General features: G+C 38.7%; 1 protein-coding gene across 5 annotated transcripts; it reads right to left on the reverse strand.

The window, feature by feature from the left end:
- Positions 1 to 13741: 13741 nt before the first annotated feature.
- Positions 13742 to 42060, reverse strand: lyplal1 (lysophospholipase like 1). Of its 5 annotated transcripts, XR_015510443.2 has the most exons (9): positions 41969 to 42060; positions 39400 to 39499; positions 38743 to 38912; positions 32429 to 32544; positions 19612 to 19769; positions 15742 to 16148; positions 14288 to 14308; positions 14028 to 14200; positions 13742 to 13918 (listed from the first exon to the last, which is right to left on the reverse strand). XR_015510443.2 is itself a non-coding variant. In NM_001013329.2 (5 exon segments), coding segments are annotated over 5 exon segments (687 nt in total). In that variant the 5' UTR covers positions 42051 to 42060; the 3' UTR covers positions 29534 to 30506.
- Positions 42061 to 72089: the final 30029 nt, after the last annotated feature.

The raw sequence follows: 72089 nt of genomic DNA on the forward strand, positions 1-72089 counted from the left end.
CACTGGGCACCGTGTCGCCCTATCGGAAAAAAAAGGGGGGGGGGGATAACTAGAGTGAAAAACTCTGGTTATTTATAATGCTTCCGTAATCATCTATTAGGGCAGATAACGGAGCTAATGAGGAGCCAGCCGTGTTGATCATAAGCAGGTGATCCTCTCGAAATTAGTTTACGAGTAAACCACACTTATCAATTGGTCAGAATTAACGTGCGGAAAATGTCAATGGAACCAAACAATGGAAGTAAACAAACCGGCAGACAGAAATAGTTGCTTTTGACTATGGAGCAATGACTGCGCTGGCTGATTGTATCCCTGCTCATCGTATACTATATTGTTTATATACATCGCTTTAGACAAACTCTACATTTCGAGAATGAACTGTGGCTGCGCCTGGAAAACAATGTTTTAATGCATCGCAAACGGCGAATCGCAAGTCACTTCAGGAGGAGGCGTGAATTAATTTAGTTAAACTGCGACATGGTCATCTTCCGGAAACATTACCAACGATCCATCAGGTAATGTTTTCCCCTCTCTCTCTCTCTCTGTTAGTAAAGCACCCACAACAAATATTTTTCCTCCACATTCCATAATGCACAGCGCATTGTGCTACGGCAGCCGGATTAGTCCAAAAAGGTGCAGTTATTTTTGACGTTGGGTCTGTTTTATTTTCCCGTTTCCACTGAGTGGTATGGTTTGGTTCGGTTCGCTTATGGCTATCACTGTCAAAAGGTACCTAAAAGCGAACCGTACTGTACCATTTTTTTTGGGTACACTTTGCAAAGTGTACCCAGCACAGCAAAAGGGTACCAAAAGGCGGAGCTGAACGCACAACTTCACTTTCTCCAGAGAGCTCGCGTGCGCGTTTACATTTGAAATAACAAACTTCTTGAGCTGATGAGCTTGAGCGGGGTTATTGAAGTGCTTCTGAAATCTGAACCTTTCACACAGGGACAAACGTGAGAGTGAAGCGCGAAAAAACAAAGGAGAAGCCTGAAAAAACGGAGCAACTTAAAACATGAACAAACTGCCATGTTTAACTATTATCGATAATATTTATATATAATAAATATAATAATATAATATATTAACTATTATATATTATTACATGTGCTGCTGAAGATTACAGACACAGATGAGAGGTTTGCTCTGACTATATGTTGTGTTGTTTTTGAAGCCAAATAAGGACTAGATGTCTGCTGTGTGTAGTTTTTCTGTAATTGGTAACCTATCGGAGATTTTAAGGGTCTGTATGTGTTCATATATGATAATTTATTTATTTATTTCATATAATTGCAGATGTTACAGCAGGCTATTTCTTTACTGATATATCATTGATCTGCAGTTATCATCAAGTCATGTTCATAGTAAGATTAGTAAATAACTTTTTTAGACAACCCAGGTAGCAAAAAATTCTGGCCCAGATTTGGCATAAAGCTGGCACAGCAGGCATTCATCCGGCAGTGGCATGCCGCATGTGGGCCAAACATGGCCCAGGTTTGGCTGAGGTGGCACCGTCTTACAGGCGGCACTCAAGACTTGGACCAGATATTAAATGTAGTATCTGGCCCAGATGTTAAAAATGTATATGTGGGCCACGTAAGTTTGATCTATCTTGACCCACTTTTAAAATACATTAAAATTATTTTTGAGTAAAGAAAAAAACGATCAATTAGGTCACTTAAAAAAAATCACAGCCATAAAGCGAACTGCTACATGGTTTATAAAAACATTGCAGTCGTGACAGTTCAGGCCCAGTTATGGGTTATTAACTTGGCTGAGACTTGGCCCAGATATGGTCCACACTTGTCTTTTGTATGGAAGTCAGACTTGGTCCAGTCATGTACTGTAATTCACTGCGGCATGTGGGCCAGATCTGGGCCAGGGAAGTGTTGATCTGTATAAAGCATCTGTGTTGTGAGAAGTGCTTCTCTTATGATATGTGAACGACCCGTACAGCTTTACAATGACATTTCATCGAGTGAGAATGACGTCTACTGAAACTATCGTACACCACGCCCACCAAAAGACTACCATTGGTATCCTTTAACTAGTGGTGGGCAAAGCGAGGCTTCGTGAAACACTGAAACTATCGAAGCAAATGTGTTGAAGCTTCGAAACTTTCGAAACACCACTCTACGGTGACACCTAGTGGTCATTTCACTAAAACAGCTTCAACAAAGAACAGTTGAGCAAATTGAGGTATCAAACCCCACTTTGTAGTCTTGAATCATCAAATGATTTAGTCGAGCGGTTAGAGTTTGTGACTACCATGCAGGAATAATGAGTTCGAATCCAGACTGACACAATTGTTTTGAAATGCTTTAATAGCAGTTGGTAATGCTTTGTTATTGTATCGTTTTGTTTCAACATTGCTCTGACATACGAATAAACACCTTGTAAATAAATTTGTATTGTTTTGTTCAGAAAACAGGGTTGTTACTAGATCAGATACAGTTGTGGCCAGAAGTTAACAACAATTATTTATATTATTAATAAAATTTTCTATTGTATTTTATTAACTTCTATCCAAAACCTAAACCCATCACAGTACTGTGAAAATATGAATTATTGTTTTACAGTGTTACAAAAATGATGGTAAATTGATGGCATATCCGCAGCTGTATCCTATCTAGGCTACACCATAAAACAGTAACATGATTAAAATACATAAAATCATGATTTTGGAGTATTTGTACTAGTCGAGATTCGAACCCAAAATAAATTTGAAATACAGTACCATAGTGCACACGCACGGTCCACTAGGCCATACTAGACAGAGTTATAAAGAAGATCATGCCAGTCAAATGCAGATTCTCTGGGTTTTGAAACGCCTCTGAAATGATCGATGCTTTGAATCGCTTTTGTCACATGACCAGGTGTTTCGAAACACTTTAGTCACGTGACCTGGGTGTTTCGGATCATGCTTCGGTGCAGTGTTTCGAAACACTTGCGCTTCGGGATCTCGACACTGTGTCGAAACGTTAGTTTCACGTCAGCCATCCCTACCTTTAACGCAAGCCTGATAAAGGTGACCTGTACAGTACTGTACCAGTCAGTGGAAACGAAGGTCTCGGTGTGCTTTTTTGACCTGCTTTTGATGCGCACTCGAGTAAGATTGCTGCATTCACACCTGCCCAGACGAACCGCACCAAGAGGGAAAGCTAACTCTAGTGCGATTCAACCAAATTAAACAAGGCAGGTGTGAAAGCACCCTAAAACATCGTGTGGGAAATATTTGAAAAAATTCCCAAGAAGCCAAATAACTCTGACTTCGACTGTATATATATCACGCAGGGAGAGTCGAGGCAGAATTACAGGGTGCATTCTCATTGTGTACATTCAGGGCTATAAAAAAAAAGCTGCCCGCATGACTTCACCTTACTTTGGCAGCGAGATCAGAAGAATATTTGTGTGGAGGTGCAAAGGGGTGTGATCTTACCCCGCTGTATGTTTGGGTTAGAAATGCACGATGGAAAGGGAAAACAGAGCATGCGAGCTACAGATAAACAAAAAAGGGGTGTAAAAGAAAACAAGGCGAGAGTTAAACGGATGGCTGTTTAGCTAGACGTGTGCGCCACATCAAAGCTGCACTGACTTTGGTCCGCTTTGTACAGAAAACCACAGACCTTAAATGGGGAGGACCATCGACAGCATCTCTGAACACAGAGCAGGCACTGTCTCCTGATAGCACAGACTGCAGAATAATATGTGTTTTGGAGGAATGCCCATGCTGAAAAACCTCCTCCAGGCACTCATGTAAACGTTTGGGGACTTCTACCATCCTATTGTGTCTGAAAAAGAGATCACCTTGCATGCATTTGAGAAGTAAAGGGGCTATCCTGAGGCCAGCGGTGTGTATTTCAGCTGTAGATGTTGTGTAGAGCAAAGGATGCTACGACAGAGTGGTGACTTGGCAAGTAGGGGTGTAACAGATCCCGGTTGATTCGTACGGATCACAACACATGGTTCGGAACACACATGGCCTGCAAATTAATATATTTTTTACTTGTCAATTAATCCTAAATTTGTAACGACTGCAGAGAGATCTCCTCTCGCATAATTAAAATCACGTGTATGAAAGCATTTAGGCTTTACTGTAAAATATAATGATGACGGAAGAAGTCGTGGTGGATAATTCGGGATGTGGTGGGTTTCTTAGGTTATTAAAGGCGGTTTCTATCACTTGTTTAGCCTGCACTAATGCATACAAGTTGCACGATTAATCATTAAAAGATCAGGATCTCAACACCCACGCAACATAAATTATTAGCGATTGTGATTTGCATATGTTGATTAATCCTAAGAGATTCAGTCTTTAATCTTTTGAGTCAGTTATGAAGTTAAAACAGTCAAATAACACAGCAGTACTGGGGGAACAGTGTATAGTTTAGATTAAATCGTCATATGCATTTAACTTGACGCTCAAAAATAAAGGTTGTAGGCTGCAATCACATTATTTATTACATTAGGAAAGCTGATATTGCTAAATGTAGAAATCTGACATTATCATTTGTACAACCCATATTTATTTTAGTCTCATTTTCAATAAATGATTCAGCTATTCTCTCATAAACCTTCATCTTTCATTGCTAGATGATCATTGTTGAAGAATTATTCAGTAGCACATTATTAATGGCTGGTTGTCGCCACCTATGGGTTAAATAATGTAATTGCTGCCTACTTTTATTTTTGAGCATCAAGTTTAATGCATATGATGGTGATTTTAACCTTTACCATAAACATCGGTGGTTTTATCTAAATTATTAAGTGTTATCCCAGTACTGCTGTGTTATTTGACTGTTTGTAACTTCATAACTAACCCAAAAAACTAAAATCTAATGTTCGACTAAATGCTTTCACACATGCGATTTAAATGATTCAGCAACAGTACTATGAGAGGTGATCATCTCTCTGCGATCATTACAAATTTAGGATTAATCTACTACAAAAAACTGGGTTGTCATCCGTATGAATCAAAGATCAACCATGATTCATTACACCCCTGATATTTATTTTATATTTATGTTTTCCCGTTAAACATTACATCGGAAATATTTGAAAAAAGATTTTATATATATATATATATATATATATATATATATATATATATATATATATATATGTGTATGTGTGTTTGTGTGTGTGTATATATATATGTGTGTGCTATGTGAGAACTTCTTCCTTTAAGTCTGTCTGATGTCTGACGCAGCTGAGGGAGGAGATTAACCGTACGTTCACACCGAAAGCGGCGAGAGCGTCAAAGTAGCCGGAAGTCATTCATTTTCAATGAGAGCCGGCGGCGATAGGCGACGATAAGCGGCGAGGAGCAGAGCGACGCGTCTTCGCCGGCGTGAGCGTCAAGGAGAGTTGAAATGAAGTCAACTTTATGGTAATGAGCTATGACGCGGTTCGGCGGCAAGCAATCAGAATGAAGACGTCCACCGCTTGATAGCAGTTCAGGGAACACAGACCTGTGAACTTTGGTTCCGACCACAGTTGTTCCCAAGGGTTTGATTATTGCGGTCGCCGGATTTCCAATTTCCAATGTTTTCTTACAGGAACATACATTAAATAAGTTACTGGCGAGTTACTGATGTTCATTAATGTTATATAAATTTATCTTTAAAAAGTGGGAATCTCACGCGATGTGACAGTACAAAACAGTACTGCTGCTTCAGGATATTTCAGACATATGGACACATATTGGATAAATAGAGCAAAGCCACACCACACGCAACTTGATCTTCCATTGTTATATGAATTTGATAAAAAGTGTGCAACATTTTCACGCTAAAAACATGCCTTATGCAGGAATGTAACTGATATGCTGCAACGGCTCCTTTAAGTACGAGATCAATGTAGCGAGTTTTGATGCTCTCGCCGCCGGAGCTGAAGGCGGACAGCGTTGTCGCCAGGGCGGCCAGAGCGACCTTGGACGCTCTCGCCGCTTTCAGTGTGAACGTACGGTAAAGCACGCGAGAAGGCATGTAGAAACAGTAGGCGGGAAGACTCGTCTTAAAGGCGCAGTACGACAAAACCACCCCCTGGTGGAAATCAGTATAAAACAGCATCTTGTAAAAGGTATAATGAAAAATCTGATGGGTGTTTTGAGCTGAAACTTAATATACACATTCTGGAGATGCAATAGACTAATATTGAATCTGAAAAATGGGGTAACCTTATTATTATTATTATTATTTTTTAAATTTATGAAATTTTTACATTCAGACATGACAGAACGTTTACAAAATGTATTTTACACACTAATTGATGTCATATTTAATATAATTATATTTTGATCATCATCAACACAGCCAAATCTCTCGCTGTCTCCCTCCCGCCTGAAGCTGTGGGCACAGCATTAACAGTAATGCGTTCAAGCCATTTGCTCGTGCTTTGAAATGGTAATAGTGTGAAATGTGAATGCGATCCCTCTTTTAAAATAAGCAGCGGCGGGCAGCATGTATTGTGCTTGGAGAGACGAGTGTTTGCTCTTGTGCTCTGCAGCGAGAGCTGTTCTCTGGCAGCGATGGCCCCACGCAGCCCAAATAAAGCGTGGATGAACAAAAAAAAATGTGAGTTTCTGTCACCCTGCCTGGCCCCCAAACACCCAATGAAAACATGAGCGCCCTCATGGGACTCTGAGTCAATACTGCCTCTTACGTTTACAGCTGCTTTTGTAATCACAGGAAAACCAATCAGCAGAGCTGCACACTGTAGAAAGCGATTAGTTTGCTTTGCTTTTAAAGGCGATTAGTTGACTGTATTTAAAGAAAGTGTAAACCTAGTGACCTTATTCTTTATGTATGAGTGGGACACAGCCATTGCAATCTTTTTTGTAATTGACTTCCATTTATATTTAGATGTTAAAAACAGCTCGCTCTGCTGCTTAATGTTGCAAGCTGATATGTTCTTATTGTGTTACTCTCATTTTATCCATGGTTGTGAACACTCTTGTTTGTAGAGCAAGCCATATTCTGCCACTCATTATTTCTAGTCATTTCTCCTATATGAAAGTGAATCGTAAGTTATAGTAGCCAGTCTTAGGCCCCGTTTACACTAGTGCGTTTTAGTTTTAAAACGGCGTTTTAGAATGAAAACGATCCGCGTCCACACTCGCGTTTTACCCAGCGTTTCTGAACTGCTCTCCGTCCACACTAAAACGCTGAAAACGCACATCACGTGACTACACACACACTCTCGGGCAAGCGCTCCAGCATTTCTACCCAGATGAGAGCTCTGCTTGTCGGACTGCTCATCACGCATCTCCCGCTGGATCTAATCTCACTATATTTGCTAAACGTGATATTTCATTCATGTTGTTGTCTTTATCTAACGACATAGGCCAATTCCCTGACTTTGGTCATTGGAATCTATCACTTGTTCACGGGTAACATGTTTTGGTTAAGCGCAAAGAGAAGTTAATGATTAATCCATGTACATTGACTGATCGCTTGCCTTTATTTCCTACAATGTATAAACTTATTGTATGTTATACTTTTATAATTGTCGATTATTAAAACTGATATTCAGCAAAAGAGAGGGTGTGTTTCGTATTTTCACTGAAATTGAAAGGAGGCAGTTGTTATCGGCTCCGTTTTGTTATAAATATCCACACAGTGAAGATGACGCTCATATATGCAGCACGACGCCTCAACATTTCTGCTGTCTGTTAAGTTGCTAATATTAAAATGAAAATAGGCAGTTCCTTAAATCATGTTTACATTTTATTGTTGAGAAAGTGAAACAACGTAGCCAGGGTGATGTGAATGAAGTTATAAAATACACTGTTCCCTTTGAAGATTTACCCGTGTCCTCGGTATGTTTTCCATATCAAACTGAGAAGGGGGAGACTGCAGCCTTGATCAAACTTGCGAAGTCTGAACTTACAAGAAGAGGATGCGAGACTGAACTGTGTGTGGGCTACTTAATATTGAGGAAAAGCCCCAATCAGATAGGCAAACGTTTGCAGCCCCGCCTCCGTTTTCAGATGTCTCCGTCTTTCCCCATCCACACTGAGACGGAGCTGCACCGTTTTAGAATGAAAACGGCCTCTCCAGCGTTTTCAAAAAGCTCCGTTTTCGGCGCTCGAGAACTCCGGCGTAGTGTGGACGGATGGCGTAACCGTAGCAAAACTTATGCGTTTTTAAACTAAAACGCATTAGTGTAAACGGGGCCTTAAAGGGCCATGAAACCCCCCTTGTCTCAGCAGGTCTTCTTCTTCCATTCACCTCACTCTTCCCTCTGTCCGCCTTGTCACCATGGGGAGCAGATCCTTCAGCCACTCTGCTCCTCAGCTTTGGAATTCACTCCCTCCTGATCTCCGCAATTTAGACACTCTTTCACAATTTAAGTCCAGACTCGAAACACATCTGTTTAGAACAGCCTATTCTCTTTGACCCGATTGCATTTTTAAAGCTTGTATTGTATTCTATTGTTTATTGTGTTTTTATTTTAATTGATTGTTTTAGCTGTCCTGTACGGTGACCTTGAGTGTCATGAAAGGCGCCTTTAAATAAAATGCATTATTATTATTCTCTAATTTGAAAAAAGTCAGGAAAGTAGGTGTGTCCAGCTCTGTTTGGGTGGGAGTGTCGGGGGAGGGAAAGAGGGAAGGATTTGCATAAAAATGGGAGTTTCAGTTTGGAAACGCGCTGATTTTCATAGAGGCAAAACAAACACACAGACACAGAGGAGAAAGACTGACTGTGTTTACAAGGACATCAGTAATCAAATTATTAGCCAAATTATTAATTTCTGGACTTTGCTAAATTTCTGCAGTTTGGCACTTTCATTCAGGAACATTTCCTTTTTCAGCTGTTGGCAGTTTGCCCAGTAGCTCGCCACGTACAGTGTGTCAGTGGACCTGAGACGCAGAGAGGAGTTACCCACAATGACAGGGTTTGAGTCTGACAAAGGACGGGTCCAGAAAGCAGGTAAAACAAAAGGCAAAAAAATAAAATAAACAAGTAAATAACAGGGTGAGAATGTGGTAAGATCTAAAAACATGGTAAAAATCAGGCAAGGGCTTTTCTTTTTCTGGATTGCTTATGAAAACACTGTTGGTTGGGTTTAGGGAAGGCGGTGGCCGGGTCAATCGGTGCTTTGAAAAAATATCGGTTATGTTTAGGGAAGTGGGTAGGCGGGGAAGTCGGTCAGTCAATTGACAGCGACCTCTAGTGGATTTCACGATAACAGCAGGTGTTAATGGCACTCGCGAGAGAAATTTGAGATCTGAAAAAGAATACACAGCAGCCTCTGGTGGATTCGCGAAAACAAAAACTGCAAAAATGTAGTTCCTTTGATGTACTTCTCGCTGTCCAGAAATATATACAGGGGTACATATCAATAAAGAGGCTGGGTTGTATTTACTCACTATTTAAAGTAAAGTCAGCTTGTTGCTTTTAGGGAAATGGGTTTACTCACCTTATTAAGCGCGTATAACAGCGTAGGTGAACCAACAGCAAACTCAACACACTGTTATTATCTCTATTAGAGAGTGACTAACTACAGGTCGAGACGCTATTAACTGAATCACGTTTCAGCTTTTGTCTAAAAGTAACAATTTTTTTTCCAAGTGAGCCATAATCAAACATTGAGGCAATAATCAAACACACTTCAGTCAACGTCTAGACTGTGTCTGTCTCTAATAGTGCTGGGAAGTCTGATTCACTTTTAGTAAGTTGATTTGTTTGAATGGTACGCTTTAAAAAGAGTACTAGTAAAAAAGAGGCAATTCATTCGAATCTTCAGCCCTTGGAAATTGTTGTGCTGCGTTTATGTCTGGAAAATATTTGGTTTCGGGTTCATTTTGAAACAGTTTTTTGAAATAACGAATGTCAACTAAAGGCCCTTTCAGACTGAATGATAGTGCTTAGGGCTTCCCACAGGTTTGAAATATACTCGCAGTGGTAGCCGGATTGAAACACACATTTTACCCACAGCACATGCCTAACTACGACTGTTGAAATAAAAAAAAAAAGAAATCCACTATTATTTGTTTTACTTTTATTCTACTCAGAAGCACCCAGGTAAAATTTGCTGCTGACATTTTGTACAGTATTGCCAAAGCATGTGAAACATGTATAAAATATGTAATATATCAACATCATCAAATAAAAAATATATACAGCAAATGGGAAATAAAATCAAACAATATCTCTAAAGTACAATAATTACAAGAATAAAAAGATTTAAGTGAGGCAAATAAGTTAATTAAACATTTCTAAAGATGTACTAGTATTTTGCAAACTTTTTTGTGATTACATGTTTTCTTGAATTACAGCACGTTGCACTCTTTCTGTATGCCCATTCAACAAATTACTCAGGTTTAGTTTGGTTTAGCAGACTTTTAGTGCCGGGGGACACACAAGTCTGATGGCAATAATGTTCAACTGCAAATCATGAGAAGTTAGGACAGTATGGAAATCACAAATAAAGAAAGAGGATACAGGTACTTGACTGGCCTGCCCGCAGTCCTGACCTGTCTCCAATAGAGAATGTGTGGTGCGAAAATGAAGACCACATACTGTTGCCCACCTAAAGACTTGTTTGGAGAAAGCATAGGACAAAATGACACATGAAAAACTTCATCCCTTGCTGTCTTCAGTCCTTAAATGTCTTTTAAGTGTTGTAAAGGGAATGGAAACATTACAAAGTGGCGAATGCTTTACTGCTCTAATTTGAAATGTGTTGTTTATTTTGAAAAAACAAAACAACAATAAAAATCATGAGGAACACATTAAATAATGTTTGTTGTATTTTCTGCAATGAAATACAAGTCAAAGTAAATTTAGAAATCATTACGAGTCTGAAAACGGCGGCATAACTGATGCTCTTCCACGCCATCAGAGCAGTCTGATCTGCTGCAAAGGTATTCACACCTTACTTCCCACATTTTATACCATGTGTTGGCTGTCTCCTAGCCGGCACACACCAGTCTGATGGCAATAATGTACAACTCCAAATCATGAGAAGTTAGGACAGTATGGATATCGCAAATAAAGAAAGAGGATACAGGTACTTGACTGGCCTGCCTGCAGTCCTGACCTGTCTCCAATAGAGAATGTGTGGTGCATTTTGAAGACCAACATGCGAAAACGAAGACCCTGTACTGTAGCCCACCTTAAGACTTGTTTGCAGGAAGCATTGGACAAAATGACACCTGAAACACTTCATCCCTTGTCTTCAGTCCTTAAACGTATTTTAAGTGTTGTAAAGGGAATGGCAACATTACAAACTGGTAAATGCTTTACTGTTCCAATTTGAAATGTGTTGTTTACTTAAAAAAAGAAAGCAAATAAACAATAACAAATCATGAGGAACACATTGAATAATGTTTGTTGTATTGTCTGTAATAAAATAACAAGTTAGAGTAAATTTAGAAATCACTACGAGTCTGAAAACGACGGCATAACTAATGCTCGTCCACACCGTAAGAGCCGTCTGATCTGCTGCAAAGGTATTCACATCTTACTTCCCACATTTTTTTTCACCATGTGTTGGCTGTCTCCTAGCCGGGAAACACAAGCCTGATGGCAATAATGTTCAACTCCAAATCATGAGAAGTTAGGACAGTATGGAAATCGCAAATAAAGAAAGAGGATACAGGTACTTGACTGGCCTGCCTGCAGTCCTGACCTGTCACCAATAGAGAATGTGTGGTGCATTTTGAAGCACAAAATCTACATTTTGAAATGTGTTGTTTGTTTTGTAAAAAACAAACAATAAAAATCATAAGGAACACATTAAATAATGTTTGTTGTATTGTCTGCAATAAAATATAAGTCAAAGTTAATTTAGAAATGACTACTTTCTTTTTTTATTTGCTTTTTCCATACTGTGCCCACTTTCTTTGATTTGGGGTTGTATTAAATAATGTCTTTGAAAAGGCAACTAACCAAACTACAAACTAATTCTTCAAACATTTCGGACTGGCGATGAAAACAAATAATCAGATGGCTGGACGAGAACGTCCACCTAGACTACCGTGACTCATCTGATTATGTGTGAGCTCAGAAATTCCCCAAACTCTCAGAATGCGCATCGGTGCTTATACTTTCATTATTTAAAGCTGATCCCCAGTAAAATGCAGAAGCGCTGACACACAGAGTGATTCACAAAACTGTAATGATATCACCGAGTCTGAAAACGGCGGCATGACTAATGCCCGTCCACACCGTAAGAGCAGTCTGATCTGCTGCAAAGGTATTCACATCTTAATTCCCAAATTTTATACCATGTGTTGGCTGTCTCAAAGAAGGATGAGTGTTCTCTTGGCAAGTGCGAATGTTTTCCAGATAAAAACTCATATAAACACACATACAAAGGAGCGAGGGAAGAAAAACAGACAGACAGACACACAGACAGACAGAACATGAGTCATTTAGTCGTGACATTACCACATATGAAATATATGTGCTATGACTAGCGAAACAGAGTGGTCTCGGGGTAGAAGTGAGTAAATTTAAGCATGACATCATCATGTAAGGTTCGTCTGCTGCTGCTGCTTTATCGGTGAAAAAAGTTCCTGAGCTGTTCAATCGCACACACACACGCACACACACACGCACACACACACACACACACACGCACACACACACACACACACACACACACACACACACACACACACACACACACACACACACACACACCAGCTTCAGTCAGAGCAGGAGACATTTGTAAATCCTGTAATAATAATAATAATAATTATTATTATTAAGTAGTATTTTTCATTTTATTCTAAAAAGAATAAGAGCACTTTAAATACCCGCATGCTGCACTTATTCAATGGTTAAAAATAAGTGTATGTTGACCACGTCACACTAAACATTCGCAGGTCTGCTCATGTAGCAGAAGGGGTGGAGCTTTTTGTCATTGAGGTTGAATTATTTGATTTATTTTTCCTTCGTGAATGATTTTTGCCTTCTAATGGTGAATGCGGTAACACTTATGATAGCTACTATTGGGTAGTTTGGTCAATTATTTCACCAATTTAGCCATTTCACAAAATTGAGTCTTTTTAAAAACTTTTTTAAAGACTTCTTTTAGACTTTGACACTTTTTTCAGACTATTTTAAAACTTTTTAGACTCATTTTGAGATTTTTTGAGACTATTTTGAGATTTTTTGACTCTTATTTTGAGATTTTTTGAGACTATTTTGAGATTTTTTGACTCTTATTTTGAGATTTTTTGACTCTTATTTTGAAATTTTTGGAGACTATTTTAAGATTTTTTTGAGACTATTTTGAGATTTTTGGACAGTTATTTTGAGATTTTTGGACAGTTATTTTGAGATTTTTTGAGACTATTTTGAGATTTTTTGACACTTATTTTGAGATTTTTTGACTCTTATTTTGAAATTTTTTGAGACTATTTTAAGATTTTTTTGAGACTATTTTGAGATTTTTGGACAGTTATTTTGAGATTTTTGGACAGTTATTTAGAGATTTTTTGAGACTATTTTGAGATTTTTTGACACTTATTTTGAGATTTTTTGAGACTATTTTGAGATTTTTTGACACCTATTTTGAGATTTTTTGACACCTATTTTGAGATTTTTTGAGACTATTTTGAGATTTTTTGACACTTATTTTGAGATTTTTTGACACTTATTTTGAGATTTTTTGACACTTATTTTGAGATTTTTTTTAGACTATTTTGAGATTTTTTGACACTTATTTTGAGATTTTTTGACACTTATTTTGAGATTTTTTTTAGACTATTTTGAGATTTTTTGACACTTATTTTGAGATTTTTTGAGACTATTTTGAGATTTTTTGACTCTTATTTTGAGATTTTTTGACTCCTATTTTGAGATTTTTTGAGACTATTTTGAGATTTTTTGACTCTTATTTTGAGATTTTTTGAGACTATTTTGAGATTTTTTGACTCTTATTTTGAGATTTTTTGACTCTTATTTTGAAATTTTTGGAGACTATTTTAAGATTTTTTTGAGACTATTTTGAGATTTTTGGACAGTTATTTTGAGATTTTTTGAGACTATTTTGAGATTTTTTGACACTTATTTTGAGATTTTTTGACTCTTATTTTGAAATTTTTTGAGACTATTTTAAGATTTTTTTGAGACTATTTTGAGATTTTTGGACAGTTATTTTGAGATTTTTGGACAGTTATTTAGAGATTTTTTGAGACTATTTTGAGATTTTTTGACACTTATTTTGAGATTTTTTGAGACTATTTTGAGATTTTTGGACACTTATTTTGAGATTTTTTGAGACTATTTTGAGATTTTTTGACACCTATTTTGAGATTTTTTGACACCTATTTTGAGATTTTTTGAGACTATTTTGAGATTTTTTGACACTTATTTTGAGATTTTTTGACACTTATTTTGAGATTTTTTTTAGACTATTTTGAGATTTTTTGAGACTATTTTGAGATTTTTTGACTCTTATTTTGAGATTTTTTGAGACTATTTTGAGATTTTTTGACTCTTATTTTGAGATTTTTTGACTCTTATTTTGAAATTTTTGGAGACTATTTTAAGATTTTTTTGAGACTATTTTGAGATTTTTGGACAGTTATTTTGAGATTTTTGGACAGTTATTTTGAGATTTTTTGAGACTATTTTGAGATTTTTTGACACTTATTTTGAGATTTTTTGACTCTTATTTTGAAATTTTTTGAGACTATTTTAAGATTTTTTTGAGACTATTTTGAGATTTTTGGACAGTTATTTTGAGATTTTTGGACAGTTATTTAGAGATTTTTTGAGACTATTTTGAGATTTTTTGACACTTATTTTGAGATTTTTTGAGACTATTTTGAGATTTTTTGACACCTATTTTGAGATTTTTTGACACCTATTTTGAGATTTTTTGAGACTATTTTGAGATTTTTTGACACTTATTTTGAGATTTTTTGACACTTATTTTGAGATTTTTTGACACTTATTTTGAGATTTTTTTTAGACTATTTTGAGATTTTTTGACACTTATTTTGAGATTTTTTGACACTTATTTTGAGATTTTTTTTAGACTATTTTGAGATTTTTTGACACTTATTTTGAGATTTTTTGAGACTATTTTGAGATTTTTTGACTCTTATTTTGAGATTTTTTGACTCCTATTTTGAGATTTTTTGAGACTATTTTGAGATTTTTTGACTCTTATTTTGAGATTTTTTGAGACTATTTTGAGATTTTTTGACTCTTATTTTGAGATTTTTTGACTCTTATTTTGAAATTTTTGGAGACTATTTTAAGATTTTTTTGAGACTATTTTGAGATTTTTGGACAGTTATTTTGAGATTTTTGGACAGTTATTTTGAGATTTTTTGAGACTATTTTGAGATTTTTTGACACTTATTTTGAGATTTTTTGACTCTTATTTTGAAATTTTTTGAGACTATTTTAAGATTTTTTTGAGACTATTTTGAGATTTTTGGACAGTTATTTTGAGATTTTTGGACAGTTATTTAGAGATTTTTTGAGACTATTTTGAGATTTTTTGACACTTATTTTGAGATTTTTTGAGACTATTTTGAGATTTTTGGACACTTATTTTGAGATTTTTTGAGACTATTTTGAGATTTTTTGACACCTATTTTGAGATTTTTTGACACCTATTTTGAGATTTTTTGAGACTATTTTGAGATTTTTTGACACTTATTTTGAGATTTTTTGACACTTATTTTGAGATTTTTTTTAGACTATTTTGAGATTTTTTGACACTTATTTTGAGATTTTTTGAGACTATTTTGAGATTTTTTGACACTTATTTTGAGATTTTTGGACACTTATTATGAGATTTTTTGACACTTATCTAAAATGGCAAAGAAAGCCTTCTTTCAGGACTCCCAGAGTTCATCAAGATCCTTTGGATTAATCTTCAATGCCTTCTCCATCTTACCACAGACATGCTCAATAATGTTCATATCTGGTGACTGGGCTGGCCAATCCTGAAGCACCTTGACCTTCTTTACTTTCAGGAGCTTTGATGTGGAGGCTGAAGTATGAGAAGGAGCGCTATCCTGCTGGAGAATTGTCCCTCTCCTGTGGTTTGTAATGTAATGGGCAGCACAAATGTCTTGATACCTCAGGCTGTTGATGTTGCCATTAACTCAGCAGATCTTTTGCACACCCCCATACTGAATGCAACCCAGATGAATGTTGCTCTCACAACTGGGATGGACGACAAGACTTTTGTCAGGTTGTGTATATCTTATAATTCAGACATATATTAATAGTTGCTTTGTATGTTAATAAATGCTTTATTAACTCAATTTCATTCAGTTCTGTGAACTATTTATGCTATGTTAATCTCTTATAAATGACAATTGAAGGCTTAGTTATAATAAAGTAATGTAATGCAGAGTTAATGCTTAACAAATAATGACTTAACTATATGCTAATGCTTCATTAATGATTATAGAATAATAGAATAATAGATATAATAGAATAATAGATAATAGAATAATTGGTCTAATTCAATTCGATGATCTATGCTAAGCTAAGCTAAAAGTGCTCCCACCAAACACAGAGATCAGCTGAATCTAGTAAAACTACACTACTTTTTAAAAGTTGGAGTGCTCCTTCAACATCTTCATTCAGAAATTGTGATCCTCCATTCCAGACTAAAGAGAGCGAGAGAGAGGAGAGGCTTGATTATTCGCCGTCTGACAGATGACTTCAATAAAATACAGTTTATGTTGTAGAGCGGTTCACGGTTCGGGAAAACACACTGCGAGTGTGACTGTATAACCGATCGCTACAGATCTGGATGTGGCATCAGTACAGGAGTTGAGGTCAGCTGTCCGACAGAGGCCTGAATCCCGAACTGTCCTATCTGGGATTCGTCAACACCTCTCCTTCTCCCGAACGCAGCCGCATGGAAAGTAAGTGGGAAGCTGGCTGCCAAAAAAGTCCAAGCTCTGCACCTCTTCCAGATTAGCATTCCTTCCATCTGACACATGTGCTGTGAAGCAGATTATCATCTAAGTGGACAAAGCACAATTTAGAGAGAGGTAAAAAACCCCTCAAAGGCAGGGTGGGGAGGCACCTTAAAACAACACCCTTCACCCGGGATAATTGCACCATGGGAAAATGAGGCAGTTCTGCGATTTGGGAAACGGTCACCACCGGGAGATCATGGAATGTAAACAGTACACGTCATCCTCATCGGGATTTTTCAGAAATACTGTCTGGAACCAGATCAAAGTTTCTTTAAGGCAAGTCATTTCACTCAGCGGCCATCTTTGAAACACCTCTTGGGCATTCTGTTTGAATGGCTGAAACATCAAATTCTCCAAAACTGTTTGCCAAAGCTTAAGATTACATTTAAGATTTGGAGTCACTAATAAAGTGAAACTATCTCGTAAGTTTTGTTGCTAAACATTCAAATCAAACAAAATCTCCATTTGGAATGGACTGCACCTTGCGCACATGACATCAACCTCGTTTATGGCTGTGTTAAGCCTGGTTTATACTTCTGCGTCAAGTGTAACTCACGGCGCATGCAACGCGCGTGGCTGTGCATTTATACTTCTGCGCGCTGTCTCTGTCGGTCTGCATTAACACTTCCGAAACCCTAGTTGGCAGTGAGGTGTAAATCTTCCTCTGTGTAGAGTTTCTTCTCTGGTGTTTTGTTTTTCCTGAACACTTCCGGGATGTACAAGTGACTTAAACTCGCTCATTTTGAGGCAGGAACCGGCGGACGTGCAACAACTTTGACCATGAGGTAAACACAAAACAAAACTTTCCATCCGGAGCTCCTTCACGGGACTCAAACAATCGCTCGCGCCATTCGCGCGGCTCTCGGTCCCGCCCAGACTCGTCAGCGCTACCAAGCCGACCAATCACAGAGCTTGCGCTACGCGTTGTTGCGACGTGTAGTTACATTTTTTGAGAGGTGCACATCAGTGACGGCGACGGCCACGGCGAAGGGCTATGCGTCAGCGCCGTAGCATACACCGGTGTTTGACACAGAAGTATAAATCAGCCTTTAGACATAATTTTCTGGATCAGTGGTTCTCAAATTGGGGGTCGGGAGCCCCCTAGGGGTCGCTGGACAATAAAGGGGGGGTCGCCTGGTGATTTCCAAAAATCTATTTATTTTTATTAAACCATAAGTATTACCATATTGTATCCATAACCTACTGAAGAGAAAAATTTATAGTTACTATATACTATATAGATATTATAGTAGCCTATAGTTACTAGCTCTATTGGATTGTGAGCCCTGTGGTAACTACATTATATTAAAGACACAGCAATAGTGTCAGATGCAGCACATTGATTTTATAACATCAGGTTAAACTTTCGGGCGAAGCAGTGGCGCAGAAGGCAGTGCTGTCGCCTCACAGCAAGAAGGTCGCTGGTTCAAACCTCAGCTCAGTTGGCGTTTCTGTGTGGAGTTTGCATGTTCTCCCTGCGTTCGCGTGGGGTTCCTCCGGGTGCTCCGGTTTCCCCCACAGTCCAAACACATGCGGTACAGGTGAATTGGGTAGGCTAAATTGTCCGTAGTGTATGAGTGTGTGTGTGTGAATGTGTGTGTGGATGTTTCCTAGAGATGGGTTGCAGCTGGAAGGGCATCCACTGCGTAAAAACTTGCTGGATAAGTTGGCGGTTCATTCCGCTGTGGCGACCCCGCATTAATAAAGGGACTAAGCCGACAAGAGAATGAATGAATGAGGTTAAACTTTCTGGCCCATTCACAGCACTCACATACATTAAAATAATTTAACGACGAATAGACTTGGGTGTATTGGTGTGTGTGTGTGTGTATTGCATGCAAGGTTTCTGTATTTATAACCACCTCAGAGGATATTAGGGGTTCGCGAGTCAATGGCATTGTAATTTTGTGGGTCACAGGCTGAAAAGTTTGGGAACTGCTGCTCTGGATTATGATCGTCTGATCGCGCTGAGCTTTTGATGTAATCTGATAGAAGATTTCTTCAATAATATTAGACTAGATATTCTTCAAGACACTTCTTTACAGCTTATAAAGACATTTAAAGGCTTAACTAGGTTAATTAGGTTAACTAGGCAGGTTAGGGTAATTAGGCAAGTTATTGCATAACCATGGTTCTGTTAATTATCGAGAAAAAATATAGCTTAAAGGGGCTAATAACTTTGTCCTTAAAATGGTGTTTAAAAAATTAAAAACTGATTTTATTTTTAGCCGAAATAAAACAAACAAGACTTTCTCCAGAGGAAAAAATATTATCAGACACACTGTGAAAATTTCTTTGCTCTGTCAAACATCATTTGGGAAATATATTAAAAAGAAGAAAAATATTAAAGGTGGCTAATAATTCTGACTTCAAATACTTCTTAGGCAACTATATTCAGTAAACCGGTTAATCTGGACTGATTTGTTCACAAATCTGACTTTGGCTTCAGAAGATTTGGAAAATAGTACCCAGTTTTTATGGACCTCTCTTTATGATGATTTAACGGTGGTTTCAGGGGAGGGTTGTCTTTTTTCAGAGCGTTTCAGCCATAATTGAGATGTCCTTTTGACAAAAAGCTGTGTGAAGATTCTTCGGAGTCATATATGTGTTGAGTAAACGATGACAGAAATTTCATTATGTGAGAGCTACTCCTTTAAGCTTTAAAAGACACTGATGTGTGTTCATTTCCTCACCTGATGTTACCCCATGAGGAGCAGACGCTGAGGAGCCGTCTTCATTACCGTCATCTCTCCCTGCAGTCTGGCTCCAGGAGGAGTAAAGGGAGTGTGTGAGAGACGTTCCTTCTACACACTGCTGGAAGCGAGAGAGAGAAAGGACTGACAAAAAAAAACTGAAAAAGAAAAGGACACACAGTTGAAATCAAAATGATTCGCCCTCCTGTGAACGTTTTTCAAATATTTCCCAAATGATGTTTAACAGAGCGAGGAGTTTTTTCACAGTATTTCCTATAATATTTTTTTTTTCTGGAGTAAGATTGATTTGTTTTATTTTGGCTAGAATAAAAAGAGATTTTAATTTCTTTAAAAACATTTTAAGGTCAAAGTTATTAGCCCTGTTAAATTATATTTCCTTCCGATTGTCTACAAAACAAAGCATCATTATACAATGCTTAATTAACCTAGTCAAGCTTTTAAATGTCACCTTAAGCTGAACACTATAGTGTCTTGAAAAATGTCTAGTCAAATATATTGTGCTGTCATTATTGGTGCAACGGATCACAAATCTCACAGTTCAGATCACATTATTGATTTTTCGTCACGGATTGGAGCATTTTTCGGATCAGCCAAAAAGGGGGGAGACACATTCCATTTGCTTTCCGTTTATTACAGAAACAACAAAGCGAGACACTTTTGGTTTTAACAAACAGAACTAAGAAGCTGTAATTTAATTAAAAATAACATCAAGAAATAATCAGCTGAATAAAAATAAACCAAAATATTCAGTACTGTGAAAAATTCACGGTCACTCCCACTGTTGCTGATAACACTAAATGTAGAAATCTGACATTATCATTTGTATATATAATAGGGATGTAACGGTATCAGAATTTCACAGTACGATATTACCTACGATAGTATGAATGGCACGGTACGGTATTTATTGAATAATTTACAAGAAAAACAAAACGAAAATACTCAAAAAAAGTGGCAAAAGTGTTTATTTACCTTACTGAACATATCAATGACATACAAATGAGCCATCTATCTGTAAGTTTCGAAACAGGAACGTCAATTTTTCAATTTTAATAACAAAAAACTATTAAACCATAAAAAAATAAAGTTTCAATTTAGTATTGTTGAAAACTCATCACATTCAACATTTAATCACTCACTCAGATAGAGATGGGTTTTTTAAGGAAAATGATCATATAACTATAATCTGGTAAAAGCTGGGATCTCTGGGTATTTACAATGTCCCCTGCAACAGAAATAAAAAACCCTCTCATTTGGGACTGAAGTTTCTGGGACAGAGAGATATGATTTAGCCAAGGTTGACAGCAGTGGGTAACGCTGTGCATTGTCTTTTCACCACTTGAGAGGACAAGCCATGAGTGAGATAGAGATCTCTTTGGGGTACAAGTCAATGTCAGCATCAATCTGAGCAGTGTGCTGTGTTCTGCAGTCCCCATGACTGTTATTAGTCGTATTCCCCGACTTATATTTCACCACAGTCTGGCAGTGCCTGCATACTGTTTTATTCTTTGTCTGTCACCTTTTCTCCTTTTTCGTATCTTTTTAGAAAGAAACCGAAATGCTTCCACACATCCGATTTAAAACCCGCTTTAGGTTCGATCTTTTCCAGCTCTTTTTCTTCCCCGCTACAAGCAACACACTCCATTTCCGCATTACTGGATCTGTAGTGACAACAGACCGCAAAGGATGATGGCCACGCCTGGGCTGATGGGAATTGTAGTTCCTGCTACCTCCCGTTCGCTTCATTCGCCTAAGCAAACTTTTCTCAGAAATATAGTTTTATTGAGTCATGCGCCTACAGTAATATTAAAAAAAATTGCTATTGCGGTGTGACAGTATTTACAATATTGGTACATCCCTAATATATATATTTGTATATATTATCAACCTTTATTTATTTGTAGTCTCATTTTCAATAAATGATCCAGTTATTCACTCAAAACTTCATGTTTAATTGCTGGATGATCATTGTTGAAGAATTATTCAGTGGCATATTTTTGATGGTTGGTTGTCGCCACCTATTGGTTAAATTATGTAATTGTTGCCTACAACATTCATTTTTGAGCGTCTTTACCATAAACATCAGTGATTCTAATCAGTGTTAAGCAGTAGCATCGCTACAAGTAGTGATGCTACTAGCTTAACTACATTTCTAAGTAGTGTCGCTATTTTCTAAATCAAATAGCTTTTTTTAGTAGAGAAGCTATTTTATTTGTCAAATAGTGCATTAGCGTCCCCACACACTACATTTACCGATCAATAAGAGACGGCACTGACATTCATGGAGCTGTGAGGCCAGTGTCTATCTGATGAAAGTAAATCCATATGATGACCAGAATGACTCTTCTTTCTGTAGTAAAGGCTAAAGTATACTATAGTAATTACTATTAGTTCATGAGTTATTAGTTATTAATGATACTACATTTTGTAGTGTAATTTATTAATGAAGAGTCGTAAAAACACACACATATATATATATACAGTATATATATATATATATATATATATATATATATATATATATATATATATATATATATATATATATATATATATATATATATATATATATATATATATATATACACACACACACACACAATATAATGTTTATTGCTAAGTATTTCCCTTTACTATAAATGACTATAGTATTTCAATTGTGTAACAGCTGGTTTTATTGGTTATTTTGTTTTTGCTGTAATATAGGTTTCTACGTTCTATAAGTTTCTGTACAGCATATTATTTGCAGTAAATTACTGAACTGAACTATTCTGCCTCATATGTTTCATTGACAGTTTTACTGATCACTAAGATATGATTGACTTGGATTGAAGCTGCTTCTATTTAAAAATGGATAGCTATGCTTCTTTGACAAGTAGCTTTTAGCTTAGCTTGCTACATTTCCCAGGGGCTAGCTTTTAGTGTAGTTAAGCTATATTTTAAGTAGAGTAGCTAATAGCATAACCCACTAAATTTTTCAAGTAGCTTGCCCAACACTGGTTCTAGTTATATATATATATATATATATTTCTTAATTTCCCCTGTCCAGAGCAAATTCGTGAATGCTGTATGTGTATGATAGTCTTATTAGCCAATTGAGTGAGCACACTTACGTTCTGCCCAATCAGTATTGCACAATTGAACTATACAGAACGCCCACAATAAAAAAAAGAAAACAAACAGGAAAGCGTGGCGTCTGCGGCCTTAGAAGCATTCATAGACAAATTAATATCATAGGAAAACAGCATGTCGGTAATATGGGAATATTTTCACACAGAATGAAAACAGGTCACTTTTAGGAGCTTTCGCAGAATTGTTGCCACGACTATGACGGCAAATCAATGGCAATATTAATCGAGCGCAGCGGTGATGTTTGCGCGCGAGGAGAAGTGAACCGTGAGCAGATTACAGGTCTACACGCGAGAAAACTACAGCTCGCGAGCGCACAGGGGATCTTCACGCGCGCGCTCAACTGATCCAGCGCGAGAAAACAAGTCCCGCGCACGATGGACGCTCTCGTGAGGCTCTCGTGAGCCTACAGCGCGCGTGCGCGATCAGTTCTCTCCGCTCGCTCGCTGGTTCTTCTCTCTGCTCGCGCGAAACAGTTTTGATTTTTGTCAGTCCTGGGGCGGGACTTGGTGTACTTGTTATCTCTAACGCTATTGGCTACTCTGCTTTTCCGGAAGTTAGCCGGGATTGGACGCAGGTTAAAAGATCACGCCATTAAATATATATACAATTTGCAAGTCATAATCATAAGAAACTTTCTGAGAACTTTATGAACTTTATGAGGATTCAATCTCGAGAAACAGTCAAATAATGATAATTAATCTTCGCGCGTGTGAAGATCCCCTGTGCGCTCGCGAGCTGTAGTTTTCTCGCGTGTAGACCTGTAATCTGCTCACGGTTCACTTCTCCTCGCGCGCAAACATCACCGCTGCGCTCGATTAATATTGCCATTGATTTGCCGCCATACACGACTTACAGATTACTGAGCTGAAGCTTGCCTACAAAATCAATTGCAATATCTGTCAAAAAAATTGCAATGAGATATTTTCCCCAAATCGCACAGTCCTAGTAAACACCATGGCTTCTTAGGGCTTTGGCCCTGTAGTGTGAGAAATGCTAAAAAGCCGTTCATCCACTGTTCCACTTCTGCATGCTTCAGAAAACGGTCTACAGCGCAGAGTGTGTTCAGAGCAGTCCTTAAATGCTACCGAATAGAACGGGATGTTACATAACTTTTGGGGTTCAATTGAATTAACAAGCCTCGTTGGCAAAGTAAGACATAGCTTCCCATTGCCAAAGCATTTTAGATATATATGTCAGAATGACAGCGGGCATAAAACCAAGGCAAAAAAAGCAGCAATTTGCTTATAACTTTCCAAGCTCAGCTGCTGTATTAAAGCAAAATATGGGAATCAAACACACTGGGTTTTTAAGTGCAAAATCCAGCTGACTGGGCAAACTCAGATCTGCAAGCACACTAATACTATTGAGTGTAGCGGAAATTATGTAAGGAGGAAAAAAAAAAAAACGTAGCAAGATCCCATTACCCCAAAAACAACTTTAATCCAAGCACACACAGATGCAAATGTGCAGTCCGGCTCTGAATATGGAGCATTCATAACACTTCAGAGCTGAAAGAGGTCAGATAGATTTATGCTTGACTAACAGAAGCTTCATCAAGACTGCTTTTGTATAACTGAATTTATTATTTTTAATCCTAGAGGGCGGCAAGAAGGGTGCTGGTTCGAGTCCTGGCTGGGTCAGTTAGCATTACTCTGTGGAGTTTGCATGTTCTCCCCATGTTGGCGTGGGTTTCCTCCGGGTGCTCTGGTTTACCCCACAGTCCAAACACAAGCGCTTTAGGGGAATTGGATATGCTAAAGTTGTGTGTGTGTGAATGTAAGTGTTTGGGTGTTTCCTTGTACTGGGTTACAGGTGGAAGGGCATCCACTGCGTAAAACATGTTGGAATAGTTGGCGGTTCATTCCGCTGTGGTGATGAATAGACTAAGCCGAAGGAAAATGAATGAATGTTGTAATCTGAATCGATTTTACTCCAGTAAGTAACACAGTCATGTATTAGAAATCCTTCTGTTGGAGTTATTTGTGATGTTTATATAATGTTATACTTTATTTGTTTATTGGCTGTATGATTATTGAGTAATTAAGATGAATAATATTATGCTGTATTATTCTGTGTCATGGATCGAGTGGTTTGGTGATATGGATTATCTCCACCTACAGTTCACGTCAGTTCACCTGCTTGCGTAAGGGCACACAGGTGATGGGTGATCAGTGGTAGGAGTGGCAGGGTTTTAACTTGTTTGTGTTTTGTTCAAGCCACTTAAAGCATTGGTCACCAAACTTGTTCCTGGAGGGCCGGTGTCCTGCAGATTTTAGCTCCAACCCTAATCAAACACACCTGAACAAACTAATCAAGGTCTTACTAGGTATACTTGAAACATCCAGGCTGGTGTTTTGAGGCAAGTTGGAGCTAAACCCTGCAGGGACACCGGCCCTCCAGGACCGAGATTGGTGACCCCTGACTTAAAGAATCACAAAACACCAAAACACTTTTTTTTTGAGCTGTTGACAGTCGTATATGTGTCCCACGCTGCCTAAAACACTATTAGGACACATATATTTCACTAACAAGTGAAAATTGGTTGTTTTTTATTTATTTCCAGCAAATTCGTTCTTCCGGTTTGAAACTAAACTGGTTTTTTAAACTGCGTCACGTCGATTAGATCCTTGTGTGTATTCCAGTGTTAAGACTGCATGTCTGTACCTGCAAGTACTTCGTGATGTCTCTGAGTGTGCTGCATTCATTCATGAGAAAAAATTGGTTCAAACCAATCAGCATGCTCTATTGTGTATGCGGTGCAACTTCATTAATATGCATGACAGCTTCGATGACTGTTAACCAGTTACAGTGTTTAGACGGCAGAGAGACGCCACGTTGTGTTGCCAAAACAAATGGAAGAGCAAGAATTTGGAGGTCGTCAGTGTTGCGTTTATATATTTGCTGCAGTGAAGGTTTTGCTTTCATTTCCCCGCTATGAGAGCGCAGCGTGGACTACAGTGCACGCGACAGAAATACGTTTGTATAGACAATTTTTACCTGTAATCTGTATTTGCCGCTCGTCTCCTTTTAAAAAAGACGCGGCTCCAGTTGGTGTTGATTGTCCTGTCTCTACAGATTTTGTGAGCGACCAGTGTTCTTTGTTTTTTTATTCGGAGGCAACGTTAGTTTGTGTCGTCAGTAGTACTCTTTCAGTTTTTAAAGACAGACCTCAGTCAAAATGATTGAGTTACTGAGTTTACAGTACGTTAATATCACTACAATATTATGAGCTGAAAGATCCGCTGTAAATGCTGCTCTCCGAATGTAAACACCTTAAACTATTAGCGTTGTGTAGGATTTTTGACGCATTTTGTGACAGGATAGTCTACACACACGACTTTCTGATGCTACCTACTGAGTGCATTTAGGTTACCGAGGTTTTTTTTCTTCCATTTGCCGTCCGGTATTAAACACTCCATTAAAACTACACACTTCCAGCAGTTCCTCACATCCAATATCTCGTTTGTCACGGGGGGCATGCAGGAAATGTTCCTGAATGAAAGTGAAAGTGCCAAACTGCAGTTATAGTCGACGCAATAATAATTTGGCAAATTATTTGATATTACTGATGTCCATGTAAACACAGTCAGTCTTTCCCCTTTGCGTCTGTGTTTGTTTCGCCTCAGTGAAAATCAGCGTGTGCCAAACTGAAACTCCCATTTTTATGCAAAATCTTCCCTCTTTCCCTCAACCGACACTCCCACCTAAACGGAGCTGGACACACACACTTTCCTGACTTTTTTCCAAAACTAGGTGTGGAAACACCCTGCTGAGACAAGGGGGGGTTTCGTGGCCCTTTAAATTTGTAAAAACAATTAAGACAACTAAATTAAATTGATTTGGGACAACATAAAAGACTTGTATGGAAGCCAGCATTTTAAATAAAAAAAATTCAGGGTTTCACACAATTCCTTCATGTTGTCCCAACACAAACTGATTCATTTAACATACTGTAATTGTTTTTACAAATTTAAGTTGATTAAGTATTAAACAATTAGGATGTTCCCTGAAAAAACTTAAGCATTCAGTTGTTTCAGCTCATTATAAACAAGTAGTTTGAGCAAGCAGCAAAAGTCATCTTTTTTTTTTGAGTGCAGTGTCCAGATGGCGCATGTTGGTACTGGCTTGTAGCCTCACAAAACAAACCAAGCAGAACATCTACAGGACTTTAAACCTGCCAACCACTTCCTCCCAATAACCATTAATGAAGCTACCGTTCGGGACGATCAAGAAAACCGAGCAAACCTCCAAACACATGTAGAGCAGATTTCATGGCGAGCATTAATAGTGCGGAGGGGAAAAAAGGGGGTAGAAGAGATACCTCGCTCTGCAGGAAACAGGACGGTGCCAAACAGACCAGATTTTGAGTCCAAACCACAGAGTCGAGTGGCATTTCTCCCCTCCGGTGTGATAGTTCTACCTGCCGTTTCGGCCTGACCACAGAATCTACAGGCCAAACCAGACTCCATGGAAGAGTCATCATCACGGCCTGCAGAATGTGCTTGACTGAACACTTTCAAGCGGTTTGCGCTACAGGCTATGAAATCTGCACAATAAGTAGAGCCTTTGTGAGGTGGAGTACATGCTGGTAAATCCAGGTTTATACGGCCCTTTTTACAAGACCACGTTTAACGGTCATCAGCATCTTAAATCCTTGAAAGTTTAGAATATTTTCATTTGAATATTTTCATACAGCTGAAGTCAGAATTATTAGCCCCCCTGTATATCCATTCATTTTCTTCTTTTTTTCGGCTTAGTCCCTTTATTAATCTGGGGTCTCTACAGCAGAATGAACCACCAACTTATCCAGCATATGTTTTACGCAGCGTATACTCTTCCAGCTGTAACCTATCACTGGGAAACATCCATACACACACATACACTATGGACAATTTAGCCTACCAATTCACCTGTACCGCATGTCTTTGGACTGTGGGGGAAACCGGAGCACCCGGAGGAAACCCATGCGAACACGGGAGAACATGCAAACTCCACAGAAACTGAACCAGCGACCTTCTTGCTGCGAGGCAAACGTGCTACCCACTGCGTCACCGTGCAGCACCCTGTATATTTCTTCCTCAATTTTTCTACTGAGTGAAGCCTGCAGCCACTGCTCTTTTGAGTCACTGTGAATGTTAAAAATGGCTAAATTTGTTGCTAGGTGCTTTTTGAAAAAAAAAAAAAGTTGATAGGGTATTATGAAAAGTTGTTAAATCTTGTTGGCAACACTGCTCAAAAGTGACTTTTCCTATGTTAAAAGGGTAGTTCATCCAAAGATTAAAAATCTGTCATCGTTTAATCACCCTGCAACTGTTTACGCCAGGCGTGTCCAAACTACGGCCCGCGGGCCATCTGCGGCCCGCAATCAGTTTTGTGGTGGCCCGCGAGGCTTTTTATAAATAGTAATAGAATCTGGCCCGCTATACAAAAATGAACGTAATTCAATAAATAACCACCGGGTGTCGCTATTACATGCATTCAATTAAGCAGTAGTTCTTGTTATGATCTATCTATATCTATCTATCTATCTATCTATCTATCTATCTATCTATCTATCTATCTATCTGTCTGTCTGTCTGTCTGTCTGTCTGTCTGTCTGTCTGTCTGTCTGTCTGTCTACACACAGTTGAAGTCTGAATTATTAGCCCCTCTTTGATTTGTTTCTTCTTTTTTAAATATTTCCCAAATGATGTTTAACAGAGCAAGGACATTTTTACAGTATGTCTGATAATATTTTTTCTTTTGGACAAAAGACTTTTGTTTTATTTCGACTAGAATAAAAAGCGGTTTAAATTTTTTTATGAACCATTTTAAGGTCAAAATTATTAGCCCCTTAAGTCTTCAGAACAAACCATTGTTATAAAATAACTTGCCTAATTACTTTAACTTGACTAGTTAACTTTATTAACCTAGTTAAGCCTTTAAATGTCACTTTAAGCTGTTTAAAAGTGTCTTAAAAATATCTAGTCAAATATTATTTACTGTCATCATGGCAAAGATAAAATAAATCAGTCATTAGAAATGAGTTACTAAAACTAATATGTTTAGAAATGTGTGGAAAAAATCTTCTCTCCGTAAAACAGAAATTGGGGTCAAAATAAATGGGGGCTAATAATTTAGGGGGGCTAACAATTCTGACTTCAATTGTATATATATATATATATGCGTGTCTGTGTGATGTATGTAAAATTTGGCCCGCGACAACTTTGTTTGTTTTTTTGCATCTGGCCCTCGGCCCAAAAAGTTTGGACACCCCTGGTTTACGCCATTTATTTTTTGGAAAATTACCATTCATTCAATTTCCTTCAGCTTAGTCCTTTATTTATCTGTGATCGCCACAGCGGAATGAACCGCCAACTTACCCAGTATATGTTTTATGCAGCAGATGGCCCCCCCCAGCTGCAACCCAATACAGGGAAACACCTATACACACTTATTCACCCACTACGGCCAATTTAGTTAATCCAATTCCCCTATAATATGTTTGGACTGTGGGGGAAACCACGCCACGCCATGACAACACGGGGAGAACATGCAATCTCCACACAGAAATGCCAACTGGCCCAGCCGAGGCTCGAACCAGCGACCTTCTTGCTGTGAGGCGACAGTGCTACAACTAAGCCACCGTGACCCCTGGACAATGATAAAAAATCTGATTTTGAGCAGTATATGCTAATGGTCTATTCCAATTCAATGCTCTACGCTAGGCTAAAGGAGCTCCCGCCAGACCCGGAGACTAGCTGAATGGATAAAACACAGGCAATTTCTGTTGGTCTGGTTCTACCTTCATTTATTTTGTATGACATCAGATTATGTGCAGCGATTTCCCGAACTCCAAACAGACATACGTCATGTTGACAGCCAACCGAAATCAAAAATATAAATAATATCTATTTTTTGAAGCTTTTGATTGGCCAACGTGACTTTACGGTTAGGAGTATAGCGCCATCTGTTGCTTTGGCATGACCTTGACAGCACTTCATGGGGCCTTTTTGCATTTTCATGTGGACATTTTGTTTTAAACCATGCAAGTGTGACTGAGACTTTTTTTTAAATGGATCAAAAGCTCCATGAAGGTGGCACGGTGGTTCAGTGGTTAGCACTGACACCTCACAGCAAAAAAGTCACTGGATCGAGTCCCGGCTGGGCCATTTGGCATTTCTCTGTGGAGTTTGCATGTTCCCCCCATGTTGGCGTGGGTTTCCTCCGGGTGCTTCGGTTTTCCCCACAGTCCAAACACATGCACACTAAACAGCCCATAGTGTATGAGTGTGTGTGAATGAGAGTGTATGGGTGTTTCCCAGTTATAGGTTGCGGCTGGAAGGTCGCCACAGCGGAATGATGGGTTTTACACAGTGGATGACATTCCAGCCACAAAAAAGTACTGGGAAACACCCATACACACTCTCACATTCACACACACACACTCATACACTATGGCCAATTTAGCTCATCAGTTCCCCTATAGCACATGTGTTTGGACTGTGGGAGAAACCAGAGCACCCGGAGAACACCCACGCCAACTTTGGGAGAACATGCAAACACAGAAATGCCAACTGACCCAGACGGGACATGAACCAGTGACCTTCTGTCAGTGAGGCGACAGTGCTGACCACTGAGCCACCGTGCCACCCATTTAAGATTATATTCAATGCATTCATATTACATGACAACATGTTAATGCTGGTTACTGTGTGTAAGTGATGAGGAAGCCGTGGTCATTGTCCAGAATTAAGGACTCTTTAAATGGAAAGCTTATTCAGGATCCAGGAGCGAAGCAACTCCAGTTCTTGTCGACACAACTGATGGTTGAGGTCTGGGAAGGAATGGAAAGATGCATTGAGTCCAGCTTTTTTCAGCAGCGTGTTCGTCTTCTCGCCCCAGTCATGGAAAACCAGCTCGTCTGATGTGCCGTGACACTGCAGGAGCTCAGGTAGGGGGCGCTGTGCATTTTCTACTGCCTGTGCAGAACACAATAAAGATTCTTTTCCCTTAGTTTGACATTATGATACCAAAAATAAGTCAGAATTATTAGCTCCCCGGTATATTTTTTCCCACAATTTTTGTTTAACGGAAAGAAGATTTCTTCAACACATTTCTGAAGATAATAGTTTTAATAACTCATTTCTAATAACTGATTTATTTTATCTTTGTCATGATGACAGTAAATAATATTTGGCTAGAAATTTTTCAAGACACTTCTATACAGCTTAAAGGGTCAAGAAACACTAAAACACATGTTTTGAGCTGTTGACAGTCGTATATGTGTCCCACACTGCTAAAAACACTATTAGGACACCTATATTTCACTAAAAAGTGTAAATTGGTTGTTTTTGCGTTATTTCAAGCAAATTCGTACTTCCTGTTTGAAACAAATTTTTGAAGCTGCGTCACGGTCATGAGATCATAATAGCGTGTATTCCAGCGTGCAGACTGGACGTCTGTGCCAGAGTGTGTCTTATTACGTCTTACAGTTTGCTGCATTAATGCATGAGTAAAGCTTGGTTCAAACCAATCAGCGCGCTCTATTGTGCAACTTCATTAATATGCATTTCTGTCACAGTGTTTAGATGGCAGAGACGCCACGTTGTGTTGGCAAAACAAGCGTGAAGTGTTGCTTTTACAGTTTGCTGCAGTTAAGTTTTGTTTTCATTTTCTCTCTGTGAGAGCTCAGAGTCACGTGTGGATTAACAGTGTACGCGACGCTCGACAACAATAACTTACGTGTCTAAGGAGGATTATTGTTTACCTGAGAGATGTTCTCATCTGCAAACGCTGATATCCTGATTCGCTTGTAGTCTTCTCTTAATAAAGACTCGGCTCTAGTTGCTGGTGATTGTCCTGTCTCTACAGATTTGGTAAGTGAGCGACCAGTGCTCTTTGTTTATTCAGTTTGTTCGTATTGAACTAACTATTGCACCGAGTGTAAACATGTTAGCACCACAACCAAACTTTACCCTCGTGTAGGATTTTCACCGCATTTAGTGACCGGAATAACACACACGGCTTTCTGACACTACCTGCCGTGTGCATCTAAGTTTCTGGGAAATGCTGAGGTTTTTTTCTCTCATTCGCCGTGCGGTATCAAACATTGCAAGAAAAATACACGCTTAGAGCAGTTCCTTGAATCAAATATCTCGTTTGTCGCGAGGGGCATGAATGAATTCCCTAAATGAAAGAGCCAAACTGCAGTTAAAGTCCACCATTTAATAATCTGGCAAATAATTCGACTACAGATGTCCATGTAAACACAGTAACTTTCTCCCCTGTGTGTGTGTGTGTGTGTGTTTAGACTCTGAAACTCAGCGCGTGCCCAAAAAGACACTCCCACACCATCCCTCTTTTGTTCCTCTGACACTCCCCACTAAACAGAGCTGGACACGCCCACTTTTCAGACTTTTTCCAAAGTAGATTTGTGAAAACACCCTGCTGAAACTAGTGAGTTAAGCAGGATTGGGTAATTAGGCAAGTTATTGTATAACAGTGGTTTGTTCTGTAGAAGATTAAAAAAATATTGCTTAAAAAGGCTAATAATATTGGCATTAAAAAGGTTTTAAAATAATTTAAATCAGCTTTTATTCTAGCAAAAATAAAACAAATATTATAGGAAATACTGTGAAAAAATTCCTGAATTTGACTGTACATGCTGAAGGGTATTATCTACCTGATATACCGCTGAGTCTTTGTTAAGGAAGCTGGACAGACAGAAGATGCCAGCAATGTCCTGATGGTGCCTGCAGACCAGATGAAGCGCCATGGCTCCACCCATGGAGAAACCACCTGTGTTAAAGAGATCTACATTTAGTCATTCAGCAGACGCTTCTGTCCAAAGCGACTTTCAATTGAGAAGGCATTCAGCGATTCAACAAGAAGAGGCAACACACACAACAAGTGCTGAATTTACGATTGGGATATGATTAGGAGCTGTTAGTGCTCAGAGAATGTAGTACTAGATTAAGGAGGGGGATTTGGGTTTCTACAGGTGGTTTGTAAAATGTGAGCATGAAAGGAACATTCAAAAAGCAGCTCATGCAAACACCATCATATTACCGTCTTATTCAGATTAAAGCCAATAATTGGATTACTGATGTCCATGTAAATATAGTCACTGACTCTCTTCCCTGCTTCTGTGTTTGTGTTGCTGGTGTGCAAATCAGGGGGTGTTTAAACTATTTTTAATCTGGTTTCAAACCACATCACAGTACAGAGAGCGCTCTTGTAAAGATAATCAATGATATCCACCTAAATACAGATTCAGGCAGGAATTCAATAGTCATGTCAAAGCAGTAACTACATTAGCATACTATCATCTCAAAAACATTGCAAGAATCACATGCTTTGTTTCAAGTGAGGACTTAGAGAAACGTTATCATGCTTTTAGCAGCAGCAGGGTGGATTACTGTAATGGACTCCTCACTGGCCCTCCCAAAAACAAGCAGTCAGACAGTTGCAGCTTATCCAGAACAATGCGGCCAGGATTCTGACCAGAACCAGAATATCAGAGCACATCACAGCTGTCCTCAGGTCTCTACACCGGCTCCCAGTTACATTCAGAATAGATTTTAGAGTATTATTACTGGTCTATAAATCACTAAATGGCCTAGGAGCTCAATACATTACAGATATGCTCACTGAAAACAGATCACTCAGATCTTTAGGATCATATAAAATAGAAATTCCAAAATTTCAGTCAAAGCAGGATGAATCTGCCTTCAGCTACTAACAACGCCCCCTGAATGAATCAGCTTCCAGAAATGATCAGATGTGCTCCAACATTAGGTACATTCAAATGGAGACTGAACACACATCTGTTTAGCTGTGCCTTTACTGAATGAGCACTGTGCTGCGTCCGACAGATCGCACTTTTGTGTCTTTCCTTTCTTTTTAACGCATTTCTTATCTGTTTTTAATCATTTTTATTATTTGTTTTTTATTCTCTTATACTTGTCTTTTTTATGTAAAGCACTTTGAATTGCCACTGTGTATCAAATGTGCAATATAAATAAACTTGCCTTGCCTTAAAAATATCCGTAAACAAGCAGATCTTTGTATTTTGGGATTCTTGTTTTAATTGTTTTATTTCCCCTTTTATAAATGCCTTTCAATTGCATTATAGGACCTTGATCTTTCTTTTAACCTTTCAAAAAAGTGACTTTTTAATATAATAATATTATATAAATATTATATAATATTATACAAATTATAAAAATATTATATAAAAAATGCACATTTTAATTTAATAATAATTTGTAATAGTTTGCAGTGCTATATTGTCCGAGTCAGTCTTGTATATTGCGCTACAAAAACCTTGTAATAAACTGCCAGAACATTTTAAAGACTCTAGATGTCTCTATATGTTATTCATTCATTCATTCATTTTCTTGTCGGCTTAGTCCCTTTATTAATCTGGGGTCGCCACAGCAGAATGAACCGCCAACTTATCCAGCACACTTTTACACAGCGGATTCCAACCCAATTCACCTGTACCGCATGTCTTTGGACTGTGGGGGAAACCGGAGCACCCGGAGAAAACCCACGCGAACGCAGGGAGAACATGCAAACTCCACACAGAAACGCCAACTGAGCCGAGGCTCGAACCAGCGACCTTCTTGCTGTGAGGCGACAGCACTATGTTATTTATTATACATTGATATTTCAAACTACTAAAATGTCAATAAAAGTCACTTTGTTAAACTGTAGTGTTGAATTTTCAACATCAGATGTCGACAGAGCAGAGATCAACATCCCATAATGCAATTCACAACCGTAAATAAAAGGAAACACAAAATACGGGAACTGTTAATGCACAGATACTTTCGACAATGCAGGCTAAAAACATTTCTGAGCACGCATGTTTGACTTTGGCTTCTCCTGTTGACTATACGACACCTAAAAGAATGAAAAGCGCAATCTATATATGAAGGAGTTTTCCATGGAAAGTTCTGGCGCTTGTCAGTCCGTCAGCCTGGGAAGTGGACTCAGCGTTCAGACCACTGCGTTTCTCCAGCGTGTAGAGTGACTCCAATGAGTATTTATAGTTAATGACAAAATGTTATGATTTAGGAAGATAATATTTCAGCAGTCTCACAGGAACATGTGTTTTTTGAATCAGTTTCTTTGGAAGCGAGTTCAGGGGCTTTTCTGTCCTTCCACACAGAGTCTTTTCACACAAAAACGCTTCTTTTTCTTTCTTCTTGCACTTTTCACATTTTACTTGCAACTATTTCGGGGTATTTCTGTGATATTGGTTTCGTTGGTTAACCCTTCCACAACCCTTCTTGGATTTAAAGGGATAGTTTACCCAAAAATGAAACTTACACCATCATTTACTCACGTCAATTTCTTTTAGAGTGATCGAACAGATCTCACCACCTATTTACTGCCATAATACAAAAAAACAAAGTCTTATGCTGTGTCCACACCAGACGCGGAACGCGCGGATAAATTGCGCTATTCGCGCGTAAATAGCCGCGTGAACATTTGAGTTTACTCGCTTCATTGGCGTGTCAAATTCACTTCAGAACAGACGCGGATTCGCGTGATGGGCAGGGCTTCTGTCTGCCCGAAGACTCTAGCTTCATAGCTAAATGGCTAACATGGATTTCATGAAGAAAATAACAGTGTTTATCTGCGTTATGAAGACTGAAAAACAGCGTTGATACATTTAGGGTCGTGTCTGAGTCCACTACATGCTTTCAGAGGTGCATCCAGCTCTGTGAGCTCATAAACTCCTCCAGAAACTGAACCTGGATGACGGAGGTTTTCAGCGGTGCTTCTGACTGAGCCCAGCCCAGTTTGATGACTTATTGTCGGTGAAGGCTGGAGGATTTCCCTCGGAACACCGACAACAGGTTCTACGTCACAATCGCGCCCCACAAGAGCAAGCTTCTGATTAGTTAACGCGGCGCGAATGTCCACTGAAGTTCAGATTTTCGAATTCGAGAGAAAACGCTCAATTCGCGCCGCGCCATTCGCGCAATTTACATCATTCGCGCCGTGCCATTCGTGCGTATCGCGTCGCAGGATGTCTATTCGTGGGTTTGCATTGACTTAACATGTAAATCACTCGCTCGCTTGGTGTGAACGCAGCATAATAATACTAATATCTTCATCTGTGTTCAGCAGAAAGACATCTACACGTGATTGGAACCTGAGGGTGAGTAAATGATGGTAGAATTTTGTGGTGAACTATCCCTCACCGTCCAACCAACGAGATGCTTAGGCTTACTTCACCAAATTGCAATTAAATCCTAAACCCATTATGACAAACTATATATTGTTGGAGGCAGCACAGTGGCTCAGTGGTTAGCACTGTTGCCTCACAGCAAGAAGGTTGCTGGTGTGAGTCCCGGCTGTGTGGAGTTTGCATGTTCTACCCTGTGTTGGTCCATCACAGTCCAAACATGTGCTATAGGGGAATTGAATAACTAAATTGGCCGTAGTGCAATTGACTTGATAGGTTTCGTAAAGGCCAGAGGTGGGAGTAAGTCACACATGTGCAAGCCACAAGCAAGTCTCGAGTCATAACCTTCAAGTCTCAAGCCAGTCAAGTCAATTTTTGTCAGACTCAAGTCAAGTCAGACAATAGCTTGGTCACTTTCAAGTCAAAATTATTGTTGATTTTTGAACTTTTGCAATATTTTTTGCAATTTATATTTACATATATAACTTTCAGTTTTGTATGTTATGCATACTACGGAGACCCGGAAGGGACGTAGTGGAGGAGAAAAAAATTGGATGGGTAAAAAATATATAATGGGTAGGAGAAAAAAAAATGGGTGAAAGAAAAAAATGTGTGGGAGGAAAATATATATATATTTTATAAAGTTTTTGCGTTCTCTCGCAATGTTTTGCGTTATCTCACAAAGATGTTTTGCGTTCCCTCGCAAAACTGTTTCTCCACAAACACTTCCTGTTTACTGCACTCATGTAAACCCTCCGGTTTTTGCCGAAATTCTCCCGTATTTTACCATCTATCCCACTTTCTTTACATTAAATCTGTGCGTCGATCGTCGCCTTTCATATGCAACCTCTGAACCAGCGAGTGCATGTATAAGCGCTGACTAACAGACGCATGTACAGAAGCTGATCTGGGATCAGTTTATTGTACGGAGCGCATCTGTCAATCAGTGCTTACATGCATTCACTGGTTCAGAGCATATGAAAGGCAACAGTTGACGCACAGATTTAATGTAAAGAAAGCGAATGCAGACATTTTATTATTAATTTCAGTGTGATTTCAAGATTAAAAATATACAGAAATATGGGAAAATACTTAATGATAGGATTAAATGTGGGATAGAATGGTAAAATACGGGAGAATTTCAGCAAGAACGGGAGGGTTTACATGAATGTAGTGAACAGGAAGTGTTAATGGAGAAACATCTTTGCAAGGGAACGCAAATAAAAACTTGAAAATATGTTTTCCTATCACTCCTATCATTTTTTCTCCCACCAATTTTTCTTCCACCTATTTGTTTTCCCCACCATCATGTCTCTTCCGGGTCTCCGTAGCATACTATATAACAAAGAGGTATTTATTTAACAGAAACAAGTTATTTTGAGTCATTTAACTCAAGTCCAAGTCAAGTCTCAAGTCATGACAGTCAAGTCCAAGTCAAGTCTTTTTTGAATAGCTGTCAAGCAAGTCTCAAGTCCTAAATTTTACAACTTAAGTCTGACTTGAGTCGAGTCATGTGACTCGAGTCCCCCATCTCTGGTAAAGGCAATACTGGAAATAAATATTAAGCAAATGTATGTATATTTTAAACAAACTGCATATATAATTTTTTTTTTTGCAATACTTTATTTTTGTTTGCAATTTTTTTTTTTATTTATCAAAACTTAGTTTTCCCTTTGTGACACAGCAGAGGTGGAGATTAAGGCACACTCTGACAGGCACGTGGTATCGGTGGGCAGGGAGAACCAGCATTAAAGGCAATAAAAACAGCAACAGTGTGTTCAGAAAAAATTCCAACATTTTTAAAGGCATAATAAATAATCTGAAGGGTTTTTTGAGCTGAAACTTCACAGACATATTCTGGAAACACACAAGACTGACCTTCAATCATGAAAAAGGGGTAAAATAGGTGCGCTTTAAGATATTTGAAGACTTTTTAAGACCACACGGACATGAGTTTCATGAGTTTCTTTCTTCTGTTGAACACAGAAGACGATATTCTAAAGAAAGCCCGAAACCACTGACATCCATAGCAAGAAAAAACAAGTACTGTGGAAGTCAATGGTTACCAGTTTCCAACCACTTTCAAAATAACTTCTTGTTTAATTAAAGTAAGAAACTCAAACGTTTGAAACAAGTAAAAGGTGAGCAAGTCCCTAAACCAGGGATGGGCAAACTTGATCCTCGAGGGCCGGTGTCCCGGCAGAGTTTTGTTCCAACACTAGTCAAACACACCTGAACATGCTAATCAGTGTCTTCAAGATTACTAGAAATCTATAAGCAGGTGTGTTTGATTAGAGTTGGAACTAAACTGTGCAGGACACTTGCCCTCCAGGACCGAGTTTGCCCACCCCTGCCCTAAACTATCCCTTTAAGGGGTTAAATCTCTAAGCAAATAGTAGCATGCTTTTTTTTTTGCAACCCATTACCTGAGATCCCTTCTAAAAGGGATGATTTTCTGCCACTTTTATCTAATATGCAAACCTGATAACCCAAATATTTGGAGATAAAACTTAGCAGAAACCCGAGAGTCATCCCGAAATTCTTTTGGGCTCAATCTGGCAACAAATGAAAGGAATAAGTAACTTGATAAGTTTCATTCTTCACTTTACACAACGAGGGAGAGACTTATAGACTCTGCTTAATTTGGAACAAGTAGAGCGTGTGTGTGTGTGTGTGTGTGTGTGTGTGTGTGTGTGTGTGTGTGTGTGTATAAAAGAAAGCAATCGGGCAGGGAGAGATGGATGGGTATAGGGAGATCTGGAGAGGATAGGACAGAGATAAGCCAATGGTCTTACCAATAACCATCCTCTGTTTTGGGATCCCGGCTCGGAGCTCATCCTGCACAATGTCACCTAAATGATCACACATGGAATCTATCGACTCCAAGTGCTCGGGGCAATGCTGAGAAATCTTGTGACGATCAAACCACACATGAGACGGCGCCCCTCGCATGGGTGTGTACGGCCTGAAGACAAAGGCAAATTCCTCATAATTCACCACCTTCTTGTAGTACCTGTCATACCCATGTCATTATATACATTTCTGTCCTGATGTCACTAAACACACACATCAGCAATTCACCACCTTCTGGTAATACCTGTGTCATACCTATGTCATTATATAGGTTTGTGTCCTGATATGTCATAAAAACACGTACACACATCAGCAATGTCCTCATAATTCACCACCTTTCTGTAATACCAGTGTTATACCTTTGTCATTGTATAGGTTTGAGTCCTGATACGTCACAAAAACAGGTACTGACACACATACAATCTTTCACTAAAGTGATGAAATCAAGTATATTATTTCCATCACAAATGTTTTTAAATACATGCTTTGATAAAGTATTGCAAAAACAGCACAATTACATTTTCAAGCACTTTTAAAACCTCGAAGTTCAACCATTTTCAAGCACGAACACTGTTTGAGGGGTAAGCGCAGATGTTCACCTGAGTGGGGCTGTGGGATAAATCACCCGGATGTTTTCAAATGCCAAGTTTTGTCCTAAAACATCCAAAACCCAGCTGCGCAGGCCTGGCCCTGTGTCTCCTGAAAGAAACAGATGACATTATTCACAAACGTCTAAAAACTGATTCAAACAATATACACTGACTGGCCACTTTATTAGGTACACTTTACTAGTACCAGGTTGGACCCCAGAACGGCCTTAATCCGTCATAGATTCAACAAGGCAGTGGAAAATTCCAGAGATTTTGCTCCATAATCACATGATAGCATCACGCAGTTGCTGCTGATTTGTCGGCTGCACATCCATGATGCCAATCTCCCACCACATCCCAAAGGTGCTTTATTGGATTGAGTTCTGGTGACTGTGCAGGCCATATAAGTGCAGTGAACTCATTGTCATGCTCCAGAAACCAGTCTGAGATGATGCGCGACTTATGACATGGTGTGTTATCCTGCTGGAAGTAGCCGTCAGAAGATGAGTACACTGGATATTTTCTCTTTTTGGGAGCATTCTCTGTAAACCCTAGAGATGGTTGTGCGTGAAAATCCCAGTAGATCTGCAGTTTCTGAAATACTCAGACCAGCCCATCTGGCACCAACAACCATGACACGTTCAAAGTCACTTAAATCCCCTTTCTTCCCATTTCTGATGCTCAGTTTGAACTGCAGCACATTGTCTCGATCATGTCTACATGCCTAAATGCATTGAGTTGCTGCCATGTGATTGGCTGATTAGAAATTTGCATAAGGAGCAGTTGGACAGGTGTACCTAATAAAGTGGCCGGTGTGTGTATACTGTGAAAAGTCTAGGCGTCATGGTGGCTCAATGATAAGCACTATTGCCTCACAGCAAGAAGGTTGCTAGTTTGAGTCTCAGCTGGGCCAGTTGGCATTTCTGTGTGGAGTTTGCATGTTCTCCCTGTGTTGGTGTGAGTTTCTGCTTCGGTTTCCCCCACAGTCCAAACACATGTGCTATAGGGGAATTAAATAAACTAAATTGAGTGTGTGTGTGTGTGTGTGTGAATGAGAGTGTATGGGTGTTTCCCAGTACTGCATTGTGGCTAGAACGGCATCCGCTGTGTAAAACATGTGTCGGAATAGTTGGCGGTCCATTCCGCTGTGGTGACATCTGAAATAGAGACTAAGCTGGAGGAAAATGAATGAATGAAAAAGTAAGTCTCTAAATTGTCTGCCAACTTCCACACTAGAGCTGAGAGATCACTATACCTCATCTCATATCCATCATACCTTTTGTGTAAATTAATTTACTATTATTAATAGTTTATAGATACTGATGATATGGAAATGAGAAGTATATTACAAAGTATGTACTCAATATTTTTATCTTATTTAATATGCGATTATTTTTCTCATCTCGTTTAGAACTTCAGAGCAAAGGGTTAATAAATTATTCAGTATTATTATTTCAGCATAATGATGAACTTCCAACTGAAACGGAATATGAGATATCATTTCAAGGAAAATATTTGGCGAATTTATTTAATCTGAGGTATTCAAAACTACAAGTTTGCTCAACTCTATAGCAAAGCATATTAAACTGCATATATTATATTTACAACCCTTTGGTAATGATTGCTACAATATAGCATTAGTGAACTGATAACCTGTAAGAAATACTGTAATTTACTTTAGCTTTTACTGCATTAGTTGTATAAAACTAAAGTACTGGTTCATTTGTTTATATTACCATAGTTGTGTGACCACTAGAACTACCAGAACAGATCAATTCAAGTAATTAACTTCAATACAGTATGGTTAAAAACACTTTATTATGTATTATTAGTATTATTTATTAGTATTTTTTATGCGAGAACACAATTAACCACAATAAATTTTAATGTATGAGTGCCTCAAGTGTATTAAGTACTTTAGTTCTTACAATATTGTAGAAAACAGTAATGTTATTGGTTCATTTGTTTATATTACTATAATATTTAATATTGTTGTATCGCCAAAATGACTAAAATTACCAGAACAGATCGATTCATGTAAGCTACTTTACTATAGTATGGTTAAAACACTATACTATATTATATACTATACTATACTAAATTCGCAGTAACCACAATATGTTTTAGCGTTGAAGGGTGCCTCATTTGTATTAATGAATACACTAAAGTTAATGAAGTATTTTGCATTTATATTATGAACACTCTATTTATAATATATAATATAATATATTTGTTATAAGCACTTTTATAGCACTGATTTTAATAGTTTGCAGTGTTTGGTGTCATTTAAACGTAGACTTTTAACATTTCAGAGATAGTTTATACAATTCTTCAGCTCTGTCTGAAGTATTTCTTATGATTAATTTGGCTTTGAGCAAGTCAGTCGATGATTTAAAGCGCGAGAAGTGCATTATTTACACACGACAGTGGGTTTCACTTCTCCAGCGCGTCTCTGAAGCCCTTTTATTCAGTACCATATGAGCCACAACAGTCCGTTTAACGGTATTATTTTTCCTTTCTAAGGAGCGGGCACAATATACGTCCGCACAAGAGAGGCTTTAATAACTATTAAAAGCACCTGAGCCGTGAAGAAAGATAACAGAAGCTGTGTGTTTCCCAGCCTGGCTCACAACACTCTTCTGGAGTTTAACCGCAGCCATGTTTATCATCACGTGTTGTCTCGCGAGATTCACAGCACGCGTCACTGATCGCGGACAGTTTTCACAAGGACAAACCTATTATTTTTATTTCTACAATAAAACAAATGAAAATAAAAAAAATCAGAGATAGATATTAAATATTACAAGAAATGTTTTTCTTCCCCTGATAATGTGCATAATTACTGAATGTACAGATATAGTATGACGTTTTATTATTGTAATATATAATTTTTGTATATTTTTGTCTTTATTATCAATATTATTTATTATTATTTGCTGTTGTCTACAATGTTCCTGTTAAATTCTGCAATATTTACTGGAATCACTGTGTGAAAGGGGCAATTAATCTTTGTCTATTTTATTGATTTTTCTCTACCCATCTAAACCCATTCCTGCAAACACACACTTTTTTATTTTGTTGTTATTTTTTTCTCCTTTTTGTTATTTTACATTTAAGATAATTTTCATTTTCCCCTGTCAGTTTGACTGTTAAAAATAAAACAGGACAAGTACTATTTAATCTATTTATTTCACTTTTTGCACATTTTAAGATGCTAACCCTGCTGAAAAATCCAGCTTAAACCAGCCTAGGCTGGTTGGCTGGTTTTAGCTGGTTGACCAGGCTGGTTTTAGTGGGGTTTTGGCCATTTCCAGTCTGGTTTCCAGCCATTTCCAGCCTGGTCTCAGCTGGTCAGGCTGGAAAATTACCAGCCAAATCCAGCTAAAACCAGCTTGACCAGCCTGGTTTAAGCTGGATATAGCTGGTTTTGGCTGGACTCCCAGCTTGGCTAGGCTGGTCAAGCTGGTTTTAGCTGGTCATCTCCCAGCCCGACCAGCTAAGACCAGGCTGGAAATGGCTGGAAACCAGCCTGGAAGTGGCCAAAACCCCTCTAAACCAGCCTGGTGGTCGACCAGCTAAAACCAGCCAACCAGCCTAGGATTACTGGTAACTGGATTTTTCAGCAGGGAAACCATATTCTCTGTTTTCTGTAAAGTCCCTAAATCCTACCTCAATGCCCATCTCATGTCTATCAATTCCATAAAATGTTCTGCAGTTCTGTTCGGCTGTTTGCTCACACAGATTTAGTGGATGTCTACAAGTTTCTTTAAACACACTCTGGCTTCTTATCTTTTATAAACTAAGTGCTGTTTGACTTTGATTCTGGTAAATTTCACTTGCTTTAAACGCTCAGACCACACATTCTGCATCCTAAATCTCACCTCCTTCCACCTTTTCTGTCTCTGTGTGGGAGGAGTGGACTGGATTTGTGTATTATTTAGTTACTGTCTTCAGTGCTGACAAATGACTGAGATTGACCCCCCTGCTAAATCAATCCACCAATCACTAGGGTTGGGTATCATTTGGGGTTATTTCGATACCGGTGCTAAATTGATACTTTTAAAATGGTACCGGTGCTGGAACCAATACTTTTGAGCCACAAAATGATTGTGGATGACTCTAAAATAAAATTTTATTTGACAAAATCTTTAAAAATATATATTTTGATAGAACAATATATTTAAAGTTTAACGTAAACATCAATTCATATTTTATATATTTGAATTGCATTAATATATTTCCTTTGATCAGTTGTTGGTTAGCATGAATTTAAGATTTGCATTATGAAATTACTTTAGCTTACTACTAACCTGTGGGAGAGAGGCTGTCATCAAAATACTGAACTCCTTTTTTCTAGGGTTGGGGCTTGTGACTATGTTTACATGGTTATCGGTGATCTAGTGATTTGCCTTAATCTGAATAAGACAATAATTTGATTAAGGTGCTTACATGAGCTGCTTTTTGAATGTTCCTTTCATGATCCAGTCTTACATGCTATACGCTTATTTCACGCGGCCGCCATTTTAAAGAACCAAAGCGAGGCTGCGGTGGGAAGAAACCCGGAAGTATAGGACGAGCACTGTAAACAACTATTTAATCTATTTATTATCACTGTACAAACCTCCAGCTGTTGCCGAGATTTAAAAATGCAGAAAATGGTGTAACCATCACTTTAATATTATTTAGTAAGTTTATTTTAAACAATTAAAAGCAATTTAGCATCAAACAAGATCACAATCTCAGTGATGCGCTTAAGTGTCCTCCTGAGCTTCAGCTCATGGCACCAGTTAAACACCGTGAGGACGCTTTCCTGCTTCAGCCTATGTAACCCGATGAGTGATAAAACACTGCAGTCCTCTGCAGCACACCCTCGTGTTGTCTGTAATAGTGTTGTCCTGGTACTGAAGTTTTTAACCCGGCTATTTCCGCTAACATGGAAGCGCTGCTGAGCGCGGATGTCTTGACTCGGCTTCGCGCTTTTGTCTCCGTGTATCTGTGTTTGGTTTGCGCTCAGTTTACCGCTCTTCACCCAGTGCAAACACCGATACACGGACTGGAGCGCGAAGCAGCCGTCAAGATCAGTTGAGTCATCAAGCAGATCGCCCCTCTTTGTTGTGTGTGAACTGATGACCTTCTCGGCCAATCACAATCATTTCTGTTGAACACGTGAACACAATGGCAAATCAGCGCTGTTTTAAGAAAGCCATCGACATTTCCTTAAATGTTAGCGCGAAATTGCCGTTTTTTCTCTTTTAATTCAGTATCGTGACAAGCCTAATATAGTGAAAGAATCAGTTTATTAACTCGAGTTTGATGAATGGCATCTAAAACGTGTGTTAGGGAAAGAAAAGGTTAGCTAACTAGTGCCATTTCCCTTAACTTAGCTGAAAATGAGCTCTGATATCCCTTTTTACATTCACCATTCATTCAGAACGGACCTTCGGGTCACCCGGAAGGCGGAGAAATTATAAATTTGTGTCACTTTATCTTCGCTTATCTATCTACACAACATTCCTATGTAACTTCCAATGATACTTTCGAGTTTCTTCCCACCGCAGCCTCGATTTCGCTTTTGAACATGGCGGCTACGTGAAATCAGTCTATAGTCAGTGGTGGTTCTAGACCAGAGAAACTGGGGGGGCTATTTATGGTGAGATTATTCAATTATATTATGGAGGCTATTATTAATTTAGGGGGCAGCTATTAGTCATTTAAATTGGGACTATAAGTCATTTAGGGCAGGGATATCAGTCATTTATGGAGGGACTATCATTCATTTAGGGTGGGGCTATCAGTCATTTAGGGTGATAGCTGATAAACGACTGGAGGGTTCAGGCTGGTGGTGGTGGTGTAATGGTGTGGGGGAGATTTTCTTGGCACACTTAGGGCACATTAGTATCAACTGAGCATTGTGTCAACGCCACAGCCTACCTGAGTAGTGTTGCTGACCATGTCCATCCCTTTATGAGCACAGTGTTGATGGCTACTTCCAGCAGGATAACGCACCATTTCAAGTGAGAATCTTCTCAGACTGGTTTCTTGAACATGACAATGAGTTCACTGTACTCAAATGGCCTCCACAATCACCAGAGCACAATCCAATAGAGCACCTTTGGGATGTGGTGGAACGGGAGATTCACATTATGTGCAGCCGCCAAATCTACAGCAAATGCGTGATGCTATCATGCCGATATGGAGCAAAATCTTTGAGAAATATTTCCAGTACCTTGTTGAATCAATGCCACGAAGGATTAAGGCAGTTTTGAAGGCAAAGAGGGTCCAATCTGGTACTAGTAAGGTAAAGGCAACAAATGAGTATTTTGGGCTGAATTTTGTTCCTAAAAATCTTTAATTAAATCAGCGGTGGCCAAACCTTTTCTTACGAGCGGCCAAAAACTCGAATGAGGGTGGTTCTGCACATTCTGCAAAATGTGCTGGCAGCTCATTACAAGGTTTTTGTAGCGTAATATACTTGTGAAGTTTTTTTTTCCCTCTCCGCTGTCGCCACTGCCTCGCATGGTTCAGGATTGGTAGAGCTACGCATCGATGAATTTGCTCTTCAGTGTTTGAACTCTCAGTAATGATTAAATTACACTGAACTGAGCTAAACTGAACTGAACTTAAACACTAAAACCTGAACCACACTGTTCCAGTTACTGAACCACACTGTTCCAGTTACTGAACCACACTGTTCCAGTTACTATGACCATTTATGTGAAGCTGCTTTGACACAATCTACATTGTAAAAGCGCTACACAAATAAAGCTGAATTGAATTGAATTGAATACACAACACCAAGACAAAACAGCACATTAAACTATTTAAAAGCATATACTTTTTCTAACTTTTTAAGGTTGAAAGTTGTCGGAAGGAAAATCAAGGTCCCATAATGCAATTCAAAAGCATAAATAAATGTGTAAAAAATAAAACATGAACCACAAAATATTGTAAAGCTGCTATTTTACCGATATTTTTTTATGATAAATAACATCTTGGACACTTAACAAAGCGTTTCACATGAACTATAGCTTGATACTTTCTTTCTGCTTTTATCGCATGGGAAACTTTAAAAGAGGAGGAACCGCGCTCTGATGCCTGTGATTTTTCATCTCGTTGTTTTTCTTTGCGTTTTCTTTTCATGTCGTTCTTTTTTTAAGCATGATCTCACTGGTTAGCACCACTTAGTGCTCATCAGTCAGTGCTGATGAAAGACTCGCCATATTCACACTGAACACAGCAATGACTAAAACAACTGACCACTCTGAGTCAGCCCTTTTTTTCTTTTTTAGGTGATTTATATTTTCACTGCGTATAGAGATGATGGCCTCCAGATGAGATTTCAGGTCATACTCTGGTCATTCGCACATTAGGAGTCTCACTTCAAACGAACTAAGCATAATCGCAATGTATTACCAATTCAGGCAGGAATTCACCTGGAATTAATTGTACTGATGGGCTTCTTTGGTCCCACTTCTGTTCGAATTGACTACCCTTTCATTATGTTGGGGTCTCCTTTTGCTCCATTGTACGGTGTCCGAGAGAGTTTAACGCGCTGCAATTTAAGAAAGCACACTTACAAAAAACACCAGCAAATAAAAAAACGATCTTCATCAATTTGACAGCACACGTACTGCAAATTGGTCACAACTGAAGAAACGCACAGCAAATTGGTCACAACACTTGCAAAAATCCACGTAAAGCAACAGAAATGTTTCTAGGGGACTCGAAACCATGACGGACCCTGCTAAGATATGGATGTGTTATTATCATAGATATGTGTTATTATAGGTTTATTATGTTGTGTAAACAGGATGTTAAAATACATGAAAAACAACTCACCTTTCAGAGACCACCAATCACGTCACTGAGCAGCAGTCAGGGCGTAATAACATTTGAAGATTAAATGCTGAAGATTGTGGCTGGTTACAGCAGTTTGACGGATAAAGATGAATTTGTAGCTAAATTGTAAGCAGCGCCAAACAGCATTTCCTGTTATTTATATCCTTGTTTATGTACTCGCTACAATATATCGTTAACCAGGGCATTGATAGATTTAAAGGTCTTCTGGGGCACAGCTCCCCTAAAATAATGTATATATATATATATATATATATATATATATATATATATATATATATATATATATATATATATATATAAACAGTATTATTGGTTTTATACAATTATTATTATAAATAAATAACAGAAATTAATCCTAAATGTAACTGGAAAACAATCTAAAGACACAACTGGAGTGAAGCTAAGATAATTTATGAATATAAATATTCATTTTATTACAATGAAATGCTATGGCAAGGCAAGGCAGGTTAATTTATATAGCACATTTCATAAACATTGGAGATTCAAAGTGCTTTACATAAACAAGAATGAAAGAAACAAGTAAAATAAAAATAAAAACGAATAATAAAAATGAGTAAAAAAACCATAAAAACAGGTAAAATGTAATATAAAAGAATGAAGAAGAAGAGAAAAAACATAATAGTGCGATATGTCGGACGCAGCACAGTGCTCATTCAGTAAAGGCACAGCTAAACAGATGTGTTTTCAGTCTTGATTTGAACATGCCTAATGTTGGAGCACATCTGATCATTTCTGGAAGCTGATTCCAGCAGCGGGGGGTGCTGTTAGTGGCAGAAAGCTTATTTAGACAATATAGACAATTCAATTAAATACAAAAAATCATGTTTTACAGAACTAGCTTTTGTGTGTTATCTTAAACCCGACTTATGGTCGAGAATTAGATTTATTAAAGTGCTGTCCCATTTCTTAGGGGTAAATTTTATAGCCCTTCCCCTTCACCCTCGGTTGTAAGGGCCAAGGGGAAGGGGAAGGGGTAGGGGTACAAAAATAGAATTGGGATTGGATCTAAGTCTGACTTCCGTGACTTCATCTCTCCTTTCTGCTTCATACAAAAAAATAAAAAAAAAATCTATCAGCAGCCATGCTTAGTATAAATAGGATCACCATCATATTATATAAACTTTGTTTTGTTGACTTGCAAAACTCACTGCGTGCCGACACCTCCGCAAAAAAGACCCTGGATTCGCAACGCTTGAACGGCGCAGCTATTTTTTTTGCTGTGCATGTAAACAACTGGGATTTACACCGGGAGCAGAGCAGTGCATCAGCGTCAAGAGGGTATGTTTTTTTCTGCGCATATGTTCAGTTTTGTTTATGAGTAAACAACATTGATTTCATCAGCGTTGGTTTGGTTGCATGTAGAGAATAACATCTTTATTCTGGGATTACCACTCTTAACAAATACACTTGCATATGAAGTAAATCTTATCTCAAAGCATTTACTGGGGCACTGGCAATTTTTACTGGGGCACATGTCCCAGTAAATGGGGTCTAGCGAGGCCCCTGGCGTTAACGCTAGACACTGTGCATGTAATAGATCAATTTTAAGAAATAAAAACACACAGGTTGTGGCTCACAATCCACAGCTTCGTTTATTCAGAGGAGTTTTAGCCGAATCCAGAACTGAACTGGGAGAGATTCTAACAGTTATCTTTTGTCAAACGCTATATTATTATAATTCTCTGGAATAGCTTTTAGCTTCCTCTGCTACAACATTACAGCTCCTCTGGCCCCGCCCCTTTGCTGCATGGGTGTATAAGCATTGTGAATGCGCGTACCCAGAAGCATTGGTGATCTCAAAAACCTGGATGTATTTATTTGTAGTCCACAAACTATGTTAGCTGTAGGCTTTGCTAAGCTAATTCTGTTAAAGCCAAGGTCTCCCTTTGCATTGAACTTTGACATTGAGGGATGTTGTTTGTGTTCACACAGCTACATTACACATCAACTAAAGTTTAAAACATGATATCACAGTGGACCACCCCTTTAGTTATTTCATGTTCAATCCTGTTCAAGTTAACTTAATCAATTTAAGTTGGGTGACTTGTAAGCTGTGCTTAAGATAAATACCTACAAAACACCTGCTAATGTGTGAAGGAAGAGGTCACGTAAGCACACGCTTCAAAGCACTCATAAAAGCCAGCGTATTCATACCACCTGTCTTTCATTTCAACATTTGCGCTCCAGATCAAACCTTATTTTGCGTGGAATAGTGCGCTACACTCCTTGACCAGCATTCTGGCGTGCCTAAAAACGTACGCTGCACTTTCATCTCTCATGTGGTCTGTAAAATGCTTGGAGTTCAGCTGGTGTTATCAGTACTTTTTAACAGTTGCATACCCCCCCCCCCCCACCCCCACCTCCCTATTGACTCAAACCTGTGTCCTTCTTCCACCTCTACAACAGCATGCAATGTTGGCCGCGTTTGAGCTGCATTTATGGCTGCACTTCAAAGCTCCTACTGTAGCTCTGCCAGAGAGCACCACATAACTCAGCCAACATGAAAGCAAAGCCTGTCGTAAATTCTTGCAAATAAAAAAAAAAAACCCGAAACAAACACAGCAGTGCCAAACATGTTTAATAAGCAGGAAAACAATGCTTGTTTATTTTGCTGCGTATACCGTCAGCTGTTGCATGCATCGGCAGAATGTGCCCAGGTCGTAATTCCATAAACATACAGCTATGACGAGAGATTGGGTTTTCAGGAATGCGCACGGACGAGCCAAGCAAGTGTGATTTTTATTTTCTCGTCGACTTTGATGTCAGTCAGCGTTTTCACTGTTCATTCTTTTATAGGGGAAAATTGGATGTGCGCCTGTCAGCGCAAGGGTCAGAGAAGAGAAGCGAACTGTTCTTGCGAAATTTAGTTTAGGTCACAATTAATGCTTTTTACTACTGGCTTATTACCTGCCTATAAACTGCTCATTAGTAGTTATTAAGTATGATCTTATTCTGCATCCCCAATACCTAAACCCAATTTCTATTTTATTACCTATTAATAAACTGCTAATAAGAAGTTTATTAAGCTAGTAGTGCTAATTGGGGGTTATTTCCTTCAGCTTAGTCCCTTATTTTTCAGGGGTCACCACAGGGGAATGAACCACCAACTGTTCCAGCATACTCTAATTTAGCGTATTCTATTCCCCTATACCGCATCTGTTTGGACTGTGGGGGACACCAGAGCAACCGGAGGACACCCACGCCAACACGAGGAGAACATGCAAACTCTAGACAGAAATGCTAACTTGCCCAGCCAGGACTCGAACCAACGACCTTCTTGCTGTGAGGCGAAAGTGTTAACAATTGAGCCACCTTCAATGCACCTACAGTGCATTTTTCTTAAAAATTTCTCTTAAACTGCCCAGGCGACAAGGTGGAGCAGTAGGTAGTGCTGTCGCCTCACAGCAAGAAGGTCGCTGGTTCGAGCCTCGGCTGGCTCAGTTGGCATTTCTGTGTGGAGTTTGCATGTTCTTCCCGCGTTCGTGTGGGTTTCCTCCAGGTGCTCCAGTTTCCCCCACAGTCCAAAGACATGCATTGCAGGTGAATTGGGTAGGCTAAATTGTCCACCGAGTATGAGTGTGTATGGATGTTTCCAAGAGATTGGTTGCAGCTGGAAGGGTATCCGCTGCGTGAAACGTGCTGGATAAGTTGGTGGTTCATTCCGCTGTGGTGACCCTGGATTAATAAAGGGACTAAGCCGACAAGAAAATGAATGAATGAATAAATAAATAAATAAATATATATATATATATATATAATGCAACCCACCAGAGGCTGCTGTTTATGCTTTTTCAGATCTCAGATTTCTCTCACGAGTGCCACAGTCTCCTGAATGACTTCCTGACTGACCAATCAATCGATCCATCCTCCTCTTTCCCCAAACCCAACCGACAGTGTTTTCAAAAGCAATACAAAAATCTCATGATTTTTACCATGTTTTCAGATTTTACCACATTCTCACCCTTTTATTTGCTTGTTTATTTGTTTTTATAGCTTCTGTTTTTGTCTTACGCACTTTCTGGAACCGTTCTTCCCCGGTTCGAACCCCGTCATCGTGGTCAACTCGTCTCAAGTCTCATGTCCATCGGCGAGCAACTAGACAAACTGGTAACAGCGGAAAAGCCGTCCACACGGAGGTAAGTGGTCAACTGGTAAGCACGAAAAGGAATACCGGCCAGTATGTTTGTTTTAAAGATGGATTAAAGCCATATGTACTTCTGGCTACATAATTTGCGATCTCCAGAAATGTAAATAGGGGTACGTTTTCAGAACGAACAGGTTTCATGAGATCAAATAGAAAATACCATCCTGAAATGCAGCAACAGCTTTGTCATGACATCAACTGCTTGTTTACTTTGCTTTGACTTTGCATTTCTATTGACCAATGAGAACACAGAAACTCTTCCATGCACAGCTTTTAAGATGATGAATATATCTTAGAAAGAAAACGACTGTCTACTGAAAGTATTGTTTATTCATTCATTTGGCTTAGTCCCTTATTTATCAGGGGATGCAGAATAAACCATCAACTATTACAGCACATGTTTATATGTTTTATGCAGCGGATGCCCTTCCAGCTGCAACCCAACACTGGGAAACACCCATACACGGTCATTTACACACATACATTACAGCAAATTTAGCTTATTTAATTGACCTATAGCGCATGTGTTTGGACTAGAAAACTAAGAAAATGAATGAATGAATGTTCAACTGTATTATCAAGGGCCGGCCTTCGGCAAAGGCAGTATAGGCAGACGATAAGGACATCATATATCCATTGACGACCCATGTCTCTAAACAATTCTTCTTCCACTTGTTCCACTTCTGCCGTCTGAATACTGTAACAGGCAAAAACAACGTCTTCGAAGCTATCATGAATATTCATGAAGTTGCACCTCATACACAATAGAGGGCGCTTATTGGCAGTCTGGAAAGACTTGGTAGACTTTCTCATGAATTAATGCTGAACGCTTAAAGACGTCACATTGTACCGGCTGGTACAGACATCCAGTCTACACTCTGGAATAGACACAAGGATCTAATCGGCGTGACACAGCTTAAAAATTATTTTCAAACCGGAACAAATTTGCTCGAAATAACGCAAAAACAACCAATTTTCACTTTTTAGTGAAATATTTGTGTCCTAATACACTGTAAGAAAAAAAATCGTAAAAAAAGGTCAAATGACTGGCAGCTACGGCTGCCAAACAAAAACCATAAAATTATGGTAAAATGTCTTTGTAGAAAAAAGTGCAAAAAATAATAAATCTACATATATTTTCATTTAAATGTTTACAGAAAAACACTGTTATTTTACAGACTTTTCCTAGATTATTACGATCAAATCCGTTCAATAAAGTTACATGCTAAGAGTTTTACAAAGAAACACTGTTACTAGACAGACTTTTCCTATATTATTATGATCAAACACCATCAATAAAGTGACTAAAAGTTCAAGAGAAAACAAGAATTTTCCCTAAATCATTACAATTAAACACCTTTAATAAAATGCCAAGACATGCTCATGATCGTAATTTAAGTTTTATTTTGGATCAAAAAATTTTGGAAAAAAATAGTAACGAGATACAACTGATTTAAATTTTCAACTTTAAAATGACAGTTGTTACATTTTATTGAATATAATTTATGTAAAACATGTAGAGGTTTAAGTTATATGGAATGATTCAGTTACAGATCTTAAATGAAATGGAACTGTAACATGAAGCGGACGCTGAGAAAGTGCAGATCCAAATGCAGGTTTATTACACAGAGATGGTCAGGCAAACAACACTCAACACAGGGGCAAACAGATGTAACATTATGCAGGGAATCCAGAGTCATGGTCAAATAACAGGCATATGGTCAGTCCCGGCAGCAAACAACGTAAACAATTAACAAAAAAAGCAAACGAAGAGAAACACATCATAATGTTCACAGTAACAGTATAACAAGACTAAGCAATTGGTCTATGCTGCTTTTAAAGTGCATGTAATCAGTTCATAACGATCCTCCGACTGTGTGTGTGCAATCAGCAGAATCCGGAACAGGTGCATGTGAGCGAACTTAGTGTGTAACTTTATTGAACGGATTTGATCGTAATAATCTAGGAAAAGTCTGTAAAATAACAGTGTTTCTCTGTAAACATTTTAATGAGAATATATGTAGATTTATTATTTTTTGCACTTTATTCCAACAAAGAAATTTTACCATTATTTTATGGTTTTTGTTTGGCAGCCATAGCTGCCAGTCATTTGACCTTTTTTACGATTTCTTTTTTTTTTTTACAGAACAAGTAATTAAAATTTTTTACTTTAATTTTACGTAATTTTAAATGTACTTAAAAAAAACAGGAAAAAACACTGTGTAAATAATACGGCAATTTTATTGTATAAAACAGACAAATTGCTGTAATTTGTCATTGTTTATATAGTACATAAAATTACAGTCAATCTGTTAAATTACAGATATTGTTTGTCATTTTTTTGGATTTTTGAATATAATTTAAAATAACAAAAAAATACTGTATAAATAATACTGTAATTTCCCTATATAAAAAACAAAAATGTCAGTAATTTGTCTTTAATGATAAAGTACCTAAAATGAATGCCAAACTGTGAATTTAAAGAGATTATTTGTCATTTTACTAAGTTCTACATATAATTTTAAATGACAAAAAATTATTGTAAAAATTTAGGGATATTTTCTGTAAAATTATTTATTTATTTATTTTAAGGTGTAGTGTTTTTAGCAGCGTGGGGACACATATATGACTGTCAACATCTCAAAAAATGTGTTTTGGTGTTTCGTGACCCTTTAATAATAATAACATAGCCTACTTGCCTAAGACGCTCCTCTCTTCCGAATATTAGTCAGAATTGAAAGGTCCAAACTTCCATGTTGTTCCACACCCTTAGGTTGTTATTTTGTCCAGTGGAACACAACAGGAGAGTTTTTGAGGAAAGCATTTGCAATCGGAGGTGGGAGCGCATGTTGTCCTCCACACTTCATCTCTCTCTCACGTTTGCTAATGCAGCTCTATTTTTGGAAAACGAGGGTCAAAAAAGGCATTACAGAAATATTTGCACGAGAGAGTCATGGACTGTAGAGTTGACTTTGGAGTGCCATGGCACTCTGGAATTCGTCTTTGCACTTTGTTTTTATAGAGCTGCAATTAGGAACGAACAAAGTAAGAAAAACAGCAGAAATCTGATGGCTAGGTCAAGGAGAAGTGACATAAAATAATGCAGAAAATATGAGCGTTTCTGTAGCAATAGTGAGTTTAGCAGGGTGTTTGTGCATGACTGTGATATTGGAAATGGACAACTAAAAATGTAAATAGTACAGTATAGGGCAGTGTGATTTGGGGAAAATATAACTGTGATTTTTTTTTAAATATTGCAATTTCGATTAGATTTGTGATTTAATTTTGTAGTCAGCTCAATTTCATCTCAATATTCTGCATCATAGCTTCTCACTGCTAAAATTCTGATTATACAGAACAAATGTGTGCTCACTCAATTGGCTATTAAGACTGTCACACACAGGCAGCAGTCATGCATTTGCTCTGGGTGGGGGATATTATATAATACATTTATATTTCATATAGCAGCCCCCTGTGATTAACTAATCACAATGTTTCAAATCGTGATTTGATTTCGATTAATTGCATGGCCCTAGTGCAGCATTGTCAAAATGTACACTGTAGCAATAGAGGCTCATTGTGAAAATGTACCCCAGTATACAATTCTGGGGAGCACGAAATATGTAGCCAGAGCTATATATGGCTGCCTTTCATCTCTAAAACAAATGCTACGGGTCAGTTTGATGCCTTTCGTGCTACCAGCTGACCAATTACCTCCGTGTGGCTTTTTGGCTGTTACTAGTTTTCCCAATAGCTCGCCACCTATGTCGGGTTTACTGCGATGAAGAGGTTCGAGTCAGGTGAAAAACGATTCCAGAAAGCGTGAGGGGCGCAAACAAAAGGCAAAAAAATTAAATAAACAACTTAATAACAACAGGGTGAGAACATTGCAAAAGCTGAAAATGTGATAAAAATCGGGCAGTCGTGTAGGGCTTTTCTTTTTTTGGATTGCTTTTAAAAACACTGTTGGTTGGGTTTAGGGCATTGGTCAGTCAGTCAGTCGACAGTGGCCCTCTGGTGGATTTATGCAAGAACAGCAGGTGCAAATGGCACTCACAAAATAAATTTGAGATCTGAAAAACCGTACACAGTGGCCTCTGGTGGATTTGTGAAAACAAAAACTGCAAAATAACGTATCTCCTGGGACATATTTCGCGCTCTCCAGAAATGTATACAGGGGCACATATCAATATTGAACCTGGGTTGCATTTTTAGTCAGTACTCTTTTGGTCAGTAATTTGTTAATTTTAATTTTTTGTTTTTTGTTTTTAAATGTACTTATTTGTTCCAAGGGTTGATTGCAAGCAATTTTTTTAAAATCTCCACTGGCTCCCAGTGTTGACGCTCGTACTGGGTGGCTTATTTATAATCAGGGCTTAATTTGTGCTGGAACACTCCGTATCCGGCACCCCTAAAATCTGATCCAGCACATAATTTTACCGTCCGCTGTTTACTATCACTTTTGTTTGCCACACCCCTCCGTCATGCAATGCTCCAACTTCAACCCCCCCAGCTCTCCACTTTCCTGCGTGACACCTCTACATCTACGGGTTTCATGCATGATCCGTTCATGCATGATCTGTTTCGGGACCTCACAATTGATAAATTAAGCACTGTTCATAGTTGACATGCACTCTAAAAAATGACGTTTGCTGTTCAAACTACTTATTTAAAATGAGCTGTAACAACACAATTCTTGAGGTTTTGTTTTATGTTCAATCCAACTTAATAAGTAACTTAATACCTTTATGTTGTCCTAACACAGATTGATTGTGTGGAAACCAGCACTTTTTACAATAGGAGAGTGTTGTAGCATAAAAAACAAAACAAAAAAAAACACTTTATACCTTTCGCCTCACAGCAAGAAGGTCGCTGGTTCAAGCTTGGCTGGGTCAGTTTGCATGTTCTCCCCGTGTTGGCATGGGTTTTCCATGGGTGATCCGGTTTCCCCCACAGTCCAAACACAAGCGCTATAGGGGGAATTGGGTAATTGTTTGTAGAGTGTGTGAATGAGAGTGTATGAGTGTTTCCCAGTGATGGGTTGCAGCTGGAAGGGCATTCGTTTCGTAAAGCATATAATAGTTGGCGGTTCATTCCACTGTGGCAACCCCAGATCAAAAAAGGGACTAAGCCGAAAAAAATTTACGTTTTATGTTTCACATTAAGAAGTTGCCGAAACCGCCTACTACTCAATAGGTACTGCATTAGAATGTGAACGTACTACTCGGCCGTTAGAAAAGTACGTTCTATACAGTATGAATGTGAAAAGTATGAATGGAATTCGGACATACTACATCCGCCGTTTTGTCATGGTCACATGATCTACCTGTGTCAATTGCGTCGCTTTACTCCCATTCATGAATTCACACGCGGGGCATCATGGGATAGCGCAGCGTGCATGGGATGTACACTCTTGAATCTCGCCGAAAGTAGTAAGTCATACCGGTACTTCTTGCATACTGATTTTCGAATTCTATGAATTCAGACATACTACTCGGCTCGCATACTGATTTTAGCGTACTATATAGTATGGAAGTATGCGGACGCAGCACTTATTCTGTGCTTGTTTTTCCGATTGTTTTAGAACTTTCGTTTTAGTTGCCTATGGGTGAAATGACTAGGAATAATGAACATCAGAAAACGGCTTGCTCTACAAACAAGTGTGTTCAAGGCTATACATCACAAGTAGAATAATATAATGAGAGTTTGCAACATTGAGCAGCATAGTCTCGAGCCAAAAAGATTCCAATGGCTGCGCCCGCTCATACATATACATCAAGAATAAGGTCAATAAAGTTCACATGTAGTCAGCAGTGCCTCGGATGCAAGAGGCTTTGTCCTCAGCTGAAACGCTATAGTCTCCAGGAGAGGAAAGGCTGGGTGGCTCCAGATCTAATTTGCAAGGCCCACTTTACCCCACCCTCACTTTTCAGGTCCCAGATCATTAGATGCCTCTTCCCATGAGTCCACCTCTGCTTCCTTTATGGTATCCCGACCCTGCCTTTCACCTCGCTTTGAAATCAGACACTGGAATGATGAAGTTATTTATTATTCTCCGTCCTCCCCGCTCATTCTCCTCTGGAGGAAACGGAGAGGGGGAGCGAAGAGTGAGAAGAAAAGAGGCTTTTGGTGGAAAAGGGAGTTATTGAAATCTCCTCCCCTCTCTCTCTCGCCCTCTCTCTGTCAACATGATATTCGTTCTTCCCCTCGATAAGTATCCAAGCCCAGCTACCGAACGCACAGTGGCCAAATCTCCACTTGGCTGCTATGCAAAGTAAAGGCATGAAGAAAGCATAGAGACTTTTCTTGTTCCCACAGAAGCAGACCTTGAAGTCAGGCCTGTGTTATTTTAATCTGCCATATATACTCTCTGCAGAGACGTCACTTATTCAGACCTCTTTGAGATCATCCATTTCTGGTACCACATGACTCTTTTTGTGTAGTTTTAAGCATGCGAGCTAGGTTTGTTTAAATCCATCCTATATTTATGGCATTCAGTAATCAAAATCACAAATCAAATCTGTTGCTCAAACACGTAAAAAAAATCCAGTATTCCCATGTGTCTCCTTTCAAGCATTCAGAAAGATTTCCAAGATAACAAAATCTGAAACTACAAGACAGTTAAGTCCCCAGTATGCTTCAAACTAAATCAAAGAATGTACTGGAATGAGTTTGCACAAGTAATCTATAATTGAAATCTGAAAATGCACTTCCTGCTTGTTTTAAATACTCAGGCTGCATCCAAAACCTCATACTTCCATACTATATAGTACGCTAAAATCAGTATGCGAGCCGAGTAGTGTCAGAATTCATAGAATTTGAAAATCAGTATGCGAGAAGTTCCCGGATGACTTACTAATTCCGGCGAGATTCTAAAGTGTGCATCCCATGCACGCTGCTCTATCCCATAATGCCCCGCAAGAGAATTTATGAATGGGAGTGATGCAACGCAACTGACGTAGGTAGGTCACATGACCATGACAAAATGGCAGATGTAGTACGTCCTAACAGGTTTGTTTAAATCCATCCTATGTTCATAGCATTCAGTAATCAAAATCACAAATCAAATCTGTTGTTCCACTTTGTGGAGGTCTCCTGTCTTTCAAATATTATTTCAAATACATAAAAAAAATCCAGTATTCCCATGTGTCTTCTTTCAGGCATTCAGAAAGATTTCCAAGATAACAAAGTTCGCAATTACAGGTCAGTTAAGTCCCCAGTATGCTTCAAACTAAATCAAAGAATGTACTGGAATGAGTTTGCACAAGTAATCTTTGATTGAAATCTGAAAATGCACTTCCTGTTTGTTTTAAATTCTCAGGCTGCATCCAAAACCGCATACTTCCATACTATATATTACGCTAAAATCAGTATGCGAGCCGAGTAGTGTCAGAATTCATAGAATTCGAAAAATAGTATGCGAGAAGTACCCGGATGACTTACTACTTCTGGCGAGATTCTGAAGTGTGCATCCCATGCACGCTGCGCTATCCCATAATGCCCCACGAAGCAACGCAACTGTCGCAGGTAGGTCACGTGACCATGACAAAATGGCAGATGTAGTTCGTCCGAATTCCTTTCATACTGCTCACATTCATACTGTATAGAACGTACTTTTCTAACAGCCGAGTAGTACGTTTAAATTCAAATGCAGCACCTACTGAGTAGTAGGCGGTTTCGCAGCCTCAGATTATCAATGTTTTAGTCATTGGGCGTGGATAACATACTTAACCACGCCCCTTCAGCTGTCAGTTTTGCTAACAAGCAGAAATTGGGAAGGAGGAGGAATCTGCTAGGTTGTAATAACTCTTCTTTTCACCCATCTTTCTGAATGAAATGCTTACTTCACTACATCCGATCAGCTTGCAGTAGAAAAAACAAGCCAAGCCCACTGTTTCCTCATTTAATATTCCATTTCTCCAGTTATTTACTTCTTTTATTTTTGTCTTACCAGCTTTCTGGAAGCGTTCTTCGCCAGACTGGAACCCCATTGTTGCGGTCAATTCCTCTCCACATCTCAAGTCCTCGAACGTATGTGGCGAGCCACTGGGAAAACTAACAGCAGAAAAGCAGTCCACACGGAGGTAAGCAGTCAGCTGTAAGAGGCAAGGAAAGGCAAGGCAAGTTTATTTATTTAGCACATTTCATACACAGTGGCAATTCAAAGTGCTTTACATAAACAGGAATAAAAAAGACAAGTTTAGGAACATAAAATGCAGACAATAAAAATTATTAAAAACAGATAAAAACAAATTAAAATGAGTTAAAATAGGTTATAAAAGAATGAAAAAGAAAACGAAAAACATAATAGTGCGATCTGTCGGACGCAGCACAGTGCTCATACAGTAAAGGTACAGCTAAACAGATGTGTTTTCAGTCTTGATTTGAATGTGCCTAATGTTGGAGCACATCTGATCATTTCTGGAAGCTGACTCCAGCAGCAGGGGGCGCTGTTAGTAGCTGAAGGCAGATTCACCCTGCTTTGACTGAACCCTTGGAATTTCTAGTTTATATGATCCTAAAGATCTGAGTGATCTGTTAGGTTTGTATTCAGTAAGCATATCTGTAATGTAAGAGCGAAAATAAACAAGCTGAGACAGGGTTATGCAAATCCAAAACAATCTAACAAGAAAAGTAATAGTAGAAACTATTAACATATTGTCAGAAAAGTGACTGCAAATTCGTACAAATTCATAAGATTCTGAAAAGATTTTTAAAAGATGGCATGCCTCCAAACCGCATCCCTGAACCCAACCATCACTGGATGAGCAAATTGTATACTAATTTGCCGGTTAATCAAAATGTTGCCATGAGATTTAGTTGTACAAATTTCATTTACATTTATTGATCTACACACATACTGGATGCCAAGAGTTTTCTCAAGTCCATCTTTTTTTTTTCTCCTGAGGATCTTTGCGTACATGCAATGAATTGTTCTCCTTCACTTTTAAACAGAAGGTCTTCTGAGGAATACAGTTGTCTTCTTGATCCTACGTCAATAAATTTGTGTGGTCTGTATTTTGTAATTGCACATGAGTTGTGTTTTTTTCAGTTGTTGATCCATCTTCTGTGGTGGTAGAACTTTTATTGTGGATGGCACAAACCAACTTGATGGCTTTGGTCATGGATTTCGGTCATGTCAGAGCAGCAGCTGTAGGGAATGCCATAGCAGAGAGCATGCATCTGCTGGAAACTCAAAGCTCTCATTCACATTTCTCAATGCTAAGTGAGTCTGGAAAACTGGAGGAGTGTTTCAAGAATTTGCATCCAATGAAGATGCCCAAAATATCACATACTGAAATTTGTAAGTAATTTGGTCAAACTTGCTGGCTCATAGAAAAAAATACAACCCATAGGTTTTTCCTTATTTACTAAAACAGTGCCTCTCACACAAGTTCTTTGAACACTGAAGTTTTCTATAATCAAATCTGAAAAATTCATTATGCACACAAACTTTACACCGATGTGTTTTATTAAGCTGTTGTCAAATCATTTGCAAAACAAAACAAAATGTCCTTGATTAGTGAAGATGATTTTGTTGTCTTCTCCCAGTTTAACAGAAGAAAAAGACCATTGGGCTAGATTTGGACTTGTTTTGATTGGCCATTGGGCTATTTTTAGGTTAGTTTTGATTGGCCATTGGGCTATTTTTAGGTTAGTTTTGATTGGCCATTGGGCTAATTTTGGGAAAAGTTTGATTGGCCATTGGGCTATTTTTAGCCTAGTTTTGTCAGGTCAATGAGGTAGTTTTGGGAAAAGTTAGATTGGCCATTAGGCTAGTTTTAGGCTAGTTTTGTCAGGTCAATGGTATAGTTTTGATCGGCTACTGGGCTAGTTTTGACGTTGTTTTGAATGGTCATTGGCCTAATTTTGGAAATATTTGATTGGCCATTGGGCTAGTTCTAAGCTAGTTTTGTTAGGCCATTGGACTAGATTTGGATTTGTTTTGATTGGTCATCAGTCTAGTTTTGATTGGCTATTGGGTTAGTTCTGGACTTGTTTTGAATGTTCATAGGTCTAGTTTTGAGAAAACTTTGATTGACCATTGAGCTAGTTTTAGGCTAGTTTTGACTGGCCATTGGCCTAGGTTTGCATTCATTTTAATTGGTCATAAGTTTAGTTTTGATTGGCCATTAGGCTAGTTTTGGAGTAGATTTGAATGATCATTGGTCTAGGTTTGAGAGAATTTTGATTGGTCATTGTTTGAATTGGCCATTGGGCTATTTTGGACTCATTTTGATTGGTCATCAGTCTAGTTTTGATTGGCCATTGGGCTAGATTTGGAGTAGTTTTGAATGGTTATTGGTCTAGATTTGAAAAACCTTTGATTGGCCATTGGGTTAGTTGTAGGCTAGTTTTGACTGGTCATTGGGTTAGTTTTGGACTGGTTTTAATTAGCCATTTGTGTAGTTTTGGGAAAATGTTGATTGGCCATTGGGCTAGTTTTAGGCTAGGTTTAATTGGTAATTGGGATAGTTATGATTGGCCTTTGGGATCATTTTGATTTGTCAATTGGGCTAGTTTTGGTCTTGTTTTGAATGGTCATTGCTCTAGTTGTGGTAAAATTTCGATTGGCCATTGAGCAATAGTTTTAATTGGTCAATGGGATATTTTTGATTGGCCACCGGGCTAGTTTTGGACTTGTTTTGAATGGTCATTGGTCTAGTTGTGGGAAAGGTTTGATTGGCCATTTGGGCTATTTTTAGCCTAGTTTTGTTAGGTCAATGGGGTAGTTTTGGGAAAAGTTTGATTGGCCATTGGGCTATTTTAGCCTAGTTTTGTTAGGTCAATAGGGTAGTTTTGGACTTGTTTGAATGGTCATTAGTGTAGTTTTGGAAAAATGTTGATTGCCAATCGGGTTAGTTTTAGTTTTTTGATTGGTTATTAGTCTAATTTTGATTTGTCATTGGATTAGTTCAAAAAAAGAAGAACAAGGAACACAATGCCAATCAGAATCGGTCCATATTCTTCATTTTTACAATGACTCTAGACTGAGTGTAGTAATTCAGCCAAATCCCGATTTTGCAGGAGGATAAAGATTAGACTGTTCCAGCCTCTCTGTTCAAGTGAACAAACTCATTATCCACAGATATTATCTATGTGGATACTGAAATGATAGAAGAGGTTAGAGACCGGTTTGGAAAAGGCAGTCTGATTAAAAATCGCATGTCCATTCAAGAGAGAAGTCTCTGTCTAAACGGACACTCTGAGTAGGGTAAAACAAGCAGCTCACATCAAGATCTGTCTCATGTTCAGAGCACTCAGGTTACTGACGCATGTGTGATAACAAGTGCTTTAACTTAAGACCGGAGATTAAGTTAAACGCCGGAATGTTTTCCACTGGATGGTGCGAGGGGGCTTTGTGTTTTCAGGTGTTTAAGACATACATGTTGATTACCCAAAAACTGAAAACTCTGTCATCGCTCGCTCTCGTTCTGACATTGTATTATTTACTTTTTTCCATGAGATAACTTGCAGTAAGTCTGTTACAGTGCTGTGGAGGAATTTTGGCTCATTCATCTTGTTTTAATTCAGCAACATTGGAGATTTTTTAAGAATGAACTACCTTTTTAAAGTCTCCATTGGATTCAGGTTAGGACTTTAATTAGGCCACTCCAAAGTTTTCATTTTGTCTTTCTTCAGTCATTCAGAAGTGGACTTGCTCCTTGTAGAATTGTTTTAATTCAGCGGCATTGGAGTTTTCAAGCATGGACCGCCCTTTTAAGGTCATGCCACATCATTTCGTTTGGATTTAGGTCAGGACTTTGACTAGGCCACGGCAAAGTCTTCATTTTGTTTTTTTTCAGCCATTCAGAAGTGGACTTGCTGGTGTGCTTTGGACCATTGTCCTGATGCAAATCTCAAGCATGCTTCATCTAGAGGTCTCTAACAGATGGTGGGATGTTCTCCTTCAGGATATTTTGGTCCACAGCTGAATTCATGCTTTTATTTTTCACAGCAAATCTTCCAGGTCCTGTAGCAGCAAAGCGGTCCCAGATCATTGCACTACAACCACCACATGGTTAGTCAAAGGTTTGTTTGTGCAGTATAGAAGATGTTTGCTTCTGCAAAAAATCTTGAATTGAAAATACAGTAGAGCTTGAAAGACATGACCTTAAAACAAGCATGTCACATCATCTCAGTTAGATTCAGGTCAGGACTTTGTCAAGGCCACTCCAAAGTCTTCATTTTGTTTTGCTTTAGTCATTCAGAAGTGGACATGCGGGTGTGCTTTGGATCATTGTCCTGCTGCAGAACCAAGGTTTGCTTCTTCTTAAGGTCACTAACATATAGCCAGACTTTCTCCTTTGAGATATCTTAACACATAACAGAATTCATGGTTTTATTTATCACAGCAAGTCCTCCAAGTCCCGAAGCAGCAAAACAGTCCCAGATCAATGCACTACCACCACCACATGGTTTGTCAAAGGTAGATGTTTGGTGCTGCAAAAGATCTAAAAAAATAAATAAAAATACACTAGTGCCTGAAAGGCTTGACCCTAAAACAAGCATGAACCGCCTTTTTATTTCCATGCCACATCATCTCAATTAGATTCAGGTCAGGACTTTGACTAGGCCACTCCAAAGTCTTCATTTTGTTTTGCTTTAGTCATTCAGAAGTGGACATGCTGGTGGGCTTTGGATCATTGTTCTGCTTCAGAACCCTAGTTTGAACAGAATTCATGGTTAAAAACTGAACTACCATGATCCAGTTACTATGACCATTTATGTGAAGCTGCTTTGACACAATCTACATTGTAAAAGCGCTACACAAATAAAGCTGAATTGAATGGTTTTATTTATCACAGCAAGTCTTCCAGGTCCCGAAGCAGCAAAACAGCCTCAGATTATTGCACCACCACAACATTTTACTGTTGGTATGATGATCTTTTTCTGAAAATGTGAAAACATATTTTTAAAAATATTTCACAAGTGATTTAAAATGGGGGGAATATTAACTGCTGACTAATTAAAATATTATTTTGTCTTTTCCATGATCATTTTACTAGTTATTTTGCAAGATACTATAGTATTCAGCTTAAAGTGCATTTTAAAGACTTAATTAAGTTCGGTCCCTAAAAAATTAGCCAATTGAAAAAAAAACTCTTAAGGGTGCCAATAATATTTATTTGAGCAGTTTTTACATTTTTTTCAGCCACACTAAAAGGATTCAACTTTTTTTTCAGTAGAAAAATATAACAGGAAATACTGTGAAAATGTTCTCGCTCTGTTAAACATCACCTGTAAAAGAATACAAATTTAGCAGAGGGAAAGTGTCAAGCACAGGAACCACAGGTCCACATAAACGATGACTGATAATCCTAAAGAGCTCAGTACCAGCCTTATGTGTCTGATACTGACTGCAGAATGAAGGGGCTCAGGGCCGAAGGGTCATAAATCTCTGTTATTGATGCGTCCCTGACATATGAGATCCCCGGGGAGACCCACTCTCACATATTCAAGCTCAAGTTCAGCACATTTCTTCATGGGGCGTAAAGCAGAGGTCAAATGTCTAAGAGCCTGTCAGGAAAGAGGGGTCAGGGGCATTTAACCAGGCTTACTATACACAAGGCTGATTTCCTGAAGACTGGAGACACGCTGGTGATTTCAAAACATTGCTTTAGCTGTCTTTGACATGTTGGTTTGTCAAAGATTTGTTTGTGAAGTATAGGAGATGTTTAGTGCTGCAAAAAAATCATATGCGTTTCTTCTGTGTATTTTTATTGTAACTTAATTCAAAAACTAAAAGGAAGATATAGTAGTGCTTGAAAGTTTGCGTATACTGTACCCCTTGCGGAATCTGTTCAAATGTGAAGAGTTTTGAAGAAGAGCGACGACTAAAACTTTTGAACAGCATGATGATGGCCTAATTTGTCTTATTTTATCATTGTTTTGTATTTGGCATTTATTAACCAACACAAGCTCATACTGAAAATGTACCCCTATATATATTTCTGGGGATCATGAATTAAGTCGCCAGAGGTACGTATGGCTGCATCTCGTCTTTAAAACGAACACTACAGGGCGGTACGATGCCGTTTCTTTTCACGCTTACCAGTTGACAGGTTACCTCCGTATTGACAACTTTTTTGCTGTTACCAGTTTGTCCTGTGGCTCACAATGTATGTTAGCGGACTTAAGATGTGGAGTGGAGTTGACCCCGATGACGTGTTTGAGTTCGGCAAAATAGGGTTCCAGAAAGCAGGTAAGACAAAAACAGAAGCCAAAAAATAAAATAAACAAGTAAATAACAGGGCGAGAATGTGGTAAAGTCTGAAAACGTGGTAAAAATCAGGATCATTTGTTTTTTCTAGATTGCTTTTGTAAACACTGTGGGTTGGGTTTAAGGAAGGAGGAGGGTGGATCATTCGTTCGGTCAGTCAGTCAACAGCGGCCTCTGGTGGATTTACATGAGAACAGCAGGCCCGAATAGCACTCCTTGCGAAAGAAATTTGAGATCTGAAAATGCTTACACAGCGGCCTCTTGTGGATCTGCCAAAACAAAAAGTGCAGAAAAGCAAACCTCCTGGGACGTGCTTGGCGCTTTCCAGAATTGTATATGAGGGTACGTTTTCAGAAGGAGCCTAGATTGTTAGTAATGCCCCCTGGAAATAAGGGAAAATACACAGGAATGTCAGTGTCGTCGATGCATCACGATGCAAATGGGAACAATTCTGCATTGTTGTAATAATATTTATAACCGGTTATTATGTGTTGGCGCCATTTATCACATATGCTTTATATGACGGTAGCTTACTATGGTGAGGGAGGACACCATGAGTAAACAAAACGCTCCTACAACCTAAAAAACAGATAATTGTGCACAATTCACTGCTTGTGAGTTTGCTGGACAGTCTTTCACTGACAGGGAAGAACATCATAATCTACCAGAAGTCGCTGTGTAGCTTTTTAACGTCTCAAGTTTCTTTTGCGAGTGCCATTCGCGCCTGCTGTTCTTGTGTAAATCCACTAGAGGCCGCTGTTGACTGACTGACCGACCAATCGACTGACCCACCTTCCTTAAACCCAACCAATAGTGTTTTCAAAAGCACTGATTGACCGATCACCCCCCTCCCTAAACCCAAACGTCAGTTTTAAGAAGCAATCCAGAAAAAGAAAAGCCCTTGCCTGATTTTTACCACGTTTTCAGATTTCACCACGTTCTCACCCTGTTATTTACTTGTTTATTTTATTTTCTTGCTTCTGTTTTAGGTTTACCTGCTTTCTGGAACCGTTTTTAGGAATCCTTCGTCGTGGTCGACTCTTCTCTGCGTCTAAAGTCTGCGGATGTATGCAGCGAGCCACTGGACAAACTGGTAACAATGGAAAAGCCGTCCATAGAGTTAGAGGTCAGCTGGTAAGCAACGGCGTCATACTGCCATGTAACGTTCGTTTTAAAGATGAAATGCAGCCATACATACTTCTGGCTACATAATTTTCCATATCATCTATATCAATGTATATAGGACTGTTTTTTCAGAATAAGGTGTATATAAAATGTATAAAAACTTAGACAAACATATTATAAATGTGAGCCATACACATGTTGCATACAGTGCAGCAGAACGATGGTGCTACTGGAGACTTTATGGGGGAGTGAAGGTAGATTTTAATGCGTTAATATTATTTTACCCCTACCGTGTGGCGCCGCAGAAAAAGAGACAATGATTTAATAAAGGTTTAATAAAAATCCCCCGCTGCATTTGTTCTGAAGATTAGCTTTTGAAGAAGACACAGCAGCTTCCACCGTTGTCAGGATCTGGATTTAGGACGAGATCAAACGCAAAGAGCAAACAAATCTTGATCCGATTATTCCAGGCCTAGGGAAAGTGATAGGTATTACAGTGTGATGAATGCTGATACTGTACTTCCCCGGCTAACAAACAGCATATGCTTTCACTTTACATTGGAGCGAAACATGATTTGGCAAAGATGGGAAAAGGGTTTTTGGTGGTAATGAATATTCCTGTGTGAACAAGGCACCGACTGACTTCAATTTCAGCTCCGCTATTTTCCAGCTTTTAGGAGGCAGCGAATGTGTAAAAGCCATTTCGGCTGTGTGGAAAAAAGCGCGCGGTAAGTGAAGAAACAGGCGTTGGTGCTTTTCCAAACTCATATAGAACATGATCCTAAATAAAGGATGTGAGGGGCTCCATTGCCTTGTGTTCTGGATTTGTGCACGTGCGTGATCACGAAGATGATGGTGGGATCCAAATTCATTCACTTCAAATCTAAACAACTTAATATTCTTGGTTGCACTTTACAATAATATTACAATAATAATCATTAGTTGATGTATTTACTAACATGATCTAATAATGAACAATACTTGCATTAATTAATCATAGTTCAGCATTTATTAATGCATTATTAACATCCAAATTCATGCTTTGTTTGCATTAGTCAATGCACCGTGAGTTAACATAAAGTGAATGACTGTATTTTCATTAGCCAAATGCTGTAATAAATGTATTGTTCATAGTTTGTTAATGTCAGTAAATGTATTAACTAACATTAACTAATACAACCATACCTGCAAACATTGTCTCAGAAAATCCTAGAGAGTGAGGGGTGGGGAGGAGTTGGGGTCAAGAAGGAGGATGTGTCTGTGTCCAGTACCATTCAGAGACTTAATAAATAATTAATAATTAAAAAAGATTGTGTGTGTGTGGGGGGGGGGTCCCTGGTCTGTCCTATGCACTGGGCACGGGCTGCCATCGGAATACTCAATGATCCGGGGGTGTTATATATTGTACCAAACTATTGAGGACCAGGGGAAGGTGGTCAAAATACGGGAGTTTTCTGGGAGACATGACAAAACCGGAAATGGGTGTGAAATATGGGAGACTCCCGGGAAAAACGGGAGTGTTGGCAGGTGTGAATACAACCTTATTGTAAAGTGCTACCATTTTTTAATATACTAAATTTGGTTTTGGGGTGACACGGTGGCTCAGTGGTTAGGACCGTCACCTCAAGGCAAAAAGTTAGCTGGTTTGAGTCCCTGCTGGGTCAACTGTCATTTCCGTGTGCAGTTTGGATGTTCTCCCTGTGTTGATGTGTGTTTCCTCTGGGTGCTCCGGTTTCTCCACAGTCCGAAGACATGCGCTATAGCAGGGGTCACCAACCCTGTTCCTGGTGAGCTACCTTCCTGCAGAATTCAGTCCTAACCCTGATCAAACACACCTGAACCAATTAATAGAACCACTTGATAAATACAAACAGGTGTGTTTGGTCAGGGTTGCAACTGAAATGTGCAGGAAGGTAGCTCTCCAGGAACAGGGTTGGTGACCCCTGCGCTATAGTATTGAATAAACTAAATTGGCAGTAGTGTATGAGTGTGTGTGTGAGTGAATGCGTGTGTATGGGTGTTTCCCAGTACTGGGTTGCAGCTGGAAGTGCATCTGCTGTGTAAAACAACTGCTGGAATAGTTGGCGGTTCATTCCACTGTGGCCACCCCTGATGAATAACGGACTAAACCTAAGAAAAATGAATGAATGACTTGGTTTATTTAAAGTCATATTTAAATGGATAGTTATGCTAGAAAGGGCACCTTACAATAAAGTGTAACCAAAGCACCCGATCATGCTAAAGAGGAACCATTTCACAGAATTAAATGCCTTATGTGACTTCAGTCGCTTATGATATGAACCGTTTCTCATGTAGTTGACTGTAATAGCAGCCGCTCTATGGGTGGCCATTCAGCAAATCCATCTGTCCACCTGTGGATCTTTATTACCCACAGTTCTCTGTGACCGCAGGGATCAGTAAGAAAAGCTGGACTTTCAGAGAACACCTGCGCTTTGTGACTGATCCGCAATCAAAGCAGGACTTCAGCAGATCCCCACATGCTCAAATATTCAACTCTAATACTGAGGAGATTCTGAGGAGGTGCACTTTACTTTTCAGGTCATTTCAAGAGTTCACACTCAGCTGATGATTGATTATAAATGCTTGTTTGGCATGCTGTCCCGGGAGAGAGCCCCGAACTCCTGAGATCCTCAAGCCCGGGGCTCCCTCCCGTTGCAAGGCGGGAGGGGAGTTTGAGCTCAGGTAGATCTCGAAAACTCCCCTGCTGTAGTAACCAACGAACAGTAAATGCTTGCTTTTGGAGATAACTACATACTAGAAGAATGTCTATGGTGCCGATTTGGATTAGTCAATTAACCTAATTTTGCATGTTTTTGGATGGTGGGAGGAAACCGGGGAACCCGGGGGAAACCCACGTGAGCACGGGGAGAAAGTGCAAACTCCACACAGAAATGTCTGCTGGTTTGGTAAAGCCTGGAACCAGAGACATTCTTGCTGTGGGGCAACAGTGCTAACCATTGGGCCACCGTGTCACCCATCTAGGAAGGAGGAGAAGGAGTAGGGGTGGAAGGGGGGACATATATATGAAGTCAGAATTATTACACCCCTTGTATATTTTTCCCCAATTTCTGTTTAACAGATTTTATCAACACATTTCTATAGTTTTAATAATGGATTTAATTTCTCCTTGCCATAATGACAGCACATTATATGTTACTAGATATGTTTCATGACACTAGTATTCAGCTTAAAGTGACAATTAAAGGCTTAACCAGGTAAATTCGCCAAGTTAGCGTATAATAAGGCACCTTAAAATGTTTTAAAAACTCCTTTTAGACTAGTCGTTATAAAAGAAGTAAGACTTTCTCCAAAGGAAAAAAAAAATTATAGGAAATACTGTGAAAATTCCTTCCTTTGTTAAACATTATTTCGTAAATATTTGGGAAAAGAAAACAAAAATTCACTGGAGGGCGAATAGAATTTTTTATTCTAGAAGAAAAAAAATTATATATATATATATATGAGGAAAAGTAACTAGTAACTATTTACTTGGGTAATTTTTTCATCAGATACTTTTTTACTCTAACTCGAGTAACTTTAAGATTGTTCCTTTTGCTTTTACTTAAGTAAAAATTTCCGTGAGTACTTGTACTTTTACTTGAGTATAGATTTTGGATACTCTACCCTCCTCTGAGTCTGTGTAATCAGCCCAAAGTTTCAGTTTCAGCTGTGAGTGTCTAATCAATGGTGACTTGGAGCAGGTGAGTGTGTGTGTTGCATGACTGGGATCTGTAGTCTATAAACTGGCAGATTTGTAGTTTGTGTGAATGTTTTACAGCGATCCCTGGTGTTTAGATCGCTGGTGATTGTGACAAGTTGAACCAATACATTTTTTATTTAGTACAAGCCACAAAAGGCTCAAGTAGATAAAACAATCATGTGTTAACATTTAGCAAAAGTGACCATCAGATTATTGTTGCTGAACGTTTTTTTTTACCACAGATGGCCTGTATTGTGGAATGCTTAATTATATCGTCCGGACTCATGAATCGGATCACTTGCAGTTTCACGGTGAAAGTAAATGTGCTTTTGTTTAGTTTTTTCTGGGTACACAAAACAGACCTTCTTTCTGATCTAATCCTACCTGCTAATCCAGTCCTAATGTCTCTGCTGGACACCTGTGCGCTGTGTAAACGTAGACAAGCACTGATGACCTTCTACACAGGAAACAGTTCAAGTTGCAGCATGTTTAAATGCAGTTCAGGAGGTCGGCATAATCAGCGTGGGACGATCAATCCTGGAACCACTCGCTCCAAACCCTCGCTGCTTTCACTGCTCCTCTTTTATCCTGTGATTGCAATTCTCTCTGCTGATAAAATGGATGTAAGCAGCGTGCACATGATACGCCAGTGCTTTGTGCATGTGTGTGTGTGTGTGTGGCGTAAATTTGAGTGAAAGGAGTTTTGTTGCGGAAGACTGCATTTACACAGTCATGCTATTCCATAATGTGGATATGATGTGTTTTCACAGCCGCTGAGAGGCACAGTAGGATATCCTGGTTTATATATACAGTTGAAGTCAAAATTATTCGCCCTCCTGTACATTTTCTTCCCTATAATTCCCAAATGATGTTTAACAGATTCAGGAATTTTTTTGCTGTGTTTCCTATAATATTTTTTCTTCTGAAATAGTCTGATTTGTTTTATTTCGGCTAAAATAAAAGCTGTTTTTTTAAAGCCATTTAAAGGTCAATATTATTACTCCTCTTAAGCGATAATTGTTTTGGATTGAGTACAGAACAAACCACTGATATGACTTGCCTAATTACCTTAAGTTGCCTAATTAACCTTGTTAAATTTCACTTAAAGCTAATTACTAGCATATTGAGTAACACTAGGGATGTGCACATCGATGCTTGAGTATTGATATATCGATACTTAGAAGTTTCTAGTTTGGTATCGATATTTAAGTATCGATATTTCAATTATATTTTAATAATTTCTGCATAACTAAATGTTTTAGCGTCGTGACGCTTTATATACAAGACGTTACCCCAATCAATCTGCGGCAGAACTTTACGTAAGCGATCATGTGGCTTTCAGATAACTTACGCACTTGGCCTGTGCAATTAATCGAAAATCCGATTTCGATTTTGGCTTTTAACGATTATGAAAAACCATTAATCGAGATAAACGATTATTCCATCACATACCGCCCCCTTTCCAGTTGTACATGTGTTGCTCTGCAAAGCTCAGATCCACGTGAAAATGACTAAAAGCGTGTGCTGTAATGTAACTTTTGCAGCACGGGATGTTTTATTTTTAAAAGCAAGAAAGAGCACGTGCTGTTGTGTGTGCGCCGCGC

The sequence above is a fragment of the Danio rerio genome, chromosome 16 (genome assembly GCF_052040795.2).
Source record: "Danio rerio strain M-AB ecotype USA chromosome 16, GRCz13ab, whole genome shotgun sequence".
NCBI lineage: Eukaryota > Metazoa > Chordata > Actinopteri > Cypriniformes > Danionidae > Danio > Danio rerio.